General features: G+C 38.6%; 3 protein-coding genes across 6 annotated transcripts in view; 1 reads left to right on the top strand and 2 right to left on the bottom strand.

Annotated features, from left to right (window-relative positions):
• Positions 1-2,102, top strand: part of ST13 (ST13 Hsp70 interacting protein) — a 12,688-nt gene extending 10,586 nt beyond the window's left edge. The window contains 2 exon segments of the mRNA XM_072420929.1: positions 854-933; positions 1,660-2,102. Of these exon segments, the coding sequence (XP_072277030.1) occupies positions 854-933; positions 1,660-1,788 (209 nt within the window). The 3' untranslated portion in view covers positions 1,789-2,102.
• A 1,775-nt stretch (positions 2,103-3,877) lies between these two features.
• Positions 3,878-6,229, bottom strand: FHIT (fragile histidine triad diadenosine triphosphatase). Of its 3 annotated transcripts, none has more exons than XM_072420200.1 (2): positions 6,153-6,229; positions 3,878-4,692 (listed from the first exon to the last, which is right to left on the bottom strand). In XM_072420200.1, exon 2 carries the CDS (start codon positions 4,586-4,588, stop codon positions 4,142-4,144), a length of 447 nt encoding a protein of 148 aa, XP_072276301.1. In that variant the 5' UTR covers positions 4,589-4,692; positions 6,153-6,229; the 3' UTR covers positions 3,878-4,141. The 3 variants fall into 3 exon arrangements, with proteins under 3 accessions (XP_072276301.1, XP_072276299.1, XP_072276300.1); XM_072420198.1 differs by having other exon boundaries at positions 6,085-6,214; XM_072420199.1 differs by having other exon boundaries at positions 6,059-6,200.
• A 2,106-nt stretch (positions 6,230-8,335) lies between these two features.
• EP300 (E1A binding protein p300) lies at positions 8,336-49,017 on the bottom strand. 2 transcript variants are annotated; one of them, XM_072420181.1, is made up of 31 exons: positions 48,339-49,017; positions 41,871-42,496; positions 37,956-38,117; positions 36,937-37,222; positions 35,707-35,820; positions 34,772-35,023; positions 34,342-34,435; positions 33,279-33,416; positions 32,272-32,389; positions 31,144-31,303; positions 30,500-30,577; positions 29,028-29,149; positions 28,431-28,601; positions 27,875-28,345; positions 27,256-27,435; positions 25,998-26,139; positions 25,551-25,669; positions 25,041-25,280; positions 24,369-24,457; positions 20,500-20,610; positions 19,614-19,670; positions 19,174-19,251; positions 18,166-18,233; positions 17,935-18,085; positions 16,669-16,815; positions 16,474-16,587; positions 15,539-15,704; positions 14,437-14,604; positions 13,531-13,692; positions 12,436-12,717; positions 8,336-12,213 (listed from the first exon to the last, which is right to left on the bottom strand). In XM_072420181.1, the coding sequence occupies exons 1-31, from the start codon at positions 48,424-48,426 to the stop codon at positions 10,066-10,068; spliced, it is 7,302 nt and encodes a 2,433-aa protein (XP_072276282.1). In that variant the 5' UTR covers positions 48,427-49,017; the 3' UTR covers positions 8,336-10,065. The 2 variants fall into 2 exon arrangements, with proteins under 2 accessions (XP_072276282.1, XP_072276283.1); XM_072420182.1 differs by having other exon boundaries at positions 20,500-20,580; positions 48,339-49,016.
• Positions 49,018-64,604: the final 15,587 nt, after the last annotated feature.

Here is a 64,604-nt window from a genome sequence, read left to right as displayed (position 1 = left end):
TAATGTACAGAACCAAAATTAGAAAAAAAGTTGTCTCTGTCCAAATATTTATGGACCTAACTGTATGTCGGCATTCTCACAACCTGTTTTTCCTTGACTCAGAAAAGGTGTTAGGTGCTATATGAGTAGGACCTCAAAATGTACCACATCCCAATATCTAATCAAATGCAAAAACATATAAGGTGGAGCTGGATTCGATAGGTACCAGTGAGTTTTTAACACATATTTAGATTATTAAAACACAACATGTTTTATTATAAATAAATCAGTTTTCAGTATTGGGTTTCATAGACATAATAACAGAGATCAGGTACCTTAAAAAAAAAAAAAAAAGTAATTTTTCATTGGGAGAGTGAGCATACATTAGTCTGGAAGCAAACACTTGTGTGAAAAAATAGTTAACTATTCACATATGTTTGAACATCTCACACACTGTATCAGAACATTCCTAGATCGGCTTCATTTACATACATGCTACCCTAAGTAACGCCAGATGACAGAAAGTAAATAGCTCAAAGGGGAGCATCAGAACAACATAGATTGGGAGGAGTAGGCAGGATGACTGTAGCAGCAGTCCATCGGACAAGGAATGAAGTGGCCTGCAGCTTCCAATGCTTGTTGAAGTCGCAGAATGCAGGAAAATAGACTAATTGCTTTTAAGAGTGCAAAACGAAAGGTTAAGATGACTTTTCCAGAGCAATTCTAGATAACTTTCATTTTTCAGTGTACTGCTCATAAACAACTAACATTTAAAATCCCTTTGACACAGCAAGCCTTCACTTTTTTTTTCAGTTCTACTTTTACTTTTAAGATTGTGTATTTTCAGTACAAACTAATGGTGAGTTTCTTCTAGGGGGATTTCCTGGTGGGTTTGCTGGAATGCCGGGTGTCAATGACATTTTGTCTGACCCAGAAGTGTTGGCTGCAATGCAGGTAAAAATACAGATGAGTTATCCGCACTCCAAAGGCTGCTCTCGGGTGTAAATGTGTTTCCTACTCTGCTCTCTCTAATCTAGATGCATTGTGTAATATTCATACTTTTCATTTTTTTACCAGTTTTTTCTCTAAGTGGTCAGGTCATCTACAACTAATATCTCAGTAGACAAAGTTACAGCTCAGTGTGTTTTTTCAGAGATATAAAAATATTTTATTTAGGATCCTTCCATCTCAAGAAGGATCTTGAGTTGCCCTTTGTCAGTTTCCTTCTCACCCTTTTCCTGGATGTGCAGGCAGCCAGAATCTTCCTATCACGGACACTCTCAAGTAAGACAGGCTCACTCTATTATCACAGGATACTCATATACTGTCCCCTACTTCTCAGGAGGCAGGGTATTTTAGTCATTTGCCTGGAGTTATACTTTAATGTATGTAATCATGACCTAACATAATGTAGTCTTTGTCCCATTGTGGTTAAAATCATGTATTGCCTTATTAAAATGTGTTGCTCTATTAATAAAAAGTATCCTGCATGCGCAGTGAGATCGGCCTCTTGGAATATGTGATGTATGTATTCCATGAGGCCGCATGTATCCCCTTCAGTCTTAACTGCTGTGGTGGTGATTCCTCCCCTTTTATTTAAAAAAAAATGTTTACATTTTATATTGATAGGTCTGCTTTACGAGGGTATACTTATAACATGTATTTCTTTATTCTTCATAGGATCCTGATGTGATGGCTGCATTTCAAGATGTAGCCCAAAATCCAGCTAACATATCAAAGTACAGCACCAATCCAAAGGTGATGAATCTGATCGGCAAATTATCCAATAAATTTGGAGGCAGTGCATAAGATGCAAGAACATCAACAGAGACACAGCAGAAAAAAGACCTAATGGACTTTTTGTGTAAATTTGGTGATTGTTTCTTAGCTTATGATGCTTTCCAAGCTGTTTAAATACTGTATTGCAGATAACAAAGGATATACAAAGTGTAATGAAACAATGAACAACTAAGGGGTTTAAAAAACATTGTACCTGATTTTTTTTTCAATTTCCCTATGGGGTCACTATAAAAATTATTTCTGTCAGCAATATTTGAGATGCAATAAAATATACCATACTGCAAAATATGCAGTAATGTTCATGGTTTCTGTACAAAACTAAACTACTGTACTTTTTTATTATTCCAGGTAAAATGTTTTTGTGGAAGGGCATAATATTTTATGTGAGCATGTGTATTGTGTTGGGACTTCATTGAAATCCGATAGCCAACCTCAAAATTGTCAGTGAATTGGCTCCAGAGTTCTAGGCCTAAAATAAAACCGGTATGTTGTAAAATGTTCAGTACCCACTAAAGCTCGTTTCACCCAATAACACAAAGAGCAAAACATAAAGAGAATGAAGAAAGACAGGTAAACATTCTCTAATTTAGTCTTGACAAAATGACATTTTAGTACAAACCATGGCTAAGCTTTTTTTTTAAAAAAAAGCATTCTCTTGGTATGCAACACGGAAAATATTATTGATAAAAAATGAAATAAAACTTAAGAATGGGTTAAGAAATGTAAAAAAAAAGTGCTAATGTCTCCTTAACTGCAACAGAGTCTGCCTATTAGTGATATTTTACATAAAATAAATGATTAGTAGCTTCAGTTTGGGCTTGCATTCTATGTGTAATTTGGCCATCATTTCCCATTACTACTACTTTACTATTATTTTTATTATTATTACTTCTACACATGCCCGAGATGCTCCAGCTTGGTGGTCAATGGAGATGCTCCCTTTACACTGGTGCATTGGTGGGCAGCAAAATGTGAGAATGCTTTCGTTACAGATAGCTGAAAAGATTGTGTATAGAACAAAGAAAATGAAGTCTGACCCCACCTCTCTGGTTTTGTAACAAATGCGCCAACCCCAATAATAATCAAATGAAGTTTTCTAGAAAATTTTTTTTTGTGGCAAAAATTTTTCTTGTATTCTTTGGCATACATATAGGTAAGTTAGTGTATATACAAATCTTCTGGTAACAGCAGGAAAAAATTGACATACAATCCAATAATACATAAAATGTGAGAAAATCAGGCTCCCTTGAGAGATGAAATATAAGGGAAATTGCCTTTCAATACTAAATAATTAGTTGTCTGACTGACAAGATGTAATAAAGTCGTTTTTCTCGCGTTTTATTTATGTATTATTGGTATGTATGTATCTTTTACCAGCAGATTTGTATATACCCTAACCTGTATGTATGCTAAAGAATACATGATTAATTTTTGCCAAAAAAACCCTGTCGTTCACTTTCTTGAAAGCTTCAGCTGAAAAGATTGGTGATGTCAGTGGTAACTTGTCTAAGAAGTAGAAATTTGCTTCAACTGCAAACAATTGCAGAAGTAGGACATTTCATACATATGACAATGCTGTAAAACTAGGGATTGTTTTGGTCACATATTCCAAAATGTATTTCCACCACACTTGATATACCAAATATAAATAATACTACAATCTGCCTTTAGAATGTTTTATTCATTGTTTTTCCTTTAATTGATTATCCATTGAAAAGTGTATTTAGGAAAATGACACATAGCCCCGCTTTATTGCTGCAAAAGAATAGCAATGCATTGTAAAAGTTGAGGCTCTCGGGTAAACTAACAAAACAATTCTCCAAAACATGGAGACACAGGCTATTAGAACTATAGACCTGTAAAAATAAGTAAACTTATAACAGCACAATAGAAGAGGGTGAACTCATTCAAATGTTGATCCCTATAATGTAGGTAACAATATCCTGGACACTGACACAACTAGGATTTAGGACTAGAGAAATCCAATTAGTATTGACCTAGGATACACATTGCTGCCTTTGCAATTGATGAATTACATTTTTGTTACAATACATTTTATACTACCAAAAGATTAACAGCACTTTGAAAAGACCACTAGAACAGTAAAAGCTCTTTAATGTTTAATGGAAAACCCATATATATATTTTTATTACATTTACATGCAGTTTGCCATTTTAATGTTTAAATGTACTCCTGGAAATTTATTTCCAGTTACCTAGGTTGTAGAAAATCTTGGAAGTAATGGATTTATTAAACAATTCCTGCCACATATGATTGGTGTATAGAGTTTAAATTGTTAAAGAAGGTGATATCAAACGGATATTCCAAGATGCAAGGAACTGTTAAGGAATGTCACAAAGACTTAGAAATATTTTCTAAGTGATGCAGCCTCTATTTCCATGTCTTCTTCTGATCTCCATTTGTCTGGAGTGTCTTGTCCTTCCTTGTCATGTTCTTGCAAAACTTCATATATTTGATCATTTCTTTCAAAGTCTCCAGGTTTCCTGGGTAGGATGTGCACATGAACATGGTTGACAGTCTGTCCAGCATCTGGACCATCCTGGATTGAAATGGTTAAAGATGTGCCACCAAAGTGGGTCTCCACAACATTTGAAACTCTCTGCACTGTGTTAAAAAGGTCATTAACTTCTTCAGGCCACAGGTCCCTAAAACGCTTTGCAGGTCGCAGCGGACAGACCAGGACATGTCCAGGTACCACAGGCTTTCTGTTCACAAAGGCAAAGGATAATTCAGTCTTCAAGAAAGTAACTGATGGCTTAATGAGGTGTTTACCAAACCCTAAGGACATGACGGATAATAATTTTGAAATGTTTCAAGTGAATCTACTTTGCAATCTGATGACCAAACCCAGTTGAGATTTCCAGATAAACAGTCAATTCCACTATAAAAAATCTGCAAGGCAAAGAGAAATTAGAAGAGATATATGAATCCCAAATATGCAGCTAAATCAAACTGAAAAATAGTCATTTTGGGCACTTCTGATTGTTGCGGGGACATCAACTGCCCAGGGGTGCTGGTCTATCAGATCTATTTAGAAATCGATAATGGCCATTTATTCTAGGATCCCTGGAGAGATAAGAGACACCATAACATAGACTCCAAACAATTTCCACAATGCTACATACTATTTCAGGGAATGGAGGAGCTCAGCTATGAGGAGAGATTAGCTGAACTGAATCTATTCTCCCTTGAGATGAGACGTTTAAGGGGGGATATGAGTCTGGAGGAAAAGAAGTTTAAGCTCTGGATAAGGAAGGGATTCTTCACTGTAAGGTCTGTGAAAATGTGGAATCGGCTCCCTCAGGAAGTAGTTTCAGCAACTACTATAGATTGCTTTGAGAAAAAGCTGGATGATTTCTAGAAGCACAGAATATAACTGGGTATTATGGCTTTAATGTAAAAATATCAGTGAATGTTGATCCACGGAACATCAGATTGCCTCATGGAATAAGGAATTAATTAAGGAAGATTTTTTTCCTGTTGTAGCAAATTATACCAGGGATTTATTTTGCCTTCCTCTGGACCAACTATGTCCTATAGGGTTTTATATCTGGGCTGTTTATAGCCATAGTGGTTCCTAGTGGACATACGAGATGTCTTTTTCCAACCTGACTAACTATGCAACTAGTCAAGAACAAAAGTGTAGTTTTATGGTGGCTGCACATGTTAGTTTATTTACTTTAGCTTTCTTCCCTTATTGTTTCATCTTATGATACTGCTAGTAATACTTCCCATTCTAGAAGACAACATTCACTGCCATGACCATTCAAGATGACAACATTCACTCCAGGTGCCCATTCTAGGTGATAACATTCACTCCTCATGCCCATTCAAGGTAACAACATTCACTCCTCATACCCACACTAGGTTATAACATTCACTCCCCATGCACATTCTAGGTGACAACATTCACTCCCCATGCCCATTCTAAGTGATACCATTCACTCTCCATGCCCATTCTAGGTGACAACATTCACTCCCTTCTGCCCATTCTAGGTGATAACATTCAGTCCCCATGTCCATTTATGGTGACAACATTCACTCCTTATGCCCATTCTAGTTGATAACATTCACTCCCCATGCCCATTCAAGGTGACAACATTCACTCCCCATGCCCAATTAAGGTGATAACATTCACTCCCCATGCCCAATGCTGTCACCCTGAGACAATGTGCTAGGATTACAGGACACCGGCTGCTGTCCCTGCCTCATGGGGAGGTGAACAATGGAGGACAATATGTATAATATTTACACACACGCTTCTCTTTTCTCCTAGGTGCCAACCTGTTACATCCTCCTGGCAGATAATGCCCGGTACACACGGATAGAGGAAGCTCCTTGTACCCAGATACCTGCACACTGTCAGCCCGGACTTGTAATGCTCCCAGCGGCCGCTAATCTGTTACAATGATTTCTATTGCTGGGACACTTCCTGCCTGTGTCACATGACGATTACGTCATCAATCCCAACAGCCCTTACTTCATAAAGAAACATTTCATTTTATAATCGCTTAGTTTGTTCTGTAATGAATACAATGTACATTGCACAACACATATGTATGCTATGTATGCTATGTATGTATACTTATCCGTTACACGCTGTGGGTTTACAAAAAGTCTATACACAGAATTGCAGCCTTTTCATGCACATTATCCCTGTGTGTACCGCATTATCACTTTATGTGCAGCATCATTCCTGTATGTGCGGCATTATCCCTTTATTGTGTGCGGCATTATCTCTGTATGCGCTGCATTATCCATGTATGTGCGGCATTATCCCCGTGTATGCGGCATATGCCTTTATGTGCGGCATTTTCCCCGTGTATGCGACATTATCCCTGTATGTGCCGTATTATTCCAGTTTGTGTGGCATTATCCTTATATATGCAGCATTATCCAGGTATGTGTGGCGTTATGTCTGTATGTGCAGCATTTTGTCTGTATGTGAGGCGTTAACCCCGTATGTGCTGCGTTATTCCTGTGTGTGTGCATTGTCCCTATATGTACGGCATTATCCCTGTATGTGCGGAATTATCCCCGTGTGCAGCATTATCCGTGTATGTTTGGTATTATCCCTGTATGTGTGGCATAATCTATGTATGTGTAGCATTATCCATGTATGTGCAGCACTATCCCTGTGTGTGTGTTGCATTATATCTGTGTGTGCAGCATTATGTCTGTATGTGCGGCATTATCCCTGTATGTGCGGCATTATCCCTGTATGTGCTGCGTTATCCCTGCATGTGCTGCGTTATCCCTGCATGTGCAGCATTTTCCCTGCGTGTGCGGCATTATCCCTGTATGTTTGGTATTATCCCTATATGTGCGGCATTATCCCTGTATGCGCGGCATTATCTTTGTGTGTGCGGCATTATCCCCATATGCGGGACATTATGTCTGTGTGTGTGGCTTTAACCCAATGTGGCGACATTATCCCTGTATGTGCGGTATTTAAGCGATATGTGCGACATTATTCCCATGTGTGCAGCAGTATCCCGTGTGTGCGGCTTTATCCATGTGATAAATTCCTTACATGAGAATATGGGGAAATGGTTCCTTCAGTGGGATTCTTTGAGCAATGCAGTTTATGACAAAGGTCAATTTAACTGACACCAAAGATGTTTTGACTATCTGTATTTCAAGAGCATCAGTGTTAAAAAGATTGAGAAACTCTGCTCTAAAGTCTCGAGATACAAAAATTTATTGAATCTTTAACACTCTTCTATGTTGTTATTTATTTTTGGAGCTCAACTGCCTATTTTGCTTTCAACGCTATTCCCATGGAGGATTGATGGTGCACATATGGTGCTCTTGATCTGCAGTAAGCCAATTTTATTTTTTTTTTTAATTATGCTTGTCCATTTTCTGTGTATGTGAATGGCTTTAAATTTCTCCTCCTTGCTTTATGTAAACAAAGTATTATGACCCATTAGTTCCTTTACGATGATCTTAGGTTTTCCTTTTGTTACTCTATGGCTCTGAAGATAATTCAGTGAAATGTGTTAACTCATTTGCCCATGTTCTGCTGGGATATGAAATCTGATTGTTTTTACTAATGACAATTTAGATTTGTTTTTATATATAAACATTCTTATTTATTATTTTTGCTATCCATCCTGTATATTACGGTTTCAAACTTTGAAATACAAAAGGCCAAATGCGCGTCACACAGACTCCCCTAATACAGTTGCATTGCAAGAGTCCACATTTCTGCTGCTTGTTTACATCCAAGGCTTTAGGTCTTCCTAGCCGCGTCTGCCTTCTACAGGGTTGTGTCCCGAGGTTAGTCCCACGGAGGTAAATGAACCAGTAATGTACATGTATGACTAGCACAGTGAACGTAATTTATACAAATAGTAGAACTGCAACCATTGGATCTCATCAAGTATGAACTTGTGGGAGAGGGTGAGTTGGCTTAGATTGTGGGAAGAGGGCAATCAGGATATGTGCAGTGTTTTAAATGTACCTGCAAGTGCAAGAATTCTATTCACTGTATACATTATATTAGGTAAAGATACCACAAATCAACATCAGGTCTGTCTCACGCAGTTTATTTATACATAAGTAATAAACAAATTTCAACAATATGTACAGTGATTTAAATTCAGGAGACCCCATGTTCAATGCATAATTTACACTGTATTATCAGATGGGAGGGCGGACACAGAAAGACTAGCCCATTTCACTTGTTTGCCAACCAGATTACCAGAGAAAGCTAGCAATAAAAGTCTCACATCCTACTACTTTCAGCTACCTCTTAGGGTGGGGGAGTTTGTGATATAATGCACACACATTCAGAGTGTGTGTGTTACACACACAATTATGTATACACATCCTTAATTAGGGTAGAACTTCAGAGACTTTTTTTCGATAAGACAGAGTGAAGAAGAGTTTAAACCTTTGTTTGTTTCTTTCTGAGTCCCTATCTGAGAGCGCCTACTTCAATTATTCTATGAGAGACTTGCCTGAAACTGTTGTCACAACAGGTGTGCCCACTGGATTCTATATTTTCTTTAACTGTCAGTGACAACCAAAAAACTCTGGTCCTCACCACTACTTTGTTTTATTGACAATGGTCACCAAGACAAAATCAAAAGTTGGATCTCTACAATAGGAACACAGAAATAAATACCTGACAAAGATTCTAACTCTTCCCTCCTCTATTCAAACATGGGAACAGAAAAGCTTTGGCTGAAGCTGAACTTTAAAGCATTTAGCCCATCTGAAAGTTGTGGACATAATACCATTAATGACTGCCTTAGCAAAGCATTTTGTGGGGTTCTTTAGGAGGGGAAACAAGGCTAAGTATAAATAAACATTCCTAATAAGCCTTGCACCCACTAAGATTGTAATCTTCAAACAGCATTCAACTACCCCTGAGGATTTCTGTTTGCAGCACAGCTCTCTCTCTCTCGCTCTCATCACATGCCAATATCAATACCAAGAAATTAATCAATTGTTTCCCTAATGTAAGGACAAACATAAAAAAAAAAAAAAAAATAAAGAAAAAAAAAACAACTTTCTGCTGTGGCTCAAACACTTTGAAGGACGCCTGGAAAAATATCATTTAACAGTTTTTGGCTTCTTTCACTATATATACACAGTAAGTAATAAAAAACCCAAAATGAATATACTAGTAGCATGGCCACAGCAGATGAAAAGTTGGTGAATGCAGCAATATTTAGTGGGTGGTGAAAATATTTATCTTAACATAGATTAAATACAAAAGCTAACATATTGACACAAACATAAGTAAAGATTGGACTACAGAAAAAAACATCAAACATCAAATAAAACAAGACATTTTTAATAAAAAAAAAAAAAAAAAAAGACAAAATAAAAACGAAAAAACAGTAAACACGAAAAAGAACAAACAGATGAATCATCTGAAATAATGAGAAATGCACTGAATATCTTAGCAGAGGGAAAAAAGGTCATGAGGCTGGCCCAGCCACTGAAAATATATTCTCTTTGCGATAATAACAACAACAAAAAACAGGAATATTAATATATGCCCTTCCCAACACTCTGTAGGTTTTTATACATCAGAGTCTTTCAATATTACAAAAAATTATACATATATATTCTAAAAAAATATTTACAAATCCTAAATTTCCACTCACCCTCCCAAATCCCAGTAAAGAAACAGATGTTCTTTTGTATAAAAAGTCAATATGAGACAAAATAAATTTTTTTTCTTAAGTTTCGTTATAGTCTTTATGTCCAAGTAAAGAAGAATCATATTTGACTACTTTTATACTGCTTTTAGTGGATGTCTAGTGTATTCTGTGGTAGGCTGGAATTAAGGTCCGAATTATCTGTACTTAAACCCAAGTCAGATATTCCCCCTCCATGAAGACTAGATAACTGAGACAACATGTTTGTGCGATCTGGGCTCCCATAATGCCCTTGATCCACAGGGTTTCCCTGTCCAACAACTATGCTTGTACGAGGAGAGTTTGCCTGTGGAGAAACATTGTGAGGAGAGGGTTGGGGTTGCATACAAGGTGATGGACTCGAGTGAGGTGGCTGGGATCGGGGAGAGGATACTGGCTGAGGGGAACGCACTTGGTTGCTTAGTGAAGGTGGAAGCTGCTGGCCCTGTAAATGAGGAGACTGGGCTGGACCTGGCAACATATGTTGCTGTGGACTCATGAGATTTTGTTGTGCTGGAGATCCCACTTGTTGGTGCAAAAGCCGCTGATTAAAAGTCTGCATGTTACCATTTGTATCACTTATCATTCCTTGTGGTAACTGGTTCATTTGCCCAATACCACCTTGTTGCATTTGCATATGATGTTGAATTCGCTGCTGTTGTGAATAACCGCTCATGACTTGGTGTTGCTGAAATTGGTTGTGATTTATCATCCCGGCACCAGATCCTTGCTGTTGCTGCATCATTTGCTGGCGTCGCATCAGAAGCTCCCGAAACTGTGGAGACATGGCAGCATGGTTGATATTCATTGGTTGGCCCTGTGAATTCAATCCTGCTATGGCCTGTTGAGATGATGGAGGCTGAATAGTCTGTGGCTGAGGAGCCTGAGGCTGCGGAGGCATAGATGTCCTTTGTCCTACTGTCTGCATGGGGCTCACATTTTGCATGCTTGCATTGGGATGCATGACATGGGGTAGACTTCCTTGGGAGGGCATCCCAGGCATATTTCCAGCACTCTGTAAAACCTGACTGTTGGCATATTTAGCTGCCCTTTGTTTAATAAAAGCAGCTAATAGCTGGGGATTGGAGTGCAGTATATTAAGTACCTGTTGTTGTTGCATTGGGGAACTAGGGGATCGCAAAGTACGAAGAAGGGCAGCTTGTGGCAAGGAGCTTTGTTTTCCCTGGGCTGCTCCAGGAATCTGACCCATACCAGCCTGCGGAGAAATGTTCATTTGTTGTCCTTGCTGTACAGGCATTACAGGTGGTCTTTGCATGTTATGCTGCATGACTTGCGCTCTATTCTGTACCCGTGGTAGTTGTGGGGGTAATGAAGGCTGGTGTGACTGTGCCATTCCTGTAGGTCTCATCCCAGAATCCATTAGAATTGGTCCTCGTAATCCTTGTGTGCTCATACCTGCAGACTGCATTGTGTTCATGGGCTGCATTTGGTGAGAATTTGACATTGGAGGTGAAAAAAGCTGCGACTTTGCCATTTGTCTTTGAGTTTCTGCTGCCCTTTGAATCTGCATAGCCATCTCCACTGCAGCTGGAGGAGGACCAGAAGGTTGGACTGATCCTGCCTGGGATGTGGGTGGTGTTACTTGTGTAGCTGGATTTCCCTGTGGCATACAGCTGGAGGGATGAGCATGCTGCATACCATACGGTTGTACAGTATTACAAGGAAGTGGTTGGGGTTGAGATTGCGATTGAGGAGTATGTGATATAGGGGGCTGCTGTCCAGTTGGTGTTGCTGGACCAGTTGAATTTGGGGAAGGAAGACTTTGCTGAACACCTGCTACCCCTGTTCTTTGCATACTAGCCATACGCCTGCGCAACATCTGTGCCTGTTGAAGCCTGTGCTGCAATTGCTGCTGCCGAAGCTTATGTTTTATGTTGAGGCAGAAGGGCACAGGGCATTTGTTCTCCTGACAGTGTTTGGCATGATAGCAACAAAGTGCTATAAGTTGCTTGCATATTGGGCATCCTCCGTTTGTCTTGCGTTTACAGCCCTTTGTATGCTGTACCACTCTCTTCATCTTTTGGCATGATGGCAGGGAGCAGTTTGCATTGCGACACTGGCAAGCATGAACCAGGGACTGGATACAGCGTTGAATACTTAGCCTACGGGAATCTCCAGGGCTTTGTGTTGCCGCCGCCTGCTGATTGCTACTCTCATCATCCAAGCCAAGACCAAGTTTTTCCATTTTATGTTCATGGGTTTTTGTACTGTAACACGTGATGCACAAATCATAATCCTAAAAAGAGAAACAGAAAATTTTACATTAGAATATAAATTCACACATAGGCCCCCCATACAGAGATTATACTTATGTTCAGTAAAACTAATTATACTTAGATTTTGATTTAAAAGATGATTTAATTTAAAAGATGATTTACTATTATATGATAATGATATTTAAAAAGTAAATCTAGAAAACCAAAGACAGCTACCATTATCTAAATAATGATGTATTTACCTCACATACTGTACAATGCCATCGTGTCTCCACATGGTGCTTGCATTCATTGCAAGTGTAGACAAATCTGTCCTGGCTTTGGGTATGAAGTTCCACTAGCATGCACATAGTAGACCATTTGGCCCTACGCATAGAGGAGAATTCCAAGTGTTTGTCCCTCGCAAGAGTTAGAAAGGCATCACGTCCATCCATTAGGTCACAAGGAATTAAGGGATCCGGTTCAACAACTGGAGGAAGGGAGTTGGCAGTAGGCCCAGCAATTAAACGGATAACAAAAAAGACCTGGAAAAAAGGAAAAGTTTTTTTTAATGTCCTAAAGCATTACCAATTTTTTTAATTTAAGTACATTTTCATTTACTACATATCAAACAATTGGCTCTTTTTTTCGGTTTTCATATTTCTTAGCTTTCTTTCCTATCAGCACTAGCCTCTTTTTTTCAATAGCTTTCCATCTACTTTTTTTTTTTTAAACATTTTATTTAAAAGAAAGGAAAAATAACATTGACAAAAATTAACAAAATGTACATCAAATAGAGAAACACAAAGTGCCACATCCTAATATTCTATCAGACCCATCAGTTTAAAACAGATAGTTCAATAGCAATGATGAGTAGACATTGATGTATGAATTGAGAAATGAAGACTTAGCAAAATCCTTGGTGTGTCAGAAACATTCTGGAATAGTTGTGTTCTTTCCCCAGCATCTGCATTATAACTTTGTCCCCTGAGAACATGGCAATGAGAAAGATCTTATGGAAATATCCAGAGTACTGCCATTTGGGGACACCAGTGGAACATGCATTTGCAAAATGTGTTGGCAGGGTCACTTGTAATCTCCAATGGGAAAGCACACCAAGTATTCTTGATCTATAAAAGGAAGTGTCTGGATCAGGAACTTCTTGGCAGAAAAAAACAGTACCGTTTTAATCCAAGCTGCAGATTTAAAAATAATTGAACAAACCCTTGGAATTCGTGCAAAACTGTAATCAAAATAATTTCAAATGGATGATCTAAATTCCCACTGTCTGTGTGGCTAACCTTTGTAAAATCAACTCAATTGTTAGAATGTCATCAACTGCTTCAGAAAACACTTACCTCTTTGTGTTTTTCCATTGTAGCATACAGCTTTTGTGACAAGTCATTGCAAACACTAGGCATACCAGGTTTCTTCTTGCTCCCTCTGCTCAGACTGCTTTTATTTTTACTGGTCTTTTTGTTGTTTTTTTTCTTTGCACTCTTGCTATCCCCTTTTCCAACCTGTCATGAATGTCATTGGGGAGAAGAAAAGAAAATGTTAACTTAGGTAAAAAATATTATTTTGTATATCTATACATACACAGGTTCTATCCTGCCAAAGCCAATGGCTTTGATTTTCACCAACTTGAAAGCTACCTAAACAGAAAAAGTAATCAATATCTGGTTGTTAAAATCCCTTGCCGTACCAATACACACTATTATCATTTTACTTGACGTAGTCCTTGAGGACTGTCGTTTGACAGCCTTATTTAGAGATCATACAAGAGCCTTTAGATGTAGTCTTACCCAATACATCAAGGGAGGTTTAGGTGAGACTTGAAACTGATGTAAACTTCTTAGTAGTGACTGAGTCCAAGAGAGGCTGTTTGAGCAGCACTAGAATGGGGTTTTCCAAAAACACCAGATTACAGATAAAAAAAAGTCACTGGTACAATCGAGCAATGCTTGGACAAAAACCTATACTACTCAGCAGGTAGGCTGTGTTCCTTTCTTTATATTTAATGAGTAAAACACCCAAATTCAGGCATGATATGCCCATAAAAGCACACCACAAATATTTGTTGGGGTGAATGTGATGCAGTAATGCCGAGTTAATACTTTGTGCTGTGGAAACATGCAAACAACACACTAGTGTAAATTAAGTCAAAACTAGGGTCTCAGCTAGTTTCTAACACAATAGCAATATTAAAAAGATTTAAGCAAGTAATTTATTAAAGGTAAAATTAGGAGAAAAAAAAATATCACCTCAACGCTTTCATCATTTACAGTATTTTCCTCTCTCTTTCTTTCCTCTTCTTCTTGTTCTAACTCCTTGATAGACTCCTCCAAAACATTTGGCCAAAAATCCCCTTCAAAGTATGGCAACTCCTTGGCACTAGTAAGCCTGTCCTCTGTTGCTTGTTTGAAGATATCCTGAAACAAAAAAATAAATAAATAAAGTCTGAATAATGTTCAACATTTTTCTGTGAAATTGCTACCTTTTTTTTTTTTTAGTTCTTCTATACTTCGAATAATGTATATTTGTGCACAACTGTAAATTCTAGTGGGCATCCACCAGTACATAAAAGAACACACATTTATAAAGCACCACAGTGCACCTTAATATAGATGTGCATTTTACTGTTCCAACTTCAAGACGCTTTATAAATGTCCACCTCATTTTACTAAAGCACCGTATATGGTGCTGGGATTTTTCATAAAAAAACTATTATTACCTTTTCACCTTCATGCTGCTGATCTCCCTCAGCCTCTTAGTCTTATGCCTACATGCTCAGTGTGTTGTCAGCTGCTTATTTTTAAGAAATGCTTTCCTGACAGTGACAGAAGTTAATCACACCTGCGTCCCCAGATGGCTACTTTCAGAGGCATGTGTGACAATGGAAGAATACAACTGGGGGACAGTTACCATCATATAACAAGAAATGCCTGAACAAAGCCATTCCTGGTAGGATCACATGGTATTTTATAAAGAAACAAAAAAGCAAATTTAAAGAATATACATACTAGGGAAAAAAAAACTGAATCACAATGGATGGACCTAATATCACATTTGGTACCCAATATAAAAGGGTGGATAACATAAGAAAAAATCCGGGACAATGCAGGACCGAATGGAACCTGATTGCGTGGGGATTGGGGGCTCTGTGAAGGTTCCTTTTTAATGCTAATGTTAAATTTTAACTAAAGTAATACATGCAAGTTTTTATTTCAAAATTGAACATTTAGAGATTGTTTTTAACTTTACTGATAGGTACATATACTTACACTAGGTGCTTTCATAGCCATAACTTTTTGATGCATATTTGAATAAACAATATTAATGTCATAAACTAAAATTATAATTTACCTTGTAGTCATGAATGATGCGCTCTGACACACATTTATCCAGCATTTTTTTATACCATTCTTGCAACCGTTTGGGTTTTGGTATTTTCTGATCAAGAGGATGGCAATGAAAAATATAGTCATCTCCTTCACTAGGAGGACAAGCCCAGATATGTCCAGTTGTGAACCTACGTATGGATGTGAAAAAGAGAAATCTTGCTACGTAACTGAAGTTAAACATAAAACCATTCGAACAGACAACTGACAAACCAGGGAATGTTCAAAGTATGAATCAGGGATAAATAAACCAACATCTTACATATAACATACTTTACATGTAGTTAAGGACATTACATTGTTTGAAAATTAAAACGTGCATTTGACCTAAGTCAATCTTGACTGAGCTCCTGAATGCCAAAAGTAGTAAGGGGGGGGTTATCCTCAATAAAGGTAACCAGATAAGGCGTTATAGTATTTACATTTATAAACTTATTGTGGAGAAAAATATATGTAAACTTATCAGTAATTACAAATTGCCTGTTAAAATGTATTGATGTATTGATGTTGAATTATTAGCAAAAATCCATTATGTTAATGGGACCTGTATGTGGTTCATAAGGTTGCTTTGCTTACAGCCTATCAAAACCTGTTTGGTAACCCTTAGTGGGGGGAGAAAAAGATGATACCTTCAAATGTTTTTGGAAAACAAACAATATTTACCTACAACTTAAATAAAAAAAAAACAAAAACTATCAGAGCTGCTCAAGTTAAGAAAACTCATATTTGCTGAGAAAATAATGGTTTACAGTCATTATAAAGACATATGGTTAGCTTTTGTTAAGTGCAAGATGTTTTGTGTAGGGTGGTAGTATAGATGAGTTGGAAGTTATGTAAACTGTATTAATATGGCTCATTTACATTTGATTTTTGACAATATTTTGGAATGCATCAGCTTACCCAAGTTTCTTAACATATTCAAGGTAGCCAATTAAAATCTCATGGTAGACAGCTGTCCTCAAGGCCTTTGGTTGAAAAAAGTGAACACTATCCAGATAAGAGATGTATACACGCCTAGAAGTAAGAATATTAGGATTTAGTCACACATAAGAACAATTATGAGAAATTAGAAGAGCAATAAAATTGTAAACCTACCTTTGATTGGGTGGTGGGCAGTCAGACCCATACTCCTGCACATGCATGCCAAAAAAGCACAACTCAACACCATCTACCTCTTCAAAAGCAAAAAGTGCTTTCGTACGGTAAGGAAAAGACTCTGCCATTTCCCCTGAATCCACAAACCTGAAACCAGCCAATAAAAAATAATGTAATATTGTTTTTGTCAGTGCCAAGAAAAGTATACAACTGGGATACACCAATAGTACTTATGTTTTTTCTTTCACATAAATTATGCTATTAAGATTATTAGTCTATACTAAACCTCCTTAAATCCGGCTTCCTATTAGTAGTAGTAGTATTGGTTGCATAATTCTACTTGACAGTTTCTTGGCTTACCTCCATCTAGTAAATAGGTAGATGCGGTCCCATACTTCTAAGGGTCTATTTAATAATGTTTTCACACAAGATTCACCCTTCTTGTACTTAAATAATGCACAAGTTTCACACTTGATTTAATTAGAAAAAATGTATAAACTAGGAGTAGAAGTTGATTTACACAGTTTTACCCGTTTTACTCAGAATTTACACAATTTCTAATTGAATCCAATGTAAACATTTGTAAATTTAGTAGAATTGTGGGTAAAACATTTTTAAATAGACCCCTCAAAGTATACCTAAAACCCATTTTTTAATTTTAGGAAGGATTTCTCGAAGGCCCAAAAGTTGGTTGGAAAGCATATTGAAGCAAACAGCATCCTAAAGACCAAATGTCTGGAAAATGATACAGAGTAGAACAGCTTAGCTACAGAAATATCCAAAATGCTGGACATCTGAAAGCACTGTACATTGATTTAAGATGAACAAAAATGGACAAAAAAAAAATACCTGATAATTTTCAAAGAAAACCCAAAAAACAAAAAGAGCAGTAGGCAGTAATTTAACTCCTAAAGGCTAAGAATTGACTTTGGTTTTAGGTAAAGAATTAGTCTCATTTGTAATATAATATGAAGATTTATATTTTACTTTAAAATGTTGTTACTGCTTGTTCAGAAAGTTAACATTTTGTATGGGGCTGCTTGTTCCAAATACCACCAACCACTTGGTTTCCTCTAATGAGTTAAAGAAATTCATAAAGTGAGAAAATTGTAGAGTTACTATTGCTGACATTTTGAAATACTAGTTACTTGGTCTAAATAACTGGCAATAATGTACCTGAACTAGCTTGAAGAAGTCAAAGCCCTAGTTTGCATGCTTATTGGAAAGTTTTGTGCAAAATAAGAAAACCTTTCCAGTATTACTTACTTGGCTTTCATACCAGGTTTCACCTCCACTGTTTTGTCAGATGCATGGACAACACGCACAATAACTTCTCCAGCCTCAGGGTTAGCTTGTCTCCTTAGAAAATCATTGACTCGATTTTCTAAAAATGTGCCTAACCTTGTAGTTGGAAGTCCTGTTGAAAGAATGAGAAATGATTAGTTAAAATCTTTCAATATTTAGGAATTAATTTAACTTGTAATCCAAGACACTTACGTTTTGCTGAAAACTTGTTCTCTTTTCTGGTTTGACCATTTTTCTTTAAACAACCATCACAAACAAAGCTACAGTCAAAAAGGTAAATAAAAAAAAAAGTCAGTCAGTGTAAAAGTCAGTATTAAGATGAGTCTCATACCCCTGTATATTTACCCACAGTGGATAAAATGGTAAGTGAATAGACATCTCTTCTGTTAAGACCTAAGAGAGCATTATACACACACACACACACACACACACACCTGTAGTTTTGAGTATCAACATCTACAATTATGTAAATATATGTGTGATGTTTTCTGATGCAAATATTAACCTCCCTGGCAGTAATCCCGAGTGTGGCTTGGGAATATTTTTCAGTGTCAAAAACGGTAACCCCTAGCCACACTCGGGGTGGAGTTGCCAGGGAGTTTTAAAGTCCTACCTGGTCCTTCAAATTGCACATTTATGCAATTACATTTACTTCAACCCCAAAAATATATATATCATTTCTGAATGAAGAGGATGTGTAAAATAAAAATATGGGGTCTCTATTAAATATAATTAATTAAATCCGCTTACTGAAATTTAAAAAACAAGTAAAGTAAAGGTAGTAAAGTAAATCTGATAAATATAATTGGAGTATGAAGGTATTTACTTGGGGTTTAGATGCAGAGAATTACTCTTTCTGACCTTGTGACCACTTTGTAAAAATGTAAAAATAAAAATATTAAAATAAAAAAAGTTTCACAATTGTCATTGGAATAGAACAGCTCTTTGGGGTCTTTCAATACCAGTTCCATTGGGACAACTAATAAATGTGAATAGGAAAGGAAACAAAATATTGAGAGAGAAAAAATTTAACTCTTGCCTACTCTATCTACTCTAAAACCTGGTGTAAATCCACAAATCTTTGTAAGTAGGGCAGCATGTTATTTATTCTTAACACAGCAAATCTTTTGTAAACTTAAAAAAAAAAAAAAAAAAAATTAACAGCTTAACAAAGACTGAATATAAGCAGCAAATATTTACCCAGTTGGCCAGATTGTCTCATTATGAAGAACACAAATTTGGTGCATTTTTCGACCACATTCTAAGCAGTCCACAAACCTAAAACAAAACTCAGCATTACATATGTATCTTTATAACCAAAATGTATAACCATGTATAACCAAAATAAGAATCTCAAAATATACAGTTACAAAATAAGCTTTTTAGGAATTAATCCATACCAATATTATGAAGCTGTACAAAATTGAGTTAGTAGTATATAAAAGTGGTAAAGAAGGATCATACTTTGAAAAGTTCTTAAATACATAAAATGCTTGACTGAAAAGATAATTCTATTGCAATTTGAACTTGTTTCTGTGAGTTTACTTTGACAGCTTAAACAAGATTAGTAAAGCAACTCCATATTTACAACTTAAAAACACTCAAAAGACACAGATTTTTTGTTTTTAGTGATTACATACTGTTCTGGGTCCAGAGTATCATTTTTCTGCTTGGAAAACTGATCTTTGTTGATGGTACTAAAGTGAATGAAAAGAAAACAATTTTCAGTAAACACTGTTCAATACATTCATAGGTCTAATATCCAAATTTCTGTATTTTATGTTAACATTTAAACCAACTAGCTTCCAATGTGTAAAATTCGTATACGTGTACAAAGATTACAAAACACCAGATGGCCAGTTATTTCCTGCATCTGTAACCATTCTTGGCTTAATCAACTCTAAAGAAATGCACTTTGCTCTGTCTTTATTTTACTCTGAATCTCAGTTGCCTTTTTTTCCTAATGAATGCTAAAAACTACTAGAAAAAAAAAAAAAAAAAAAAAAAAAAAGAGCTGTTGCCTTGCTGCTAGATAGTAATTGCCTAATAGTAACTAATTTCAAGAGCTCTAGTGGTCCTTTAAACAAAACTTTCTGATTTTACCGACTTATGATATATTAATATATTTAAAATAAAAATGTAAAAATATATATTTATATATATATATTTTTTTTTTTTTTAACATAAACTTTTTAGTAAACATATAGGTTTTCATGATATTTAGGTTACAAAACATGATGGGTTTTTCCAATAGGGTATTTTATTACTACTCTATGGTGGACACTGCAATCTAGGACTGTATGACTGAACACTGTATAAGTGTGTATGTGTATATATTATTAGGATATCATATTACTTTGTATTCTTTCTTAGTGAATAAATGGTCGTGAGCTTTAAGTGCAGTCTAGTGCAGCTCTCATCAACCGGTGGTCTGCAAGAAAATTTTGGTGGTCCACGGCTCTGCCCACATCAGAAAAATAGACTGGTGTACAAAAATAAAACTGTATTTCATAAAATGTTACTTACGTCTGTGGCTGTGTTGGATCATCACCAAGAGATACACTCTCCCCTTGGATCTCATTGAAGCACTTTTCACAGAAGTGGTACCTATCAGCAAGAAGGCCATATTTGGGTGAACTGTTCGTTTATGCAACCACAGCCGAACCACGCGAAACAGGAGGTCATCAGAGGACGTTGCAGGAGACACACAGGGTTTGCGAAGGTGGTCATCAAGCCAAGTCACATGCCAGGGTAATTGATTTTTTTTTTTTTTTAATTTGGATGCGAGTTTTGTTTCAAATTCATGGCAATCACCACAGGTAAGGATTGGGAAGGGTAAGAAATTTACACATAACAGAGAAAGAAAGCAGGGTGGGGATGGGCATGACAAACAGAAGCAAGACAAAACACAAAGCAGAAAGCCAATGCAAAGCACAGATTAGCAAAGGATTCTTTTAAAATGGGATTACAAGCAGCAAAATCACAGCAAATAAAGGAAAGATTTAACAAAAACTAATTAACCCACAAGGATCAGGAAGAGGAACTAAGTTTGTCTTCTTGCTCCGCTTAGAGAGGACTCTACTTTTTTGCTTAAAGTCACTTTTAGCTTTAAACATTTTTTTTATAAATGTCTCTAGACAAAAGTGAACTAACAGCATTTTGTGTCATGACATAGCTATTACCTTAAACTGCAGCCTAAGGGTACATTAGAGGTAAAAAACAAAACAAAGGGTATAGAAAAAAATACTAAATGGTCATATCTTTTCAATTTAAACTTGATTATAATAGCAAATCACTGATAAAATGTAGCTGGCAGTTTTAGAACCAGCGTTGGTCAAAGCAGGTCCCGCAATACTAGCAGAGTAAGATGCAAATTTAAAGTACAATTTATCATGACAAATGAAGAAATCATTCTATGAAGCTAGCAACATTGCAGCGCAAAAGCAGGGTTGCTTGAAAAGACACCATGCCATAAAAAGCCACAAAATCCTGTTTACACACACACACACACACACACACACACACACACACTCTCTCTCTCTCTCTTTTCTCTCTCCGATATACTTAATCTTATTGCTCATATTGATCAAAAACAGCAAATGTATATAACTTTTTTTAAACAATCACAAAACTGGCAACTGAATTAGGAAAGCTGTAAATAGCAATTGCTTGCCATTTATAACCAAACTATTCTTCACCAACATTATCATCCAAATGTATTTAAGCTATAGTTCCCATAGAAAACATTTAAACACCTGAATGTGGTTATGTTATACTGCCATAGAACATAAACTAAAAAAAAAGTAAACAGAACATACAAAGGAAAACAGATTTTTGAAAAAAAAAATATTTTAAATATATGAACCACTATTTAGTTAGTTATTTGTTCCCCTCATTTTATCCTCACAAACCATCCAGGACCTGCTGTAGAGAAGTACGACTCACGTTTACACGGAGTTTGGTTGTGGTGTTCTGAAGTGTTTGGCTTATGGCAAACAACATTGTTTTTGTTAGATAATCTAAAACACCTGGGAAAAACGGGAACCACTAGCCTTGGAGAATGTTTATGAAATTGTTTTAATAAATAAAATATATACCAAAACAATTATCAAACAGCTGACCATTTTGGCATTGTAAAACATGTTCCCAAAAATTAAATGTCATTGTCGTAGTTTTAACTTTTCTTTAGAAAAGGCATATCAACTTAATGACATGATTAACAGTCCAAATCTCAAATTTATGGATACTGAAAAAAATGGTCCATGACAAGGCTCCATCCTGCAAAGTTGTTAATTGTTGTACTATGAAGTGGGAACCTAACAGATGAAGAATAGGCTCAAATAATTCAAGTTGCCATAAAAGCCCCCCAGTGGGGTATTTCTTCTGACTCTGATGTCTCCCGTATGAACACAAATTTTGTTGTGTCCACAGCCCTGCGCTAATGTCCCCCCAGGATGTTTAGGCAAGCAGGCTCAGATCTGTGATGGGAAAGGGGGTGGAACCTGGTATCATGACATAACTCTGGGGGAAGTGTCTTCCCCTTTGAGAGACACACGGCTCCCCGCACATACACCGGAATTAAAATTATGAATGTAGCAGTCTGTGAGGTCTGAAAGGTTGGAGACCACTGATCTAGGTTGTGATTTATGGCTTGATTGCATAATTTTTTATTCATTGTCCAGTAATTCCATAATTTGTTTTTTAAAATGTCTTCAGCTGTAAAATAAGTGTTTTGGGTCTTATCTGCGATTCATTTTTTGCGTCACGTCCTTCCTCCTCAGATCTCCAGCTACGCTCGGACATATTTCAGTGAGTTATGCCTAAGAATTATAGCCTACAATGTAAAATAAATTCCCATGCCAAAAAAAAATGTAACGCTTTTTGCATGGAAATATGAACGGAATTAGAACGCTAGGGAGGTTAAACTAATTTTCACTTTTGGTTATGATGGGTCACCGGATCAATTTAGTGACTCAAATACAAACCAAGATTCCTTTTCTCATAGTATATTTAAGTAAAAAAAACTCATACAGTAATCTTTCCTAGTTTACCACTTCCCAGTCTACATTCTTAGCTACTTAGGATTTTAATTCCTCCTCAGGAATTTTTAAAATATCCTAATAAGTGTGAAGTTCTGGTTTTTGATTGCAAAAAAAAAATGATTTTTGCAAAGATCTGCTTTCAGTTTGATAAATGTCTGTTTATTGATATCAACAAAAACAAAAGTTATTTACGTTTTATAGCAGCAAATTATCAAGCATCCAGGTTGATAAAAAAAACATTTTAAAGGAACTGTAAGTCCTGGTAACCTAGTAATATCCTAGTTTTATGTATTCCAAACACCTTGTATAGTGATACAAGTGGGACCAAACGTGTGTTTTTTTCCCATAGTTCCAGGTCAATGGCTTTTTTAAAGAGATTTTTGGTAAAGTACAGTTCGTATAAATAGCTAGGTGCTATAGTGATTAGATGGTCAGCCCCATCTACTACAGATCAGAAATACTTAGCAGTGTTGATTGATTTAATAATTGTTTTTTTGTTGTTTTTTTTTTTTTTTACAGTGGCAAGGATGGTATACTAATTACAACTAATGTATCTGGGTCACTCCAGAGCCAAAATTTAAAGCAGAGTGTCCTTTAAAAATCATAAGTAAATAGCATTTCCTCAGTCACTTTAGCACAAAGCCAGTAGCGCTAATTGTATTGTAAATTGTAGTCTTTATTTATCCAATAGTGTGATTTTTATGTTAAATTTATTGGAATAGAATGTGATGGACACAAAAGTCCTGTGTTGCCCCAAAATTTTGGTAGTCTGCTGTGTTGCTTATTAGAACTAACTACATTATTCTTATGTGACAAAATTCATATGATTATTCCAAGTACTTCTGTCTGAGGTTAATCACACTGCATTTAAGTCATCAGAACAGAAAATTAAGCGTTTCACAGAATGCAACTTTTGGAGGGGATAAGGAGCTGGCAACATTAAGCACTCATTTTCTGTAAATTTACATACAGACATTTAGTACTTTTCTTTCTTCAGTATTGCTTAGAAAGAGCAAAAGAAACTAAAAACAACTATTGAATATAGGGCAGGTAAAAGCAAACAGAATTAGAATGAAGATAAAAGACAATTCATATGTTAACAATGTTAACAATAAAAATCAGCACAGTACACTGCTTATAATTTCCTCATTTTGGACTGGGATTTAGTTTGCAAAGTGAAAGTCATGAATGCCAAACTTCACTTAAAATTTAATTTTTCATGGACTTTGCTAGTTTTATTCACCCACTGGCTTCCTACATCTCAGACACACTCTTCCTAAAAATGACACAATCTTCCAAAAAATGCTGAAAATCCATTTGTGGATTTCTAATTGGATATATGGTTGCACTTACCTGTTTTGGTAACTGTAATAGGTAGCATCACGTGGAATCGTGCACAACTGTTTTCCATAGCAGCATAAAGTTTGTGGAGAAAATTCGAGCTGTAAAGGTAAGGAAAAATATACTTAATCATAAAGATTTTATTTTTAATATTAAAGTGCTGCTGCTTTCTTATAAGCACAATAAAATGAAGTTTGCTTGTAAATCTATTTAATTCCCTAGATACAAATTCCTTTAGATTTCCAAAAAATTATATTTTAGTCATTGCAGAAACCATCAAGAGGACATAAAAGGTCTTCCTCCTCCTCCCTCCCTTGGTGTCATGAGGAACACCACAGGAAGAACATCAGCGCTGGTAAACAATTTTAAGAAGTCTAATGGTTAATTCATAAAGCAGTGGCCTTAGTATGGCAAACCACTGCTTACATAAACTAAATAGAACTGAATTATAAAGCTGCCTAATACTGCATTTGCCATGAGGCTGCCCAAACAGCCAGTGCACTTATGACATGCAGTGACTTTATTAGAGTAAAAAAATAATAAAATAGATAAATAAGCAGATATCAATTTTATACCTAGTTCAGTTATCAATACATTTTACAGTTTGTGCAATACATAGCTGCTAGTAAGTCAAAAGGACACTGTAGCCATCCTTTACACAGCAAAAAAAAAAAAAAAACTCACCTTTCGACCACAACAGTAACCCAAACTTTGCATGACTGGATCAATCTCCTGTTCAAACACTTCAGCTAGTTTTGAACAATACTTATAAACACGGGATGTTTTTCGATTATACAACCAGGCATTGTTAAACATCAGCCAAATGTCCTCCACATACTGCCATGGATCCTGGTACTGTCCTGTATCCAGTTTGCGTTTAATAGTTGACAGATCCATGGGGGTTTTCACTATCTCAAAGTAATCCTGCAAAAAGAGGCAACATCCTTAATCATAATAAAGTTATATAATACAGTTACAGAGCTGTGGAAAGTAAAGCAATTACAGGAGTTACCAATATAAAAATACTATAAATAATTTATTATGATATGGTTAGGATCACAATCAGGTTTTTATCACTATCTATGTCCTCAGTAACTAGATTTGCTCTCTTTGACTATATTGATCAGAGTTTTTACTAGGAATAAAAAAAGGGAAATACAAATCAGTATTTTTATTTACAAATAAGTAACTCACCGGTATTCCTAATATTTGAGGATCTACAGGCTGACGAAATGGAAGAGATTCAGGATCTTGGCGGTATAATACCTCTAGTGTAGGCATAAGCGCTTGTCGTAGTTCCTCAGGTTTGAAAACTTAGCAACCCCAAAAAAAAAAGTTTTTGAAAGTTAATCTACAAAACATCTAAAAAAGATTTATACAGAATACTATCATTAAGCTGAAATTGTACATTTTTTTTCTAAGGCTTCATAACCAATAGTAATGCAAGGAGGGCACAAACAGGTAGAAAGCTAGACAATCTGTTCTACTGTCAGCAAGCTAGCAGCGTTAGACTAAAACTATGGTACATAGGAGAAATGCCTGTTGCTGCTCCTCCCTCAAATGGGAGTCTTACATGGCAGTTGAATACAGAACGAAGTATACAGTTAGTTTTTTTCCCCAAATTAAACATAATGAGCTTACCCTTCACTTTGGGCTCCCCTGCAGGGGAAGATTGTGGAGCAGGCGTGCTTGGTTTTTCTTCTGATTTAACATCTGAAGTTACATCGTTTTTCTTCTCACAATCCATTGATTTGGGGTTACAGTCAGCTGGTTCAGATTTAACCTGATATTTAAAGAAGGTATCATTTACAACACAGAATAACTACCATATACATACATGTTGTCCAGTGACTGCTGGTAATGAACCAAGAACAGAGGGAAAAGATAGACATAAAAGGCATTGGATGTCAATTTACAATAACATTTGCATCTTCATTAATAATAATATTATTATTAAACAGGATTTATATAGCGCCAACATATTACGCAGCGTTGTACATTGAATAGGGGTTGCAAATGACAGATGAATACAGACAGTGACACAGGAGTAGAGGACCCTGCCCTGAAGAGCTTACAATTTTATCTACTTCCATAAATATAGTTACCTTTAATTGATAGAATAAAAATATGTAAAATTAGCAATTAAAAGAAAATTACAATGGCACGCCAAAGGAAAGGCAATATATGTATAGGACTGCAAAAATACCAGCACCAGAAAGAAGTGGTGATGTCTCACCATGGAAGGGTTGGAGTATTGCAAAGGGAGCACATCAGTATGAAGTCTTACAGCAATTAACTTTTTTTTGCAAAGGATAGTTGTAATGGTAAAATGATGTCACCGGTCTGCACTCCAAGAAGGAAATGGCAGGAAACATGAAAAAGGGGAACTTGGTCAAGTAAAAATGGGGAAAAAAAACTAAAAAAAGTAAACTGTTAAGCTCAAGGAGTGAAAAAACACAAAAAATGATGAAAAAAATGGAAAATGGCTTAAATCAGAGCTTTAGATCTCATGTTATTAGTAGTTCATGTTTGTTTGCAAAAGACATACAAAGATTCCATGAGTAATAAATGAGTTCCCATCTATGATGTACAGCATTGTGCCGTGTACATTCCTGGCCTATTCTCAGAATCCGTAAGATGCACAGAATGGAGTCACGTGTTAAGACAATCCTACTACTGCGTGCATTGAGGTACATTATCACTGTCTGCCCAGTGTTGTCAACAGACCTGTCAACAGTGAAGAAGCTTAAAAATAGGTACATGTTCCAGAATAGACATGCTTTCAATCAAGCATTAAAATGAAAGAATAAAATAAGGAGTATACCCAACATATGTTTACATAATATCTGTATTTACTACTGAGGCACTGGCATACTGGCACTGCATGGCAACATTTTACCTCTGGCTTTTCCTCAGAAGGTGCTTCCACAATTTCGGAATCTACTTCTTCCTGCTTAATTTCCATATTTGCATCTTGCAGGGGGTTCTCAGGGGCATTCTGTTGTGAACCATTTTCAGGGCTTTGGGCTGTTGATGGACTGGATCCAGAACATTCCACAACAGATGATGATTCCAAAGGCTGTCAAACAAAAATAGTATCAGTTAATGGATGGGAAATACTCAACAGATCTGCTTAAACATTTGGTAACAAGCAGCAGCAGATTAAAATGGAAAGGTAATTTGTATTAACTTTATAATAAAAAAAAATGCTTGTGTAGCAACTGTTATGTTTTTGCTTTTTTCACAAAAGTGGAAGAAACCTTCAAATGTAATTCATACACAATTACATCAGTTATAATACGAAAGCCAATACCTCCATGGCTGGACCACAGGAATACTAGGTGACTAGGTCATTTACCACTGCCTGCCATTTCCTTTCAGACAGAGCTTCCAGAAATCAGTTCCTAGTTAAAAAGTCTTTAAACAGCCAGAGCAGGCAATGTTAATATATGTAACTAATCTCAGTCTTATAGCTCTTAACAAGCATGATAAAGATAAAAATGGCAAAGCAGACTTACCATAGGGCTTGAGTGAAGCTGAATTGGGGCTGGTGGTGGTGGTGGAGCAGTAGGCGTTGGGACAGGTGTTGACAAACTTGGTTGTGATGGAGGACGAGACAATGGTTGCTGAATTAACTGTTGCTGAGGAGATGTAGTATATGACTGCTCAACACTTGGCATACCAGATGAAGTGCCTGCTAATGAAGGTGCCACTTCAGATGGAGAAGAGCTCTCATTCTGCTGTAACTGCACCAAGGAAGCTGGAGTTGACACATGATCATTAGGTATTAATGCTTGGGATGTAGTCAACCCTGGTGATGTAAGTTGGGGGGTTGGAGTACGGGTTGGAGTACGGCTTGGAGTACGGCTTGGAGCTGGAGATGGTAAATTATGATGGACAGGTGCCACATGACTTTCAAGTGGATTGCCAACAGACTCCTGAGGTATTGCAGGAGAACTTAGAGAACGAGAAGAATTTGTCAACTGCCCCTACAATAAATGCACAAAAAAGCTTAATTATCATGTGAAACAATGTATACATACATACACTATCAAAATAAATACTCAGTCTTACCTGCGTTGGGGGATTCTGACTCATAGACTGGGGCATGGGCATCCCAGAAGAATTGTGTCCTGCAGAGTTCAACACAGACGATGAAACTTGGAATTGATTTGGGGACATGAAACGATTCTGTGCAACCTGAGACACACATGCCGACTGGGGTACATTGGAAGAAAATCCCATCTAAATAAGACAAATTCAATTATAAACCTATTTTGTGTAGAATACAACCTTTTAAATAAAAAAAATCTACACCTTAACAAACAAATGGTTCTTAATATGTTACATCTGTTTTTGACGGAGAAATCCAGTAAATCATTTTCCTAAATACTGGACCTTAGTGGGCTGGTAATTTCTACTTACAACTTTATTTAGCACCATTTAACCAGAACCCTGTGATTCACTTCTAAAACATAGCACCCGATTTTCTTAAAAAGGTTATTTAAAAAAAAAAGTAACAGCAACAAAAAGTACTAAAGTAACCAAAGTACAGTAACAAAAAAAAGTACAGTTTTCACTACATTTGTCTTTAAACATCAGACCAGAGTAAAAACAAAACATTACAAACATTGTCTAACCAGTTCTACAATGTTCCTGCCATTAACAAACCTGATTCATAGGTGCAGACTGTCCTGTCTGCTGTGACATTGGTGCCTGTTGCGATATTGGTGCCTGCTGCCTTTGGATCATTGACTGCAAGGGCATACTGGGCTGTCCAAACTGGTTCATTCCTAAAGCCAAAAGTAAAAACAGTTATCATTTCTCATTGTGAATCCCCACCACTCTTCCAAGAAAAAAAATGTGATTCCACCTCAAGTCATTTAATGTAAAAAGTAAAAAAAAGAATTCCCCCAAAAAGAAGAACGGTATAATCTCAAGTTTATGTGATAGGCCTCAAAAAAAATGCATGGGCCCTTAAAAGTGTAAAACAATTCCATGGCCTTTACTAAACAAGCATGATCTTTTGGGCTGTTATGTTTAGTGAGCCTCATCACCACATTGCTGAATGCTCTGTTTAGAATGTTAAACCTGACAGATTTACTCAACATGCATTTAGTGGCAAACATGATGATTGAGGCAATCTTTTCTTTAAGTGGAGCAAACGCTCGATGAAGCAGGTCATTATTGCAGAAAGGGACAGGCGATTTCCCTTCTGCAACAATATGTCTTACCTGCCTGCTCATTCAGTATTTCTGACAAAAACATGAGTTGTGCATTTAATCCTGGCTTCCCTTGTATGTGCTGGGGATGAATGAACTCCCACACACCCGCATAAACCCGGCATGACCAATCAAGGTGGTCAAAAATAGTCTCTATGAGAAGGAAGATGGCAGTGCCCTACAATAGAACGTATATAGGTGATAGGTATATAGGTATATAGGTAATAACCCACTCAATCAGGGAGAAAGACTCGCTAGATAGTACAATATTTTACAAAGGGAAAACAGTTGGAGGGGTGTTCACAGATGTCTTAACCATTGCTATAAAGCCTTTGATGAAACTGAACAGGAGTTGACAGTACTGTTTTGGTCCAGAAACACCATATGAGTGCTTTAAATAATCCGTTCAAAACTTGCCCAGTGTTCTCTCTCTTTATGAAGGTTTAAGAAAATGTTTCCCTGAAAACGTGCACCTCAGCACCTTACAGATCAAAATTATTAAACTAACGCTTCCACAGTAACAAATTTTATAAATGTACATCATCAGACTTCCAGCGGAGGTAGCAAGTCAAGGAAAAAAACATTTTCTGGGATATACAGTTAAAAGTATCCCTAGTGAGTGGAAATATCACGTTCCATAGCCATCACTGGGACATGAACCTTACTGTAAGGTTTCTGTTTAGCTTCTGCGACAACCAGTAATTGTCCTGATCCACTCAGTGCATCACAGCAATAATATGGGATAATGCGAAGGGTTGCTCCTCCCATAGCATCCCACCAAGGAATGTGATAATTATGCAGTTGCTGGTCTCACAGCAACAGCCAGAAAAAACAGCAACTGGCTGGTGGTCAAATGACTGCGCCATCCACAAAATGTGCACAATAAATAACCATCATCGGTTACAATTTTAGTAGCAGTACCTGGTTGACTTGGCATAGTATTAATCATCTGGTTTTGAACAGAAGATCGCAGAATGTTTGGATCAGAGACTGGACCATCTAAATAAAAGTAGAAACCAATTACTAAAAACAGCAAGTTCTGTGTTTAAATTTAAATCACAAATTAATGAAAACAAATATTCATATTGTAGTATGCTATATCTATACACTGAAAAAACAAAATAAAAGAAAATAAATCTTAAACTAAAAAACAAAAACAGGTAACTATTTGTTAACCTGTAAATGAGTATACGAGCAGTCATTTTTGCAATAGACCTATTTGCAAAGGCTGCAACACAAAATCAGATAAATATTTATGGTGGCATTTCCTGTTATCGGAGTCTTCCTATAAGTCAAGAGTTAATTCATCCAACTGGGCTTTATCAAAATACACCGTTAGTTTTCTGTAGACTGGCGATACAAGGGTAAAACATATAAAACTTTAAATATTAATTAATTTAAAGGGAATAGCACAACAACACTAATATGCTTGCTGGCATTTGTTTCATTAAAATACATTTACCACAATACATACCAACTGATCCCATTAAAACAAGAAAGAGGTAAAGATAAAAACTTTACCCTTGATAGTCTTTAAAATAAGACAAAATAAAAAAAAAACCTACTGGTAGACACGACTGACTGTGCTGGGGGCACACCTAGGCCAAAATTAACTTGTGCGGAAGCATTAGGAACCAGCTGTTTCTGCATCCGATTGCGACGCTTTTCCTCTAGCTCTTTTTGTATTTTGTAAATTTTTTCTGCAAGTAAATGGTAGTATTCAGCCTGAAAAGAACAAACACATTGATTAGCTAAGATGAGGCAAACAAAGTCCTATGACTACAATTTACCTGCTACCCAAGGATGCTGGGAAAGATAGTTTATAAGATATCATTAGTCTTTGTACATACACATACTGCCAAAACATTAAAACTCACTTGCTAATACCCAGTATGTTACAGACCTTTTTATACCACCAAAACAGATGGCGTGCCCAAATAATGACTAGGGAGAGTTATACTTTTAGGAACATCTATGTGAATGCCTTGTATCCAAGCCCACAGCGTGACTAAAGTCTCATTGCCCCGAGTTGCATGTAGAATAAAATGCCTATTATACACAGTTCCAAATTCCAATCTATCACCCAGGCAGAGAATTAAGTAAAACATCAGAATACTGTTACACTTAACATTGGCTGGCCACATACATGTCATTAATTGACAATGTTACAGTTAGGAAGGATAACATGTGCTATTTATACTCTCACCTAATAAATGTCATCCTCTCCTACATAAGCAGTACGAATCCTTTATAGGTATTCTTGTACAATTCTAAAAATGTCATACTGTCAGGTGAAGAATAATGCATAAACACAGTTTTAGGTTATTCTCTTTAATGAACTGGCTCAAATTTGCTAGTACTAGTAACATGCAGGCAAAATGAATAAATCGAACATTACCTAACCCCTCATGTGCCCTAGAAATAACCATGAATCCTAATTCCAGGTGGATTACAGGGACTCAATGTCCTAAATCTGAACCAAGCCCATCCTTTACCTATCCAGAAGGATCCAAGGTCCTCTCCATGAACAGTGAAGTCACAAGCTGCCTGCATTTAAATAGTTTAGCCTGACAGTTTTTACAACGTAGGAATTTTACTTTAGTCACAAAATTGAAAAAGCAAAACCTAAACAGAAAAAGGTAACAATGGCAAAAATAAAAAAGATACAGCAAAACAGACTGCATAGTACTTACTCTGCTATTAGCAGATTCATACATGTCACCTTCCACTTTCCGAGCATATGCTACGAGGTTCTCCATACGCCGGTCTTTCAATGCCGCTGGGTCAGGTGTTGGGAATATGGCTTGCACACTTGTATATATAATAAAAAAGCAAGATTAAGTGGTAAACAAATATGGTACTCATAATTTCATGTGAAATTAGGAATCTTGGAAAATGCAATTATTGTAATTGTCATGGCAAATCAATGCATTAACCTCCCAGAAGCAAGATAACCAATTCATATTATTTAATAGCGATTTCTATTGATCCAGTTGACCACACAAAATTTAGAATAAAAAGGGCAGACCAATATAAATATGGACATACATTGTGTAATTCATTGAGAAGGAAATTACGTAGGAACTGTCAATGGAAAACAAAATCATTAACCCACTGACACACTGACTCTATTTAAAAATCACTCTGAATATCAAAGAATGCACCAATAATGTTCAAAACGGTCTCTACTCAATTCAGGTCTGGGGAACATAGCATCAATTCTTTCATCATCCAGGAAATGCCTACACATTGCGGCCACATGAGGCCAGGTATTGTTGTCTTACACCTAGAGACATTTGGGCCCCTTGTGACTTGGCTGGACTGAGCCATGGGGTTTGTTAAAATGCCACAGACCAGGATTTCAGCCAAAACTGACAGAAAAAAAATGTCAAGATACATGCAAGATGCAAATAAAAATCCACAAGTCCACCAATCTCTATGCCAGGCCATTTAGATGAAACTGGGCAGTGTAGGAGGACCTAGAAGTTTGGGTCTTTCCTATTGTTTTGCGGTCTAAAACTTTAAAACTTAAAGGCAATCATCTTTACTATTAGACTATGCATTTTTCTACGTATAATAATAATAAAATACAAATTGATAACATAACTGTACTGCTAAACGATTAAATTAAATGCTTGAGTATGTAATGATTTTAACAAATTCAACAAGAATGAAAATAAGAAAGAGGTTAACTGCTTACAGTTTGTGAACAAGATGGTTTCTTAAGTCCTGGGTTATATCTTCATGCCACTGTTTTCGGCCCCCAACACTTGATGGTGGATTTGCTGCAGGCATGGATCCTAGCTTTGAAGTGCCCCCGCCATCACCAAGAAGAGAGCTGAAAATGCAAACATAAAAATATTATTCTTTGGCAACTCAGTCCAGAATTTATCAAATCCTAAACCAAAAAATAAACATTTTGGGCGGTACTTCAATTGTTTGGATCCCAAAAGAATAAGCTTCTTTTGGCAAATCCCCCCTATCTTGTTTCTAGAATGGAAATATATAGCCAGTATATGATTCTCCAGTGAACAGATTTGACCAAATCAGTGTGTTGCTGCGTACTTGTGTGTGCACTGCGTGAGGATAGCACATTCATTTAAATGGACTGCCCAACCGTGCGCACATAAATGTAGTGCATACTTGAATTTTTTCCAAACACAGGGCACATCAAAGAACTGCAGTCATTGTCAATGTGCTTTTGGCATGTTATTACCAACAGAGCACACCAACATACGTGCTGTGCATCACCACACATGGAATTACCTAGAGGAGCTCAGAATTGCATATCTCATAGGGATAGATGTTTTACCTGTAACTATCTAAACAGACAAAATTGGTTATGTGAATCAGGAAAATTGTATTTCTATGCTACCTTGTGCTGGATGTTTCCCCTACCCTGCATAGGAAGAGCTCATATCAGATTCAGCTTTTAGGCTACAGCTAGGTACCCAAGGACGTATTCACACCGTTTTCCTGACATACAACACAATTATATCGTGTGAACATGTATTTGAGGTAGAAATGGCACAATTTTCAATGCAGATGAATAAATTCTTTAACATAAAAATTTAATGCATATTGAAAAGGAAAAACGGATGCATAGATGGATCTATAAGCAAGTATGCCATGTGGACAGAAATTCTTTTCTAAGTGCAAATATAGGAACGTGTGAAAAAGGTCAGTACCCTAAATTCATTGAAAAATGCTTTGTATTACACTGCTGAGACAGTACCCATTTTGAAAATGGTGGGAAAACTTACTTTTGAGAGTTCATGCCTAAATGCAGAACAGAATCGGGAAGCAAGTTAGAGCTCTGAACATCAACCCCGCCATTGACATCCATTGAATTTGCATCTGTAAACACAGAAAAAAAATCTTAGTGACAAATAAAAAAAATGTAAAATTAGGTAACTTGGAAAACAAATGTCAGATTGAGAGCGGCCTATCAGTTTTTTTTTTTTTTTTTTTTTTTAAAAAAAGCAAATTTAGCCACATCTTGAAAAGGCCATGTTTTATATAACATGCTAAATACGCAGATGCTGATTCACTATTAGTGTAACAAAGGAAACAGAAAAAGCATAATGGAATAACATTGTGAATAAAAAAAAGAATAAAACAGAAAACCTCCATAAATTAAACCTCCGTTTAAATTATAACACACAATGATAAGAAAATAAACACAACACTTACTGATTGAGTTCATTGAGCGAAGTGCCTGAGTTGGCTGTCCTGGTTGCTGGCCCTTGTTAACCTGTGGATGAGATTGGGACTGCATCTGGTTCCCCTGATATGGTAATCCCAAAGCTGCATAAGCCCTCTCTATAGAGCTTGGATCAATCTGGTTATTAGAATTAATGGAAGGTGTTGGCTGTTGGTTCACATTGCTGGCAGCACTCACAGTCCCTGTAGTCCCAACAGTTATTGGTGGGTTACCAAACAAAGCTGTAAAGAAAAATTACCATTATTAAAATATTAGGTTGATTTTTTAAATATAGAAGTAATGACATTTAAATGTTTCAATGTTCATTAAAAACATCTATGTAGGCTTCAGCTCCATGTGCTGCAGCCCCATTCTAATAGGCAAGACATCCAATGGAGTATGGCACACCCATAGGTTAAATTGCACACACAGAAGAGATCTAAAACTACAAAAGTAGCAATTTAAAAACCTAATATACAGTGATGTTTCGAATAATAGAAAAGTGTTAAAAAAGCTCAAAATTCCTTTACAGAAAGTGAAAAAAGGGATTATTAGAGGCTGTTCAAAAAAAAAAAAAGCAGTGCCTGCTAACATTAACTGAAAAAAATGTTTCAAAATTTTGCTTTCCTTTGCATCACTGAATATTTAGTTGTATAAACTCTGCACTGCTGCACATCTGTGTTGCATGCAGTTGACCAAGTTCTGGCACCTGTGAACAGATATTACAGCTAAGAATGATCTGACTGATTATTGGCTGAGTCTTTGCCATTTTGACTATTATTCCATCTATTGGAATGGTAGTTTTCAGTATTCTTCCACTTCTTTAAGGTTTTGGTTACCATTTTAGAGCACTTGAAATCATTTTAGCTGGGCAGATGATAACTTTTGGCACAATGTAAACACTCTATAATGGTCATGTACATACATTGTTGGTTACGCTTATCCCCAGCATTCTTCAGTGGTAAACAGACCGGGCAGTCATGACGAGTACAGTTCTTCCAGTGGGAAATGATCTGTCTTGAAGAGGCACAGTGTGCAACTAAAAACACAAAAAGGTTTCAAATTCACATTACTGTAAAACCAATACATAATAAAACAGATTAAACTTCTTGAAATATTTATGGAACTCCTAATGTTTTACAACATTTGATTTCCATGTATAAATGAGTACAGTTCACTAAATGGAGCATAACTTGCACAAGATTCGGAGTTGGGTCTTTGTATTAACATGACCTCATGTTGAGCCTTTCTAACAACTCTACAAATGAGATTTCAATGCCATCTAGTGGAGTATAGGGACACTAACAACTTACTTGTATTGTCTGGTTATAACAAAATGCTTATTTTAACTATTGTCAAAAGGTGAAGATATTTAGTAATAAAACATTATCAAGGTCCCCACATAATATAAACATATTTTTTAATCAGGGTTGTTAATAGTGAGGTTTGTATTCACTTTTTCCTGCTTCACATTCTGCATTAGAACAAACTGCAATCTCCTATTTGGGGGATTTTAAAGTCCCAGTAAAGCTTAAATAGCAGCATTGCTGGCTCTTCAGAGAACTGTTGGGGTACCTTTGTTTTACTCGTCCTCCATTACAGCACTTGCATCAGAACAGTGCTCAAATGGATTAAGTGAGATGGAATATTTTGTGCAAAGGACACCCCAAAAATCATCAGTTTGTTATATCTGCTCCCAGCGCATCACACACAACCACAATTCTGGGCCAACATAACAAAAAAAACAGCCTATGTGGTTCAGCATCTAAAATGATTTAGTTCAAAATACCTGGAATAAAAATAAAATAAAGACCACCCCAAGTGCAACTTACATTTTTGAGGTTCCTTGGCAAGCCCGTTACATTTGTTTATAAAAATGTAGATTTTGTGTATTTGTAGCACATATTTATAATTGGTACTACATTAAATTGAACAATACCAGGCACAAGCTTTTCTCACACATTACCTTACCACTTAAGACCTATGTGTCTCCACTACTCCACTAAAAACTAAGCAAATTAAACAGGGGAAAAAAATTGGACTGGCCTCTTACATAGGCAGAATTAGCGTTCAAAAGGACAAAAAAAAACCTTTATACAAAATTAAAACATTTCATAATAGGATTAATAATAGTAATATTAATATTAAAACAAACCTTGGCATGTTTTTCCAGCCTGGCAGTGAGTCATGTGATTCAGCACATTCTTCATGGTACGGCAATGAGGCAAGTTGCACTGGCGCACCTCCCCACTGGCTTGTTCTCTTCTCTGGCACTTATGAGCATGTAATAAAAGAACTAGTTGCTGCTGGATCAGCTTTCGCTTTTCAGGATCTGCTGTAGGTGCTCCAGAACCAATTCCCTGTTGAGCACTAGGACCCATACTTTGTGGGTTTGCAGCAACAATGTTGGCTTGGGGAATCTGACCAGATGACTGTTGATCCTGAAAGTTTGGAGAAAAGAAAGGCAACATAGGTATGTTAAAATGAATGATTGTTCAGTGAAGAAAGAATTATGTTGCACATATGAACTAGATCAACTTGTCCATTTAAAAAAATTTGTCCAAAAATGTTTTAAAAAAAGTCTAACTTTTGTTATTGAAGCAATTTGGTATAAAAGGAACACTGAAAATTAATTGGGACAATGTGGTAAACTGACTCTCAAAACAATAAGCTAAAGGATCTATGTTTGCAAAAAACAGTAAAGTTTAATTAAAAACTTACAGCGCATTGATAAACTTACTGCAATTCTGAAACAGCACAGGCATTATGAATAAAACGGAGAGGGAATTATAATTTTTTTTTTAATGTTTTCCACAATCTTTGTTAAAATTAAAGGGAAACAAACACTGTTAGTATATGCAAAACTATTACTATAATTGGCCCTCTGTCATATCTAATAGGGCCTAGGAAAAAGAGGACCAATGGTCAGCTCTACTAGATCAATTTCAGTGAAGAGAGTAAGACAGGAGAACAAGAAAGGTGTAAAAACACAAAGGGATTTTAGTCTCTAAAGTTCACAAATCCATATACCGGCTTATGTATTCTGCATAACTGAATCAAGGGTCCAAAATAATTAGGCCGCATAACACATAGAATGAGTAAAGGGTGTTTAAAGGGCAGAGGTCAGCAACAGCAACCTTCATATTTCCCCACAACCAGCTCTGCAATGCTTACCATGTTTGTCAGACTACTTCCAGCTTTCTTGTCCAATGAAAACTCTGAAACACTCCGTAGAGCAGCTTTGTTCTGCATTTGTAGGCTAATACCTGGAGTTCCTTCTTGTGGACATGAATTCTGTCCATACCCATATGGATTAGAATTGTTCATCATTCCAAGCTAGAAAGGAAAAACAAATAATTCACTTTAGGGAAATTTTGCACTAAATCATGCAAACATAAAAAGTCTAAACCAAAGCCAACATAAAATTAAAATCAATGCAGTCCACATAACAAAGAAAGTTTAAAAAGCTCCTTAGTGCTGGTTGGGGTGGGGGTGTTGGGTTGAGGTAGGAGCAAAGTTTCATTGCGACTCCAAAAGGGCAACTAAATAAAATTCCCAGATATCTGTCCAACAACTTCTAACAGTTATTACTATATGGATATGCAAATGGGAAGTTCAGTAGAAATAAATGGGACACCTAAACCACATGCTAACACACACACATAGGTGTAAAGCCTACAAAAATCTTTGATGACAGCAGTAGATGGATCTTCCCCTATCGTCTCTGCTGTGACACACCTCATGTCTCTGATGACTGATCACAGAGACTTGGAAATCCTCCCCCTATTTCCAGAGGATACATCTTGTGCAGCCCCTGGAGAGACATCAGGGGGGGGTAAGAAGTGGGATACCAGTTGGAGGTAAAGGTAAGAAGAAAAAGTACTAGACACGGGGAGGAGAGGGAGGTTTTTGACGATGGCCAAAGCTGAGCTTTAAAGAGAACTGTACACCAACTTTTTAGCCTAGGAGGCTCCTGGCTGCTCCTTCTCTGGATGTCCAATCTTGAGCAAGTGACATTTTCAAACAATAGAGGGGAAAAAATGCCATCCTTATGCATGCGCTGTGAGATTGGCACTTTTTTTCTCCCCTTTACAGCAGGCTACATCACTTAATCTTGCGCCTGAGCAGTGCGAGTTCAGATAACTTAGCCAGAAAGAAGAATACGGACAAAGATAGCAGTGCATTTTCCGAAGCGGGATGAAGATGTGTGTAACAGGACGGCGCAGAACCCAATCAAGGACATCTATGGCCAGTGAGTAAATAAACAACATTCTTTGGTATTACTAAAACAAAAATAAAACTATATAAAAAAACTGAAGCTGGGCTGAGTCTACGGCCCTGGATAAGAATTTATGTTGCTAGTACAGAAAGGCCAGCTGAACACCCATCTGGTCCTATGTAGGTGCCTAGGTCACCTCATGCAATTCAGCTCCGGGTACATCAGAGAGCAATGTGCAGTTAATCTGCCAGGATAATGAGGGAAATCATTGTCTAATACACATTCTTCAAACACTAACCAAAGAAAAATGATTTATATACGTCGGGTTGCATAAAAGCCCAGCTAGACTTCACAAAAGTGAACTACACATTGAGCTTTATGCCTACACAGATAGGTACTTTATTATTATTGGTATTATCTGTGAAATAGAAAGTTTTAATATATTGTAACTTTCATCTAAATTTATTTTCCTCCAACTTTATAATCCTGGTGACAACACTGAAATTCATACACACTGCCCATATGTGATAATCAAATATGGAATAAGGGAAGTTGCAAACCATTTATCTATCTGCCTGCTATAGTAAATTATTTAAAAAATGAAAATGAATTTTGTTAAAGTTGTGAAAAAATGCCTCATACAAAGTAGGGTATTTAGGTCTTTGATGATCATAAAGGTCATTGAGTAAAGGAAATCGCAAAAGTGTAAAATGAGAAAGTAAATCTTTTTCCACTACAACCTTCTAACATGAACTAGACTCGTGTGTTGCCTGTCCCATAATAATCATAGAGAAAGCAAAGGAAAACTTTGTCCACGATAAAAGGCAAAGCTTAAAAAAACATCTTCAAGTAGCAATTGCCAAAACGGAAAAGAATAAATTAGGAACATATCTACAATAAAGGAGGCTTGGTTATATATTTGGTTGAAAAGGTCCCATCATTTTTTTTCCACTCTTTTTTTAAAATTACGAACTGCAATATTCTGGAAGAAAGAAAGAGTGAATTTGACAACTGTCAGGAGCCAACAACTTTTAGGCTGTTTAAAGTGTGTTTGGTTTCTTTAAGGCAGGGCACCAACAAAAGTGTTCACTTTTTGTACATACCTGCACATCCACCCAGTAAATTTTATTAAGGAAATTAAACCAAGAAACAATTAAATGTTAACCCTCATAAATAGTGTTTCTGCTCTGACATTCCGTCTTTATAGAGCCAAGCAAACTGATTGTTAGCGCTATCCTTACCTTACTAACACTATCATGGATAACAGAGAATGCTGCCAGGCATACAGCACTAAATGTATACTTGTTACAAGCTTGAAGCTAATGTAAACATTAGTGCTGGAAGTCTGTTGTCAAAGAAAATGGTGAGAAGGTGCTGCCGGATGTTTTTTTTTTTTTTTGGTAAAGTTATGGTAGTTTGGGAAGTGTCTTTAGCTGGGCAAATTTTTTGCCATGCTCAGTACTGAATGATTTTTCCATCATATTGGTGGTGACACTAGATGTTTGAGAGTTTTTTTCCCGTAAAATGCATTAATACGTCTTAATGCATTAAAGCATCATACAAGTTGACTCCCATTGGGTGTATATTATGGAAGATATATTAAAGTATCAATATCCTAAACTTTCTGTAACATGTATGACTATTCTGGTACATGATACTTTCCCCACCTCCTAGATTGTAAGCTTTTCGGGGGAGGGTCCTTCTCTCGTCCCGTGTCACTGTCTATCATTTGCAACCCTTATCTAATGTACAGTGCTGTGTAAAATGTTGGCGCTATATAAATCCTGTTTATTATTAATATTAATAATAATATTTATGATATTGGGAGTAACTAGGTCTACTTCAATCAGTGACTGCCCTGCCTGATTTAATATATTGTCTTGTTAAGAATAAGTGTTTTTTATGCAAATATTTAAGAACAGTTCTTTTTTTCTACTGTAATCTGTATATATTACCATTATGTGTTTTTTTTTTATATACATGAAAGTTACAAGGCCAGCAAAAATCCCCAACATAAAATACCAAAAACAGTCAAAAATTTGGAAGCCCAAAATGATTACCTTATGGCACTACTGCTTAGAAGTTTGAAAGCCTAAAAATATTCTTGTTAAGTGAATAAAGAGATCCATTAGTCTAGTGTAAAATATCAGGAATTGTTCCAGCGTTTGTCTTCCTCATCACATTTTGGGTTGATAACTGGGTTTTTTTAGCAAAGCAAAGGACACTTTTTATTTAAAATGACCCTGTCACCAATCCTGTCTGATCACGCCTGCATTGTTCCCGCACCAACACCACCAAGTAATGGGGGCGCAATATCTATCTCTACCCACTGACCCCCATGTGGGCAGCACCTCTTCCACTGACCATTGATTTTGGGGAAAGGAGTGCATCTCTAAACCACCACTCATGTATGATAAAGTGCACCTCTCCTAACTAGGGACAGGGAGACACATGAGTTTGTCAGGTTTTTTTTTTTTTTATTAGATCAACATGGAAGTGTTAAATGGCACTGGGTGAAAAAAGTGGGGAAAATACTATGTTTCTACCATGATAATGTACATTTAAAATGTAAAAGAAAAGTTTAGGAAAGCCAGATATTAAGAAAAGTCTCAGCTGTTTCATATTTCTACATTAAAACATCCTGCAATCTCCAAGTCAGTATTGAAAAGAAAATCTGTAGGCTGTGCCTAACGCATTAGGTTGCCAGTTCCAAATGGAAAGAAAAATTACACAATAATTTCACATTTGGGGAAATGGGTAAAGGAGGACATCTTTCTTATTCCAAATATGTAAAATAGTATCAAAAATCAAGTAATATATATTACATCACATATGTTTAATAGAAATGTAAAACATTTCAACAAACTAACCTTGTTTATGGCTGTTGTCTGAGGACTTCTTGCTCCAGGTTGACCTCCCATCTGTGGTCCACTTTGCTGCAGTGTATCGCCTAATAGGTTACTAAAGTTACCCATTCCTTGATTATGGTATGCCACACCAGGCTGATGTCTTCCAATGCCAAGAGACCCATTCATCATTTGTCCTTGGGTCATGTTTTGTCCATTTCCACCTGTGATCATCCCTGGATTCATGCCCATTCTTTGCTGGGCCATTGGGTTGTTTAAAGAGAGCATCATTCCTGCTGCTGAGGAGCCTAATGTCTGGGAAGGACCTCCTGGATTGGCTCCATTACCCCCAATGCCTAAAGATGGTGAGGACATTCCTGTCTGAGTCACTGGACTTTTAACCATATTGCTCAGAAGCCCAATACCAGAGCCCGCCTGGGACACTTGCTGTCCAAGACCCATAACCATGTTTGTAGTACTTCCGCCCAGTAAAAGTTCGGAGAGTTGTTTATGCTTAGCAGCTGCATCAGGTACAATACCTGGACTCATGTGACTCTGATTAACATCTCCACCATTGCTTAGAGAACACTCATTTGAGCTAATTAGCTCATCAGGAAGATCATGTTCCAAGTCGAAAAAGGACACATAATCTAAAAAAACAAAACAAACAAAATAGGGGAAAAAAACAATTATACATTATTGTAATATCTTTACAAACCACCTGAAAAAGAAATTTTTGTTTTCATACAAAGAATGCACAGAAAAAACATGCTAATTTCCTATGTTCTACACTTAACCAAAACATAACATGTCAAAAAATAAGGCCCTGCCAAATGCTAATACCATTTATTCAGTGGCAGCATATTTTGAGGCCTGTTCAGGAGAGCCCCCAACCATTATACAGAATTAAAGTTGATGAGAGTCGTAACATTACCATACACTTTATTTGTAACTTGTCCTAGGAAAATCAATGGGAATGCAAATCCTTCTAAAATTACTTTGGTATCCAGGTCATTTTATGTATGAAGGAATCTAGTGCCAGTAGTAACGAGCATTTCAGTTCCAAGTAGTTGTGAATAACATACTGGTACATTTTTCACCTTTATAGGGTGGGTTTACACCATACTGATCAGTCAAAATTAAAGGGCATCCCCAATCAGAAGCAAAAATAAGACTATAAATGCCCATATGCATTCACAATATATTTTCTCTGCACACTGACTTCCTCCCACATCCCAAAAAGATGCAGTTAGGTTTTTTGACTTTCCCCAAAATTGGCCTTAGACTGCGTTAATGACATATGACTATGATGGGGAAATTAGATTGTGAACTCCTCTGAGGGAGGGGTGGTGACATGAACTTTGTGAAGGGCTGCGTAATATGTTAATGTTATGCAAATACAAGTTTTTAATAGGGTCATACTAGCCACTGGGAACAATCCCAATCTCCATGCCTAAACTGTCAATCAATGTCCCCGATACCCACAGGACACAGGTAAGCCCAAAGTGTGTGAGAATGTGTGTGAATCAGCCTTCTACCATATCCCCTACAGTGGGAAGGAAGTGCTAAAATTAAACTTTACAGAGGCCCCAAATCTATGGTGACAATATTAAATAGAATGTTAAAGTCCATGAAAAGTCAAAATGTTTTTCCTTTAAATTATGGAAGGTTCACAATCCTTACCTAGGGTATGCAAATTGTCTCCCACTAGGGAAAAAGAAGATGCTCAATCTCCCCATCTGGGCTACACATGGTAATAACTTATTAGGGCTTGTGCAGGAAAGGATGTTAAGGCAGCAAGTAGAATGTCCACACTGCCTACTATCATACCCATATGCACATCGCTCCTGCACATACTACCCACTAAACACATATTTTAAGCACTGTTTGTAATATCAACCATCTTTCATTTAATGCTCAGTAACCAACATTTTTTTTTTTTGGGTCAATAATGGTGCCATAAATATTTCAGGTCAAAGCCACAATGTGGTTGTCCAAGTTTATGGTCTATGCCACGGGTGCCCAACAGGTGGATTGCGATCTAGCGGGAGTTCACAAAGGCAACGTGAGTAGATCATGGAGCCCTGCCTTTTCAAATAATACCTCCTGTGTGAGGAAGAGTTTAAGTCCAAGTTTTCATTGTTGGTAGATCATTTTGACTTGGTCATTTTAAAAGTAGCTTGCAAGCCAAAAAAGAGTGGGCACCCCTGATCTATGTTATTCTAATATTATTTAGACCTGTAGGGTAAGAAGAGTATATTTGAGCACACCTGGTTAAAAGTAGGTAGGGCAACATTGAAAAAATGTAATAAATCGCAGTTGTTCGTGTCATAGGTATCCAGTATCTCCTACAACTGTGTCGGTTTTCTACCATCCCCACCTCCCCCATGTTTTGTTGCAACTTTCAAATTGCCACCCCTTAGTGTATCCAATATTTCCATGCCCATTTCCCCTTTTGTATTATGCCTCAACTGACCAGTGCCCCTTTAATATAACCCATCTTTTGTAAAGACTGCAGTTACTTGTAATAGTGCTATCGGTTTAAATAATAAACCAGTTAAAAATGTTTGCAAACCCCACTAATGTGAACTAAACCAGAAAACCTACAACCCGGATATTAGGGATCCCCTGTCAGCTGCAAATATTTAAAGATCTTTAGAACTGATAATTCAGGGTTCCAAGCTCTGTGTAGAAGGTAAAAGCAAACATAGTGAGTGGGGAACTATAATAGGGACACCTACTGGGGTCTCTCTATGGGCCGAGTTCCCTTACCTTGGAGAGATTCCCACACCTTTTATCAAATATCAAAAAAAAGAAACAAATGGAGATTTTTTTGATATATAAAATAAAATTGGGTCACAATAGTCTATCCCACCCAGAGTGCCTCTGCCTGGAGGCTGCTGTGTCGCTCCTTAAAATGAAAAGGTTAGTGGAGTTGGCTGGAAACATAACTGCTGTGAGTAAATTGCTCCACAGTGGTTGTAGGTACAGAAGTCAGCAAATTCATGTTTTAAATCTTATTTACTAGTAAGGAATATGAAAATATTCCAATTGGCAAAGTCAAATGCTCCCTATGTGTATTAGAAGATGTATCAGAAGCTGCCCTGACTGGAGGATAGCGAGCATCATCTAGCTTTCCTTCATACCCCAAGCCTTTCCTTCTCACCTATTGGATTTAAGTTCCTCCAATCATGGAGGCTCCAAGTCACATGCAAATGCAGCCAGCCTCCAACCTCCAAACTGACTTCTATCCATCTATCCTAAGACTTTCGAAGATTTGATAATTCCTCAAAAGATCCAGTTAGTTTATGAATGAAGTTAACCCATCTCCTGAACAGTCCCTCAATGGTTCCGAGTTTAGAAAGTCAGGAAAGCCTGAGGACAATGAAGTATGGGCGATCATGGAGGGATGAAGGATTTCTAGCATCCTCAGACATGAACAGGTAGGTTTACAGCTTCTCAACTCATTTCACCCTTCAAAGAGGAAAGGTAGCGATAATCTGAATACCAACTCATAACTGCTATTGCAGTCTCGCTGTTGACTAATTAGTTATCTGCCTACCGACCCATCTCCCTTCTCCCATATGTATCCAAACTTCTTGAACGCCTCGTCTACAAAAAACTCACCGATTACCTGAACACCAACTCTCTCCTTGACCCTCTCCAGTCTAGTTTTAGAGCTGCCCATTCCACTGAAACAGCCCTTACTAAAGTGGCCAATGACCTCATCAGAGCTAAATTCCAAGGCAACTTTTCCCTGCTCCTTCTCCTTGATCTTGCCTCTGCTTTTGACACTGTTGATCATCCCCTTCTAATACAAATCATGCGCTCCATTGGTATCAGTGACACTGCTCTCTCTTGGTTTGCTTCCTATCTGTCTGACCGCTCCTTTCAAGTTTCTTTCAATGGTAACTCCTCCTCACCCACTTTCCTCCCTATTGGTGTTCCCCAAGGGTCAGTCCTTGGACCGGTTCCCTTTTCTCTGTACACCTCCTCTCTCGGTAGTCTCATATCCTCGTTTGGGTTACAGTAGCATCTGTATGCTGATGACACCCAAATTTGTCTGTCCACCCCTGACTTGTCTCCCTCAGTCCTGGATAAGGTCTCATTCTGTCTTTTGAAACCATCACTACTTCCCACCACTACATATCTCCCATCCTATTGTATGTAAATTCCTCCACCTACTAGATTGTAAGCTCTTTGGGGCAGGGTCCTCTCCTCCTGTATCACTGTCTGTATTAGTCTGTCATTTGCACAACCATATTTAAATCCTGTTTAAAAATATTAATATTAATAATGGTGCCATTTTTGCCACCAGAAATAAGCAGCACCAACAGCATCTGCCAGCACCTGCCATTCGGTCCCATCTTGTTAGAACATCCAACCCCCCATGAAAAACTAACCATGATTGAAGGGTAAAAAGAGAAGATAAACAGGGAGCCGATTGTAGACCTGAATAAAGGGTCATGTAAATACTGTAATATCTCAGGAAAATGCAGTTCATAGCCTTTCTTATGATGTGTAAAATCATGTTCCGCATATGACACAATACTCTATTGCCTGGGTAGGACTAAGCAAAAAGGATAGTGCATAATGAAATGGGCAACATTTAGCACATTCATGTTTATGAAATATAATTGAGAATGGAGAAGAGGGAATAGCCGAAGCCCTATGTTGGGGCTGAAAGATCATAAAACAAGGAATATAGAGCTGAACAACATAGAATGTGGAAAGTCAATACTGACTGGAGAGAGATTGTGGACAATGGAGAAAGAACTGTAAGAAAAGTTACTGCACAAGAATATAGTATGACAATGGGGGAGAGATGCTAGAAAATATAGCATGGCCATTGCTGGGGGAGAGAAGCTAGAGAATATAGCATGGCCATTGGTTGGGGGGGGCGGGGCGGGGTGAGATGCTAGAGAGTACAGCATGGCCATTGGTGGGGGAGAGAGGATAGAGAATATAACATGGCCATTGGTGGGTGGAGAGATGATAGAGAATATAGCATGGCCATTGGTGGGGGGAGAGATGCTAGAGCAGGCATGGGCAAACTACGGTCCTTGGCCTGTATGCAGCCCAACAGTGATGTTTCTCCGGCCCTTTGGGTGGTCCATGGCTCTGGCCGGTGCCACCCCGAGCAGGGTCAGGAGAAGGACCCCGCTGGGGGTGGGGGGGGGGGGGCGCACTGGCGCGCACCGGCCAGAGCGACAGAACACGTCCTCCAGATCGGAGCCTGCGATGGGAGAGATGCTAGAGAATACTGCACGGCCATTGGTTGGGAGGAGAGATGCTAGAGAATACTGCACGGCCATTGGATGGTGGAGAGATGCTAGAGAATACTGCACGGCCATTGGATGGTGGAGAGATGCTGGAGAATACTGCACGGACATTGGTTGGGGGGGGGGGGGGGGATGATAGGGAATATAGTATGGCCATTGGTGGAGAGAGAATACTGTATACACAACAGGGAATAAATACAGACACTGGGGCAAGCAACAACACTGAGGGGTGGAGAGGGCTTTGTGATGCACCAAAATTGGAGACAAAAATGTGGGCTGTGTGTTTAAAGAGACCCTGTCAAAAAAAAAAGGAGACCTGAAAGGAAGATCCTCTCGTCTACTGGTCACAACAAGATGAACAAGCTGACAAAATGAACCACTGCTTTTGGGGCAACAGGTTTTCTATTCACCTGGAAATATCGAATGCCTGTAGTTGACTGGGGAATGGTACAGCAGAGTATTTTAATAAGAAATACAGCTTTAAGGAGGAGAAGAACACGGACAATGATTATAATTTCACCACTAAGATGTGAGCACTGATAAATGAACATCATGTGTGCCCAGGTCAGCATTGCAGTACATATTTCTGGAAGTAGTTGGATATGCTTTCCTGCGTTTTTCACCCCTCCAACAATAAAAAAGACATGTACAATCTCCCTTTGCAACATACAAAAGAAAGGCCGGTGATTGCTGGGCTGTGAATCGTGTGTTATGAGCAGCTGGTCAGGGCTGATCATTTAGATTGAAGCTCTGCTCTATGCACTGATCATGTCCTATACAAAATGACATACATCAAACTGCACAACTTACACATCACAATCACACAAAACACCACTGGAAAGCCAGATGACAGTGTCAGCTTCCCTCCATGCATGGGCTGGATTTAGAAAAAAAAAAAAAAAGTAATTGGGAAGAGCAGGCAAGACAAAGCCTTATGGCCTAGTGGAAGAGACAAATGACTGCAAAGGAATCTGATTTGTGTCCTCACATACAGGATGAGTGATGTCTCTGCTTTTGTTCAGTAATGATAAATCCAATGTATGTATGAGCTGATCACTAAGAATCTACTTATACACATAAGCCTTTTCCATGATGTATAAAATAGACATAAAACGAATAGATTTGGCCTAATGCATTGATTTATATGCATGTTCAGGCAGCGATCCACACACAATACAGCAAACAAGGCGAATGTAGGAGAAACCATTACCTTCCCCATTGCTGGAAGACAGGGCAGGAGAAGACATCTTGGGCTTCTTAGCCGAAGGAGGCCCGGCATCAAGCAGATTTTCAGCCATGACGTTTTTTTGCCATCGCCACTCCAATGCCCTAGAAACAGCCTGCCATTAGGCACCATGTATAGCCGGGCAGACCTATTGACGCTTCATAGATCGCTCATTAATACAGAGGAGACACATCCATCTGTGAGCCCGGTACAGCACAGTCCCAGCGCTTTACACCAATGGACACAGAAACTTCACAGCACGCAGGGCCTCTCCATACATCACACGGGGACGCCGCACATCCTCGGCGCAGCAGATGGCATGATCGCACGAATACTGCACTTTGCTACTTGCGGTTTGTCGGCCTACATAGTCCCGGTGTAGGCAGCGGAGGGGAACGGATCGCCGAGACCGATGATGGAGCTAGGACAAGATAAAGGCTCTTTCAATTATCCCCCGGGCTCGGATCGCCACTGCTCTATCACAGGCTTATTTTTCTTGTTGCTTCTCCCAGATGGGGGCTTCGAGGTGGATTACAATAAGAAACACGTGCTGTTCTGTAAATCGTTCTTCAATGTAAAGGCGTCGCAGTACGTATACATATCAAGCCCGGAAACCATCCCTCACACACAAACAAAATGGCGGCTGTTGTTTCTTCCTGCAACTGTGTGTAGCTGGGGCACTAGGGGCCGGAAACCACGTCAGAGCAGAGTCATGAAAAGAGCCTTCCCCTCCCTGTGGGGACGGGCCATCAAACTTGGCCGGGTTCTCCAATTGGTTGCCCATAGAATACAAGGCAAGGTTTTAGGGCATTTAAAAAAAAAAAAGCCCTTATGGCGTTACCCTGCATTCTGTACCGGGCTATTGCTGTACTTTGGTCAGTCATAGCACAATGCTTTGTGGCCCATGAAGGTTACACATTGTGGCAATGCTGCTCAAAGTTGTGGAAATGTGTGTTATGTTGGCTGGTATTTTTATTTTTTCCTAAGGGTTGCAGTCTGTTTATCTTCTATGTTTAGAAGGTATGAGAAAATGATTATTATTTATTTTGTTACAGGACACACAAGATGCCACAATACAAAACAAGCATTGCCCTAATAATAACAAAATAATATGGGGCATTACTTGTGATGAATAAACACTGTGCTGCATTTTCCATAATATTTTCTTCATATTATTTTTGTTATTTTCTCCATACTCCTGGATAGAAAACTTAGAAATACAAAATTGTGAGCAGGCAAGTTTATTGTGGAGGTGACCATTAATGTTCCTTCTGCTATAAAATAATCTCACCTGCTTGTTTGCAGTTTTTTGTATATGTACACTAAGCTCGTTGCAGTTCTCTCCATTGGCTTCTATTTTCACCTTAGAATCAAATTCAACCTCCTGTGCTTTGCCTTCAAATCCCTACACAGTTCTTGTCCCACTTACCTTTCTAACCTGGTAAAAAAATACTCCCCCAGCCGCTCTCTTCGCTCCTCCAATGACCTACTAATGACTTCCTCACTCATAACCTCATCACACGCACGCTTACAAGACTTCTCCAGAGCTGTCCCAACTCTCTGGAATGGTCTTCCTTATCCTATTCGGCTTGCTCCTACTTTCTGCTCATTTAAAAAGAGCCCTTACACCCATTTTTTTAAACTTGCTTACCCATCTTCTGTCTTTTGAAACCATCACTACTTCTCACCACTACATATCTCCCCTCCTATTGTGTGTTGCTTGCCCGATCTTCTAGATTGTAAGCTCTTTGGGGCAGGGTCCTCTTCTCCTGTGTCACTCTGTATTCGTCGGTCATTTGCAACCCCAATTTAATGTACAGCGATGCGTAATATGTTGGCGCAATATAAATCCTCTTTAATAATAATAATAAGCTGTGCATGCTGGTACATTATTCTGGCCTGGCCAATAAAGATTGCTAAAGGTCCTGAACCTGCAATGAGAACCAGGTGAAGAAGCCAGCGCCCATAACAAAGCGAGGAGAGGTGAGTGCATTTGAAAATTCTGGAAAAGAAGATACGTTTTTTGACTTATTTAATGCAAGAGGTAAATTGCCTATCTGTTTTGCAATAAACAACATGCATGCTTAAAATTTAATAATTTTTATGATTTATTTTTACAGTGTATTTCTGCTTTAAACAGATGAAAGGTTTTTGCTTCCCCCTGGTCCTTTTTCTATTAGAATGGCAACTTACAGAGGCCTAATGCAAGCAAAACCCAAAGCATGTTTGTAAGTGCTGGTGTCAGAAGGCTTCAGTTTTCATTAAATGGTATTGGCATTCCATTTCAAGTCAATAGGAATAGGTCGCATAGTTGTATTTTTGTCTCATCTGTTCAGAGAAAATTCTCCCAGAAGGCTTTCACTGTCCTCTGGACAGATGAGACAAAAATACAGCTTTTCAGTAACGCACATCATTCAACTGTTTACAGAAAACAAAAAGAAGCCTTGGTTTGGGTCTTTCAGCAGGACAATGACCCAAAGCATACTTCAAAAAGCATGCAGAAATGTATTATGACAAACACTGGAGAATTCTGAAGTGGCCAGCAATGAGTCCAAATCTAAATCCCATAGAGCACCTGTGGAGAGATCTAAAAACAGCAGTTGGGAGAAGGAATCCTGCATATTTCATTAGTTGAGAGCGTCAAGCTATAAAGAAAAAAACTATAAAACCCATTGGATAGACCTAGAATTGATAGGAAGTCATTGTTATATAGCCAAAAAATAAAACTATCACCTTTGCACAGGGCCACGCTAATCTCTTATTCCAATTTTAGTATATGTCCTGTTGAGACAAGGACAGAAGTCTCACTCAGTAGTTTACAAACACTGTTCAGTGGACAGAGAGAAATGTTTCAAATATATCAAATTTATTTACCTTATTTGCAGATCAATTTTATCAAGGAATTTAACAGTAGATGATAGTTAAAGCAACCTGACAAGTTAAAAAAAAAGTATGGTTCCATGTACTGTACTCACCCAAAGCTTGCCTATCACAACAGATAAGTTATTTACACCTACCTAACAGAGTCAAGTATTTCTTTGTTTAATGGTACTGCCTGTCTTAGCACCATTAGGGTTTCCTTACAGTTTCCTATTCTTAGTCTTTTGTTTTAATTTCTTATCTGTTTCAATACATTTGTTGTTTTCTGTGTAGCCTTACTATTTGTCTCCCTTTCCTCCCTCTCTCTAGTGGTGCATCTCCCACCCAATTACTCCCTTTTATACTTTATAATTTTTTTTATATTTTGGTAAATAATTTCTTTTCTTTCATTTCCCTCTCCCCCCATACATTACTCAACACTTATAGAAATTTCATTGTGCAGGGAGAAAACCTTCGAGAGAAGCAATTCAGTCCTACTTTCTGCAAACTGCTGGCACATGTAGCATTTCTCCAAATTACCTACTTTTGTTAATTCAGGTGTGATTCTAAAAATTACAAACTAGGGATACCCACAGTCATCTTATGCCACTACTCCTACACACAAAGTGAATTTTATTTTCCAACAAAATGTGTACTAGATGAACATTTGATGGATCCTGAGGACCAATACCTTTTTCGTGAAAGGTACTCTTGACCATAAGCCAGGTACATTAGCCAATGTCAACTGACCTCATCAGATGCCTGGTGTTGCATTTAACAATCATAGAAAGTGTAATCAGAAGTGAGTTTATTAAAAAAAACTCTCTTTTCGAAAAACTTTAGGAACAAGGGACTTCACATGTTACTGCTCAAATCTGGGCCTAAAAGGCTGTCCATAATAACTCACAAGCAGAAATAGCTGTCATATAGTTCCTTGACCCCGCTGTCATTAAATTAGAAAGTAAGGGGGGACTGCGTATGGTCGTGAACAGGTAAGCAGCCTTTTTTCTCGGCTCCTGCCCCAAGCTGCACACAAGTATGATGAGCTGCCGCTCGCACAAGAGCGACAGAAAGACTGAGGGCACACACCATGTCCATGAAATCACCATGTTCCAAGATGGCGCCACGTTCCTGCACTCAACACACTGATCGACCCCAGCCCTGCAATACAGCTCTGACTCGCCAGGCAGCGCTGACTCCCCAGCTTATGGAGGGGCTCAGAGAGAGCTTACCCAGCTAAAATCTAAAATCTTCCCCAGCCTTCCCACCACAATCCCCAAGCCTCAGTGAGGAGGAGGAATTCGCTCTTCTCTTCTTCAATCTTAAATAAAGATAGAGATGAGGATTCCTGTTCCAACTCATTGCGCATAAAGATGGAAAGACAGAGATGTTTCGCCTACCTGCTCTGCTGGCCACTTTTGACCTACCTTCAGTGTCCATCCCCAAATGGCTTACCGAACGTCACTTTCTCAACGCCCCACAGGAACCCCACAGTGGCACACCTTAAAGTTGTTTGTCTTATGTTACTAGTGACTTCATGCTGCTGTTTTTATAATGTTAACCTTGATGCAATTATTTTGCCCAGTTATTATGCTACTTTAGATATACATGACCATTATATGGTCCGATGTGGTTAAATTTATATTTGTATTTATTTTCACTACCCAACATAGTTGTAGGGTGGGACAGGGGGTGTCTACCGATGCCATCACGGTTTTTTTCTTCCCCCACCTAGGCTTCTCAGAGTAACCTGAGTGCTGACACTGGATGATGCCCTAAACCCCTATAGTTCAGTTCCCCAGACCTCGTTTCCTCTTTCTGGGAAACTCAACCACCCCCCTATACCTTAGCATCCCCCTTCTCATCCAATGATATCTCTGCCCCTAACCCCCTCCCACCCCTCTTTTCTTCCAAACCCTTGCCCTTGCCCGTGTAACTTCCCTTTTCCTCACCCTTTGTTTAGCGACAATTCAGTTGCTCGCTTTTGCAGGGAACAATAGTTATTATTACTTCCTTACTATTAGACTTTCGCTAAGACCGTGGCACCCCATTTTGTAACTGCCTTTAATTCTTTGACCTGAGATGGGGTGTTACCTCAGAGCCCTCATCACTGTCATCCCTAAGGCCGATAAAGATCCTTCAATGTGTAGCAGCTACAGACCTATCTCCCTCCTAAATCAGGATCTAAAACTGTTCACTAAAATTTTAGCCAATAGAATACTCAGGTATATACATAGGCTCATTCACTTCGATCAAGTGGGTTTCATGCCATCTAAGGAGGCAAGGGACAACACCTCTTGGGCCATTAGTTGGATACATGCTGCTATCTTAATGAAAAGGCCGTCCATGCTGCTTTCCACAGATGCAGAAAAAGCCTTTGATAGGGTGGATTGGGACTATATGCTGCCTATTTTAAGAACCATGGGGTTAGGAGACTATATGATGCAATGGATATCAGCAATATACTGAAATCCTTCCGCGTCTGTGCGAGTGAATGGAGAGGTTTCTGAACCCTTTCCTATTTCCAACAACACCAGACAGGGCTGTCCATGTCTCCACTCATTTTTATCTTGACTCAGGAACCACTGCTTATTGCAGTGTGCTCACACTCGGGCATATCAGGCCTTTTATTGGGGGATACAGAGCAGAAGGTTGCGGCCTATGACCTTTTGTTCGTCATTACAAATCCCATGGTCTCTCTCCTAAATTTTCTGTAGACGATTAAAGAATATGGTGCTCTCAAATTATAAAATGGTTTATTCCATATCGGCAGCCCTCAATGTCTCCCTACCCCAACCACTGTGCGCCCAACTTACCTCCTCTGCTTCCTTTTATTGGGGAAAAAAACACAATCAAATACTTGGGAACCCAGCTCTTTGCACTAAATTTCTCCCCGATTCTAGCTTTCATTACAAAAGATCTGGGGGGGGGGGTCTTCACTTGCTTTTTCATGGTTTGGCCGCATCCATGGTATTAAAATGAATGTTCTCCCATGGAATTTGTATTTATTACAGGCCTTACCAATTCTTATACCCTCCTTTTACTTAACCTCCTGGGCAGTTTATTTCTGTGTGGATTTATATGTCTAAAAGCGGTACATTGAAAATTTATTTTAAATTGTAGACCTGTAGTTCTTAGGCATAACTAGCCAAAATATGTCCAATATTTAATAAATTTAATAATAAACTTTAAATAAAAAACACTAAAATCTGTTAAGGGTGCATAAATACATCAATAATACTGAAACCTGTAAAATAACATATATATATATATATATATATATATATATATATATATATATATATATATATATATATATATATTGGATTTAATACAGTTATTTTGTCATTATATATTAAACCCACCACACTCCCTCGCACGCACCGAACCATGCAGAGGACTCAGCCAGAGGATAGGATCAGATGGGCAGGACACTGGAGGATGCTGGTGGGACCTTTATTTTTATCTTCTTAGCTACCCCGAGTGTGGCTCGGGGTTACCGCTGTGGTCAATTTTTTTTTAACCCCGAGCCACACTCGGGGTTACCGCTCAGAAGGTTACAGACTCTGCACCAAGGGTGTTCCGGTTTATTTGGGGCAAGAAAGACCAAGGTCAATAAGTACCTTGGGAGATGTTGACGGCTGCCTCCTCAAGGCATTACAAATTGGACTTCTGGAGATCAACTCAACTCCTACAGTTTCTATGCTCACTTCCCTTGGAAACCTACACCACCCGCTCTAAAACAAGTTTTGAAATGGTTTGCAGTGGCCAGGGTTCTACCCGGCACTCACTGTCATTTTTATACTCAGAGCTGAATTCCAACCCTGGAGACTACACACCCTCATTTCTTTAGGCTTGGGAGCAGGAGTTGGGGTATTCCCTATATGTAGAGCAGAAAAATAATATATTTACCTTGACCCACAAATTCTCACTGAGTAGCAAATATCAAGAAATGAGTTATAAGATTCTGACCCGGTGAGATATTACTCCTGAGAAACTTTTTAGCCTTTTCCCATCAGTATCTAATCTTTGCTGGCGGTGCGGAAAGGTGAGGGGCAGTATGCTACACATTTTCTGGTCATGTCCTTTATTCTGCTGTTTTTGGGACCAGATACACTCCCTCATTCAAAAAATCACCATGCATTCTATACTATACAGACCCAGGTTTCTTTTTGTTACACCATAACACTATGTCGGTAAAGGCCTATAAGAGTTCTATCATTAGAAACCTCAAAATTGCAGCCAATCCTGTATCCCAATATTCTGGAAATCCACCACCTCAACTACTGTTGGTTTATGGCTACAGAAAGTGAATGATATCATGATGATGGAGGACCTTAGGGCTAGTGCCTGAGGCTCCACTGATAAATTTAATGCTATGTGGGGTACTTGGTTGTAGTATAGGGAAACACCAGAGTTTATGTGCCACCTGGACCCTACCTTGGCTTGAGATGTTTTTATATGTCAATGCTTTGTTCTTGTCCTTCACTCTAAAATAGAAGAAATAAGCCACCAGCCCGTGCCCATGCCCAGATTGCCTTGCAGACCCATATTATAACAAAAAAAAGTCTTAATGCCATCCATTTTATTGGTTGCATCCAATATTTATTGCTCTCTGGACAGTGGTTGTGCTTCATCCAAAATTATTGAAGCCTACATTACTGTTCAAGAATTGAAGGAAAAGTTACCTCTTACTAATGTAACTATCTCATTACTCGATTTTGACTTTAAATTGGCTAACCTTGCCCATTTTATCTCCATAAACTGCCATGGGCAGTCAACTTTTTTTACCCCCCTGACATAGAGAAAGCTTTTGATTGAATTGCTTGGGACTATATATCCTAAACCTTACAAGATTTAGGCATCTCATCCAAGATGCTTTAGAGGATTTAGGTGCTTTACTGTACCCCTTTAGCAGAAGATATAGTGAATATCAAGCACTTTTGACGTTCTTGATCACACCAGACAGGGATGCACTCTATCTCATTCCATACTTATCATGACTTTAAAGCCTCTCAACAGACAACACAACCATGTTGAAATTACGTTACCTAATCTGAAATGAAGGTGAAAATAATGTCCCCTTTTTCAAAATCTTATGTGCTCAACTTGGTTCTTCCATTGACTAAAGTTCAGGAATGTCAGAGAATTTTTTTTCTGGACATTAAAATCCATTCCATATCTGAGTATACAGATAGCCAGTAACTGTTCCCATAATACCCCAATCATGCGTAAGGAATGCTGTAAAGGCTACTGTTCGTAAGCTGTTCTTTTTTGCAACTTAATTTCTACGCTTTACCAGCAACAGTATGTTTTGTGTCTGATGACAACTGGTTCTGTTGTTAATGAGAACAAGATCTCCAGACAAATTTTTAAAGAATAGAAAACCTTTATTCTACTTATGATAAAAGGTTATATTAATGTTCACACACAAGAGACAACTTTAATATTCAGGGTGGCATAGTGTTTGACATATTTTATTTTAAAAACTTCTCTCAACTGTAGATAATACCTGTTGAGGTAGTCCTAATGCTGAGGTAAGCAACATACCCATTCTATCACTGAAATGATGCAACAGCAAGGTTTTGCTTAACTGGCCTTCACAAGGCCTCCGAACCCAAACATTAGCGCCATCAAAATAATAAAAAAAGTAAGGGAGGGTAGGAAAAAAAGTACTCAGCCCAGCACCACTCACACACTCAGCCTTAGATTCTCAAGAGCTGTGTGTCAAATGTGGCCTGGAAGGTAAAATTGATCCAAACTTGCCATACATTGTGAAATGTTTAAAAGCAGTCCAGGACCAGAGCCACCAGCTTTTCGTTCACAAGGAACTCTTTTATACATGCCTTCACCTCTCCAAGGTTGAGCCAGGGGTCTTCCAAGCCCTGGCAAGAATAAGTTTTGCTGAATTAAAGATATGGAGTAATAAAATATGTACCATTCTAGGGTGGTCCCCATGGCCCAACTGCAATAAAGCCATGATAGGTGTTGGCTGTAATGATAGACCTAAGATTGTGTTGGCATAGCAGAACACCACTGCCCGGAATTGCTGAGCCGTAGGGCATTCCCACCAAATATGGTACATGGATCCCACCTCTCCACACCCATGGTAACATAGAGGGGAGGAGGAGGAGTATATCTGTGATAGTCAAAGTAGAGTCAAGTACCACCTAAATAGGACTTTGTAATTGGGTTCCACTGTAAGGGTGTTTTGAGAGCATCTGGCCGAGTAGACCCAGACCTCTTCCCACTGATCCTCCATGAGATTATGTCCCACATCCAGAGCCCATGCAATGTGTAATTATTAGGGGCCTCATGTTGTTTTTTGAAGTATTGAAATGTTAGTATCTCCCTCCCTGAGAGAAATGCAGACATCCAGGTCAACTCTTGCTGGCTCCACCATTTGAAACACTTGGGGTCCTCCAAATCTGGAGGAAACATGGGGTTACCCAGTATACTTGCCATCGGTAAATGTGAGGACACGAGACGCCCCTTGCTTTTAACTGTGTCCCATACCTTAAGGGAGTGGGCTAATGGAGAGGAAAGGTGGCATGGATGCTGATGGGGGAAAATCCACGACAAGTTGGATATGGAAATCGGGTGGCAATCTGGGATATCAAGGTAAACCCACATCACAATCTCAGATGTGGCGTGGAATTTGGCTAAGGGGATGATTTGGGCTGCTTGGTAGTATTTTGTGATGTGGGGCACTGCCAGTCCCCCTCTGTCCTTCCTCCTATAGAGCACCTTCTGGACCACCCTTGGTCTGGTGGGACTCCAGATATATTTAAGCACAGCAGCCTGGAGTTTGCAAAAAAAACGCTGGAGGCACGGAGATTGGTAGAACCCTGAAAAATACAGGAATTTAGGTAACTACATCATCTTGATGGAGTTATTCCTGCCAAACCAAGATATGTGAAATAGGCGCCAGGACTCTAGGAGGGAGTCCAGGGACCTCAGCATAGCCAGATAGCTTCATAGAGGGTACAGTACGATGCAGTCCGGTGGACCCCCAATTACAGAAGCCTGGATACCCATTGGAAAGATAAATTGGCCTGAATGCTCGCTAACGCTGATGTTGGGAGAGAAACATTGAGGGCTAGGGAGTTACTCTTGTTAATATACAACTCGATATCTTGGCAAAACAAGAGAGGGTAGTAAGAATATTAGGGAGGAAAGTGTGGGGGGAGGTTAAAGTGAGAAGGATGTCGACATGGAAGAGCATTAATTTATATGCTGTCTGGTGTTTTTTTTTTTTTTACTTTAGTTCTGCTTTAAGGACATGGTGGAATCTGTTGTGTTTTTTTACACCTGAAGTTAGATTAAAATATTTTTAGATCCTGCTAAGGACCAGCATATTTTTTCTATTAGGTCCTGATGCTAAAAAAGTTAAAAATAGGAGAGGGTGGACTTTTTGCTTTTGACTGTAACCAGCAGGTTTTGAACTTTAATAAACATTTTAGGGATATAGTAACAAAGGAAATTAGCATAGGATCATTACTAAAATGTGAAAATGAAAATAGCAACACAGATTAGTGATACGGTGCCCGAGTGAGGCTCTCCACACACAAAAAAAAAAAAAATAAACTTTAAAACTCAAGCACTATAACTCTTAGACCTTATAGACCCTATAGACCTTATGATATGGGCCCTTTCAAAAACGTACACACAATTAGAGATTTGGGGTTGATTTGGTGACATCTGGTCTACTCCCCGCTTTAGATTTGCCGTATTGAAGGATTGTTGTGGCTATGTCTGTTGGTTTTAATGCTTGGTTTATATGATTTCAGATATATCTCATTAGTCCTGAAGAATTATATGTTGAGAAACGCGCTGAACACCAAGATTGGATGAACAAACAAAGTTTCTGTAACAGCTAATATATCTTCAAATTTTTAATTATAAGTTTTACTTATATAATTATTCATATTTTTAACTAAAAGAAATCTCTGATAGAGTTGGCAATTAGTCCATTTAAAGTCCTGAAATTTTATTTGTTTTTGGCTATAATAGAGGAAATGTATGTTTCAACTGTTTCCTATATGGGGAAGGGGCATAGAAGGGAGAGGGATGGAGGGGTCAGGGGCAAAGGGCACAAAGAGGAGGAAAATAGGTGGAGTGGAGAGAAGAGGGAGAGTGGGGTTAAAACCCTCCTTATCCACAGGGACAGGTTTAAAAAAAAACATAAAAGACAAAAGCAAAGACTCAGGGCCAAACACACCCATGTAGTCCATCCATGGCTGCCAGATTTTAAGAAATTTACTGTTTCAAACATGTAGCATAGGACCAGGAGATTTACTTCCCTGGAATCAAAGTTGAGAGTAAGATGGAACATATTTGTATTTCCTTACTGGGGTCAGGTACTATCAAAAAGAACCTACTTGGAGTTTTCTAAAAAAAAAATAATAGAACTATGGTAACGATTAGTCAGGAGGATTCAGTAAAGTGGCGTAGTTGAAGGTAAAGAAACAGTGCTTTACTTGGAATGTCTGTATTAGCACACTATCAAAGGACCACACTCTGGAAAGCATAAGTAAAGAATAAACATCTACAAATGCAAGTGGAGTAGCTGTAAGTCTCTGGTCCAGCACCAGTGCTGGCCAGATGCCAATCACCCAATGTAACGCTCACAGTCTTTGCCTATAGCAAGCCCCAGGAAGCTTGTTGTGCCGCACAACAACCTCACCTCTAGAGGCTCTGTCATGGGATAAGCTTGGAGTTATACAGAAAGGAGGTGCGAAGCGAGGCCGGGCCATAAGTTTATATTTATCTTTGCAATATGGCCAAATAGATCTGGTACATTGCATAGGGTGCATCCAGGGGCATTATCTGAGTTCCATAACAAGAATTTAGGATGCATTGGAGCCATGCATAGTTTCTCAATCTCTGTCAAGCAGTTTAAAGAAAGTGTTTGAGGAAGTCTGGGACCCACAGGCCTCCTCTCTCTCAAAGGGAGCAGAGCACTGACTTTTGATAGACGGTGACGTTTGCGTCCTGAAATTAAAATCCAAAGGTTGCAGCCTGCAGTTTTCCAAGCACCAGGCGTGGGACAGGGACATGAAGAGTAGCAAAGAGCTACTCCCCCCACTGCCATAGCAGTTGTCTTGGCAGTTTGTTCTGGGACCTAACATGCCAATAATGAATTTGCCTTGTTCCCTTTGTCATAATATTGCAGACGCAAAAACATCAGGGATATCTCTACTTTACTCAGCACTAAGTTTTTACCAGGTTCCTAACATCCACTACCTTGTGGAGCCTGCTTATAGAGGGGTTTTCATATAGTGAATGTTCCAGCCAGGCCAGGGATGCCTCAAGTTGATTTCTCAGAGGCATTTCGGCTTTTTTAAGTTTAGTCGAATCTGCTATGTAATGGCCATGGAGGACAGCTTTATGTGCCTCAGTAGTGAGTCCAGATTCTCAACAAAATGGGGGTATTTAGGCAAAAACTATGTGCATGATGGGTGCATGATCCGACCATGCGATTGGTGCTTGTACAGTCCAAATGTGTCTCCTGCAAAAATGCTATATCTGCACTGCAATGCTTGAGCTCCTGTAATATTAGCCTTCATTTAGCATTGGAATTCAAAGAACATTCAAAGAAAGAAATCTAACCATAGAGGTAATTTTGAGAGAAAGATTGCATAATAAATTCTATCACCCAATTGCGCCGGAAATTTAAAAAATCCCTAGGCCAAGGCAGCCAGCCTAGTCAAGGAAAAACAGGGAAACACAGTAAAGAAACACATAAAACACAAAAAATAAGTCATAACACATACATAAAATAATTTTACTGAGAATTATCCTATTTGGAGGGGTCTCGAAAGAAGCCTTTCCCACGTCCAAGGGTCCATCTAGGTATAAATACACCAATGACCAAAAACAAAGAAAGGAAGCCCCTTTATTGAAACTAAATCAATAGATTCTCTTCCCAACCTGCTCTGCTTATGAAAGAGTAAAGCTCTGCGCAGAAATGGGAGAGGGCCTCCGGATGCTTCAAGGTCATGGATCGACCCTCCTGTCAGTTTGTGAGGCTAAAGGAAAAGCCTAAATGATATGGAGTAGACCAGTCACTTAGAAGAGTAAAGTAAAGGCCGCAGAACACAGCATCACTGTGATCCACGAGACAGAAAAATTGCATGCTGGCCTCATCAACAACGATAGACCTCATGTTCCTAGCATTCCGCATGATTTCTTCCTTTAAGGAAAAGTCATGTACTCTACAGATAACATCCCACAGTTGAGTAGATGGGCCCGGTGGCTGCAGGGCCCTGTGGGCCTAAACAAGATTTTCAGGATTAGCCCCCGGCCGACCCAGAATGTTTTTGAAGTTACCCTGAAGAATTTGAGGGAGATCTGAGGGATGAGTGGCATCTGGGAGGACCCTAACTCTTATATAGTTACAGCGGCTCCTGTTGTCCAGGTCCTCCACATGTAGCTAAATATCCCTAATGGTTGAGGATTGAGAGGTTAGCTGGGTTTATAGATGAGAAACAAGGGTTTTGGGGATTGCAGCTCCTCATTCATCATGTCCACCCTTCCCTCCAGATAGTGAAGATCAATATGAAGAGCATGTATTTTCTCGCTCCAGGTGTCTTCACCTCTTGGACCAGCTGGCGAAAGCCATCTTTTGAAGGGAACAGTAAAAGATAATCCCGCAATTGTGCGTAAACCACTAGAGAAAGGGGTGCTGCAAACGTTACGGGTATGGAACTCTGTGGATAGGTAAGCATGGTATTTTTTACACCTGGCAGTTGTAATCCCAAGGGCGCACGGTGCTGGAGGAGATAGAAAGTGGTGCTGGAGAAGGCTGTGCCTCCCTTACAACCATATCAGGTTGGGGGGGTTGAACAGAACACAGAGCAGAGCTTCCCTGGTCAGTACTCATTACATCCTCAGATGTAAAGGAATTCCCTGAAGGCTGTGTCACAAAGCTGGAGTTTGCCCTTATGAGCAGAAGGAGGACTTTGAAGCAGTAGAGGAGTGAGCTGTGCTGCTGTGGAGGTGGACTCTGAGGTTGATGGAGCCATAGATGTGTGCCACATGAGCCTTGCAGAATCAGAGGTCGGGCTCAGGGATCCCCGCATATCCTGGGTAGTGAATAGGAAATCTGAATGTAGGTTGGTTGTTGGAAGCAATCCTTTCCTTCAAGCAGCCCTGGGAGAGGGAGCTCCATAGCAGCAGCTTGTACTGAGCCGGCAGCAAGAGGGGTTCATGAAAGGTTCAAGCACCATCTTGACCCGGCCGTCTGATCCTGTGGAGCGGGCTTATTGAAGAATTTTTCATGTGACTTAAACAAAAAAATGTAAAATTTATGAATACATTTTATAGTACAGGGCCGCAGACTTTTGGCTTATTTGCAATAACCCCGATATCCCCTTTTAGGGGGCCTATATACTTGCTATTCCCCCCTTGTTTTCCTATTTAAAAAAATACTATTCACATGCATTGTGTATGCTGGCTAGTACAGCTGTTTGTTTATATATATATATATATATATAATATACATATATTATATACTATATATATATATATATATATATATAGTCCTTTGAAATTTGTCCTGCTTCTCTTCCCATAGTTTCAGTTTGTCTGTTAGCCCCTCCCTTCTTCTTGAGTTTGCTGTTTGTCCATTTTGTCCACATCCATATTTAAGTGTTTCATGCCATGACCTATTGGATGTTCACTGATGTACGGATTATCACAGTTTGGAATAAACTTATCAACTAAATAAAAAGTGTAATTCTGATCAAGTTAACTGTCTGCCAACCCTGGTATTGCTATCTCTGGACAACTGGGTAGTTTTAGAGATCACATTTTTAATGCTAAAGCTACGTACACACGGCAGATTTTTATCGCCCGATAATCGGCATCGGCCAAATATCGGGCGAAAATCTGCCGTGTGTACAGTCGGTGTCGTCCATCGTCCGAACGACCGACCTGCCGGATCCACGGACGATGAACGACGACCGATCCTAATAAAAGGGAAGGGGGAGAGCGCGCAGCAGGGTGCCTCTCGGTCGCTCTCCCCCTCCCCTCTCCATAGAGCATGAACGGTGCTGTATGTACAGCACCGTTCATGCATCGTGCAGTCCCTTGTCGTTGGAAAGGATCGTGAAAGATCCTTTCCAACGACAAAAATTGCAAGTGTGTACGCAGCTTTAGTCTAGGGAGGCAGAACAGTCAAAAGATCTACTGAAGGCTTCAGAACATAATGAGATGTTATACTGTATATGGTCACTGGAAATACAGCAGTTTAGGGACTGTGCAGCACCATGTCTATTGTGACACAAGCCTGTGTGTCAGCAATGTAATTACAGCTTATCATACACCTGCTTGAAAGATTCCAGTACTGCAGAGACTGTTTATTGGGACAGTGTAATACAAGTCAGTTTGTGCAACACACATGCAGATAGTAGAAACTAGATGCATTACCAAATCCAATATTGATTTCTGCCTAGAGCAGGCCAAAGTCTGTCCCGGGGGCCAATTGTGGCTCGTGTTCAGATTTCCATTCCGCAGCCTCCGTCAATAAAAATGAACAATATGCGGCCTGCCAGCACTGTTGATCACAATAAAAAATGCACACGTACAAAAAAACTATTTTATATTTCATTGGAGTTGATCAACCGCCTTACAATTATCGGCCTGCTACTCAGCGGGCATAAGCGACAGGATGGGAGTCCCCATGTGTGCACAGGGAATCCCTTATGTCATTATAGTGGGCATGTCCTGTGCGGGAACCGCACGGACCATGCCCACTCTGATTCCAAGGATGTGCTCTGCACAGAGCCCTCACTGACACCAGACTTTGTGCACAGCAAATCCCTAATGTCACCCTGATGGGCATGTGCTGTGCGGGATCTGCGCAGACTACGCCCACACTAACCTTGAGTAAGTGCTGAATAGTCGTCCCCCACACATTTTCACCTCACCAAATCTGTCCCTCTTTGCAAACAGTTTGGACACCCCTGGCCTAGAGTATCCTGTGAAGCAAGTGAATCCTGTATGTATTGCTTTGCAAATATCCTGCAATCTCAAAACAAAGTTAAGACTCATACAGTTCTCTGCTGCTGAAGGACATTACCATTAACCTTTTCACTGCCAGCACAGTATCTCAGAAAGACACTGCACATTCTGCAGAAGCTATCCCTCTGAAAGAATCAGAATGCATTTCAGATCAGGAATTAAATAGTAAACTAAGCACCAGGGCAAAGTACTCAACTAAACTGACTAGGAAAGTTCAAGAGAACTTTTAATCTGACAAGGAAGAACTGTTGTTTAAAAAAAATCCCCGGGCACTAGAGGTTAAATGAGGAAAAGTCTCCCTATTCATTCACCTCTAGTGCTCTGTGATTGAGGAAAGAAAAATCCTGATGACGCTTGAGCTGTTTC

Source organism: Pyxicephalus adspersus, chromosome 8 (assembly GCF_032062135.1).
Source record: "Pyxicephalus adspersus chromosome 8, UCB_Pads_2.0, whole genome shotgun sequence".
NCBI classification, from domain to species: Eukaryota; Metazoa; Chordata; class Amphibia; order Anura; family Pyxicephalidae; genus Pyxicephalus; species Pyxicephalus adspersus.
The sequence above is the reverse complement of the archived record's forward strand: the minus strand, read 5'-3'. Positions and strand labels throughout refer to the sequence as shown.

What these genes read in the sequence shown, in the direction of transcription:
- FHIT (XM_072420200.1), bottom strand. Translation starts at nt 4,588, where the DNA reads ATGTCCTTAGGGTTTGGTAAACACCTCATTAAGCCATCAGTTACTTTC.
- EP300 (XM_072420181.1), bottom strand. Translation starts at nt 48,426, where the DNA reads ATGGCTGAAAATCTGCTTGATGCCGGGCCTCCTTCGGCTAAGAAGCCC. An exon ending in GAAGTAGTCTGACAAACATG is followed by an intron (nt 37,223 to 37,955) that starts GTAAGCATTGCA and finishes CCAAACTTTCAG; the next exon opens with GATCAACAGTCATCTGGTCA. An exon ending in TGCCCACCACCCAATCAAAG is followed by an intron (nt 16,588 to 16,668) that starts GTAGGTTTACAA and finishes TCTTACTTCTAG; the next exon opens with GCGTGTATACATCTCTTATC.